The 68,871-nt window shown below is 38.6% G+C and overlaps 1 protein-coding gene across 5 annotated transcripts; it reads left to right on the top strand.

The window, feature by feature from the left end:
• The first annotated feature begins 10,567 nt into the window (after positions 1 to 10,567).
• Positions 10,568 to 63,723, top strand: PAPSS1 (3'-phosphoadenosine 5'-phosphosulfate synthase 1). Of its 5 annotated transcripts, none has more exons than XM_061478312.1 (12): positions 10,568 to 10,658; positions 25,852 to 25,966; positions 29,632 to 29,867; positions 31,268 to 31,406; positions 33,397 to 33,515; positions 39,838 to 39,951; positions 41,963 to 42,074; positions 46,819 to 47,024; positions 47,971 to 48,106; positions 49,538 to 49,806; positions 53,249 to 53,478; positions 62,687 to 63,723. In XM_061478312.1, the coding sequence occupies exons 1-12, from the start codon at positions 10,614 to 10,616 to the stop codon at positions 62,823 to 62,825; spliced, it is 1,860 nt and encodes a 619-aa protein (XP_061334296.1). In that variant the 5' UTR covers positions 10,568 to 10,613; the 3' UTR covers positions 62,826 to 63,723. The 5 variants fall into 5 exon arrangements, with proteins under 5 accessions (XP_061334296.1, XP_061334290.1, XP_061334287.1 ...); XM_061478306.1 differs by lacking the exon at positions 10,568 to 10,658 and adding an exon at positions 18,827 to 18,948; XM_061478303.1 differs by lacking the exon at positions 10,568 to 10,658 and adding an exon at positions 19,045 to 19,452.
• Positions 63,724 to 68,871: the final 5,148 nt, after the last annotated feature.

The following is a 68,871-nucleotide window of genomic DNA, read 5'->3' as shown; positions in this document are numbered from 1 at the left end:
TGACATAAGTGAACAGTAACAAACGGTATCTCATGTCATATTCAGTCTTATTGTCTTCCTCACAGCATGTATCACCAACTCAATTTTTTGTATTGGAAGGGGAACCATGATCTGGATTGTCATCAGTGGTAGTTTCTTAAACACCAACAAGAAGCATTCTCTTGACTGTTCCTAAAGTGGTGCAGCCTGCACATACACACTACTTAATGTCTTGGCTGCAATGATGATTGAGTCAAGAAGCTTTTAGACATTATCAGTTTTTGGGGGAGTATTACATCTCAAAAAACCTACCTTCTTCAGGTGTCTAATACGGAACACTGAAAGCCATATGGACAGTATTGTTCCTAAAGCTTTTCTTTCCCCTTCATGGAAGGTCTTAGTTTCATCTTCATTGCTACCATTACAAAAGTTTGAATATTATTCAATAATTTTAGGCAAATTAATTGATGTGCAGCATTAGTAGCATGCCATAATTCCATTAAGCCCCTGCTGAATCTAATACATACATGCTATAGGGAAAGCAGCCCTACTGGAAAATTCTACTTTGTTCACTGGAAACTGAGAGCTGAGGTGAGAGCTCTTTTGGGGTGTGCTAAATCCTATGGCACATTCACAAATAGCCACGCTTATGCTCTTGAGTAATCTCAGTAAATTACTTGAGTAATTGCTGTTGGCTTAGTGGTTTTAACTGGTTTAGCATTACTCCCTTCTTGTCTAAAATTATAGAAGACATAATAGTGTGCTCTTTGCTAGCTGCAATTTTCCATTGCAGAAACACTAGATTTCAGGTTAGTTTGTCTATAAATACCTCCTTTTTAAAAATGGTTATAGGAAGTTCACAAAACTTAAACTTTACAACTTCAGTTATTACACTGTGTACAGGGATGCCTGAAGCATACATCTATTGATGCTGCTACGCACCTATGCACACAGCAGTAGGATTTTAATAATTTTTAGATGCACAGTACAAATTTTAGATGTATAGGCAATAAACAAGGCAACACAGCTCCTATTAATATTAGAAATAAGTTATTATATAATACCTAGTGCAGATAGAATCATAGAATCATAGAATAGTTAGGGTTGGAAAGGACCTTAAGATCATCTAGTTCCAACCCCCCTGCCATGGGCAGGGACACCTCACACTATATAGAATTATTTGCACTAAGAATCCTGTCCAATGCAAAACTTGAAATTTACTGTTAATGCATTTCTGTAGACATAAGGGTTCAAGCAGGCATCACAAATACAGTGTGGTTTCTCCTGCAATTAAAAATATTTTCATTTAATGGCAAAATATTTTTGTTCTTGTTCCAAGAACACACCACTGGAATCCAGTGTTTAAACCAAATATTTTCTTTTAGCTTTCCTCAAATCCTTAGCAGCCAAACTACACATGACTTCAATGGATTCTAGTCAAGCTTTCCCATATAAGCCAAATAGCTTTCTTGTGAATGCAGCAAAAAAAAAGAAGCTGCATTACACAGTAAATATCAAGTCCACTCTTGCTGGTAAAGTTTACCATTTGTTCCTGAGAAATAAACATCCTGATCCTTCAGCCAGCACCTGGCCAAGGTAATTCAGATTCATTAAGGTGTCTCCATAAACTTCAGCAGACCAAACTATACTAGAAGAGATCTGAGATTTAACTCATACTAAAGATGCTGACAATGCTGTGAAGTGAAATCACAATGTAGGATGTCTATCTGAAGCAAGCATACAATTTCACTTAGGTTGGGAACTTCACAGAGAACTGCAAATGAGATACACTTTGGAAAACATAAACCAGATTAAAACACAAAGCAGTCAGTGCAACCTGACAAATTCCTAAAAATAAAAAAATAAAAAAATTATTTGGTCTTCAGATATAATTCCATCAGCTGCAATAATAGAAACTGATTTTGGAAGGCATGAGGCACTATAATCCACGTGACAGAGAATTTAAATAGGGAAAGGAAATCTTTCTAATCCTCCATATTGCTTTATTACATGATTTGGTTGAATTATATCATCTGTATAAACTGCTGCCTCCAATGTGCTCCCAAAAGAGCACAAACACAACTACTAGCCTTTTTGTGTTTTCTTTTTTTAACAGGATGCAAGGTGAAAATTACTTTTAATAAGGTTTCTTGCTAGAATCAAAGGAGAAACATCCAGTGGGGGGAAAATAATTAAGGAGAAATTAGGTGTATCAGATCAAAGGCTTCCTCCCCCCCCCAAAAAAAAAATGGATTAAAAAAGCAGATCTTGATTTTATCATGCAAGTACAAGACACATTGTTAGCATGAATTTGCTTTCAGTTAATGTTTGTATAACACAAATAACTTGAAAATACAACTCCCCTTAATATTATGTTTTTCTATATAGCAAACAAATGGATTTTAAAACTTGGTCAGGGAGTGGTAGGTGGCTAAATAAATACATAGAAACCCCAGTGTTTTGTCATATAACAAACTATAACAGCACTTCAAAGTTTTGGACAGGTTTCCTTATATTATTGGTTTAGGGTGTAGCTGTGTGGAAAATTGTAAATGTTGTCTTTTGGTATTTACGATCCTTTGTAATCTTCAGCTATATTTATAGTTTAAAGTGGGAAGAAATCAAAATTAAAGAGGCCTATCTGAGCATCCTTTGTAATCAAATGCTTTCCCCATTTCTCTTTAAAATAAAAGCACAGCCTGCATGTTTGGCTGCCTGAGGAGACCACCCGAAGCGTTTACAAGTCATGACCTTACAGTGAAGTATCTGTGGAAAAGCAGAAGTTGTAGAACACACAGAGAGGAGTCACAGATAAACTAGCCAGTTTCTGTGGGAAGAAGGGGGCTGCTGTGTTTTGAATCGAAGGGTTTAACTGGAAATAAAAGGAAAAGAGTGAGGTTTTCTTGCCTGGGTGCAGCACAGGAGTGACAAGTTATTTAAGAGGCGATAGGATGCCACTCGTCCTAATGCACCGAAACCCCACGGCCCTCTCCCACCCGGCGACTTCAGGCTTTCGTAAAGGCCATGGCTCCCCCTCCGCCCCGGCTGCCTCTCTCTCCGCCCGGCCTGCCGCGGCCGAGGGGCTCCGCGGGGCCGGCTGCCGCCCCCCGGGGGCTGCCCCAACGGCCAGCCCCAACGGCCTAGGCCTAACCCTAACCCTCCCCGTCCCCCGCGCGCCGCCCAACGGCTGCCGGGGCCTTCGCGCGTCGGAGCCTTCGGCTGCTGCTCGCCAACGGGTGGCTCTGCGCCGTTAGACTAGGGGACTCGGCCGGTGGCCTCTGTCCTAGGGCGGGGGCGAGGCCTGGCCGGTAGGCCCCAGAGCCGCAGGTTGAGGGCTGTCCCCTCAGAAATCCTGCGGATAGCTGTGCCGGTACTGACCCAACTGAGTGCTGGGGAGATGAGAGAAAATTCCCTCTTGCTCCAGTGAGGGCATGCCTATTGCAAGGGAATGAATCCAGCTGTCAGCAGGGATGGGAGGTTGTGGCGGCTGTGGCAGTTGGATATAGCCAGAGATAAGTATCCTGCCAAACAAGGGCACCAAAATGAAGAACCCAAGACTGGGGGTGAAAAACAGGCTAGGAATTACTTTATTTAGACTTTTGAAAATTGTTTCCATTGTAAATAAGGTGGTCCAAGAGCTGCTTTTAGGTTTTCACTTTCCCCTGGTGTATACAAGATGCTCAAGGCAAGGTTTATAAAGGGATTTGCTTTTTTATTGGACTAACTGCTCTGTGTGGCAAAACCAGCTAAGCTTTAAGGCAAACAAAACCTTCAGGTTTGTGCAGCTGTAGGAAGGTGTCAAGGGTACATAAGTTACAGAAACTCCTTTCCATGCTGCCAGACACTCTTGGGCTAAGACTTCAAAGCTATTGCTACATAGGGAATATTCCACAGGAACAAAGTGTTTTGTTTTTGGTTTTGTTTTTTTTTTTGGGGGGGGGGGGGAGGGGGGGGGGGCAGGGGTAGGTAATATACAGGAGCCTTACCAAAAGAGATTCTGGCTCTGGACTAATAATACTGCGAAAACAGGCCCTCATTTGCTATAACCGAAACAAAGGTAGAACTAACTGCTCAGAGAGGACACAAATCTCTCTCCCGTAGCAGCTTTGGAAACGGCCCAGAACTGTAGTTGTAAGAGCAGCTGGGTATGCTGTAAAAGAAACAGTATAGTCATGTTTTCCAAAATTTCAAGAGTTTGCCTTATTGCCAGCTAACCTAGGTCCAGATGATCAGATCACAGCTGCAGTTCATTTAAATTTTGTTCCTTTGTATTTGGACTGAAATGTTCTTACTGGCTTTTGCTTCCTTCATTGCTGAAGCCTTCCCAACTAAGTTTTTCTAAATAGAACACAGGATCAGGAAAGATTTCACAGACTATGGAGTCTAGTTCCTTCCTGCAGCAGTTAAACAGGTCATATAATCCCATTTGTAAATTTATCAAGCTTTCATCTTAAAACACATTTGGTTTTTTTTGCCTCCATGGTCGTATTGGGAAGCTGTTGCAGTACTTTTTGTCCCTGACATTTGGAAACTTTTCTAATCTCCATGGTAAGTCTTCATGGTAATTTTCTTCAGGTGATCTTACACTGATACAGACTTCCAATTCAAGTATCTTCCCTTTGAGTGTTTCTCTTATCCTCCTTTTTTCCCCACTGTATTTGGAGAGCAATAATAAACCTTTTCTCAGATTTTCTTCAAACAAGAAAATAAGTTAATAAGCTAAGTAAGGTAAATCCTTTCAGTTATACACTTGCCTGCCTATAGGAAAACTGTGAGGAAGGTTTCATCTTGCCGGTAGTACATAGTTCTGCTGCAACAGATTAATATACTAGTTGTTTTACCTAAAGGCCTTTTATAAAGTATTATCTGGTGATAGAAAATTCCTGTTATTAATTCCAAAGTGCGTGACCTTGCACTTTGTACATTTTAACCTCATCCCTTTACAGTAACTGAAGTTCAGTGACCTTTATGATATTCCAAGCCTTTTCTAGTTTGACACCGCCTCCAGACTTTGTCATCAGAAAATGTCATAAGCACACACTTATGCTGTACCAAAATTAGCTATGACACTATCCACTATTTTTAGCCTCCAAACTAATCCTAAAGAATTCTGCTGCTAACTTTCCTCCAAACATACACTTTCCCTTTCAGTGTAACAGGTTGAGTCTTTGTATTTTTGCCCTGGTAGTGAAGATAGTACAGTATCTTCACTATCCAATACCAAGGAATTTGTGTTTTTCTCTGTAATTTTGATTTGATTCCAGTTCATTTTCTATCTCTGAATTCTTATTTTTTCATGGTGAAGCCTTTTTCTCATTGTGGGCTACTTTTTGATGGGCTAGTGTGCAAATGGTTTAATAAGGTACATCAAAACTAGGCTTACTTGGCTTATTTTAACTAGAAAAATCAGTTGCTTTTCTCTGAAAAAGGCAACTAGGTAGATCTCATACAATCTGCCTCACATAAAATGATTTTTTACTCTTCAACTGTTTCAAGTTTCCATTTACCTTGATGTGTTAATTGTTCTATCCAATGCTATGTGTTCTAAAACCTTGCATAATATTAAAGTCAGTTTAATAAGGTTGTAGTTCACTTGGTTACCTCCTCCTCTCTCCCCATTCTCCATTTACTAATCTTTAGTAATACAATACAATATTTGCCTCATTCACATAATTAATTAACTCTCTGCTTTTCAGTTCATCATTTCAGGCAAAGTGACAGATTTTTAGGAAGTCTGTCATTCCAAAAATAAGCTTGGTAAGGAGTACTGTCCTATTAGAAGCGCAACTGAAGTGCCTAAAGCCACAACTTTGCCTAATGGTCAGCAAATCCACAGGGGTTGTATCTAAACTAGTGAATAAAAGAGAAGTCTTGTGGTATCTCATTTAAGTTAATTGCTGAAATGCCTGTTTTTCCTTGTCTTTGTTACTAGAAGTTATTGTGATTCACCACTATTACTAATCAGTTTATTTGGAATCATTGTTCTCTATCATATGCTATGTTCTTCAAAAGTAATACTTTTTCTGGTTGCTCATATTATCCTGACCTTCTCAGATATATTTCCTAATTAACCTGTAATGCTTTTTCCCGTGCCTACAACAGAACAGGAGAGATGCATGAACTGCACAGTATTCTGACTGACCAGCATTCTGGAGAATGGTATCAGAGTGCACAAGGGAAAACAAAGATCAGGGTATTCCCATCAGGAATAGTACAAATCCTACCGCGTAACAGATACTTAAAATTTAATTTTTCCATCTTGGCGGAGTACTGAAGAGCTGAAATCTCTTAAGGCATCTGAAACTGTCATCCTTACATCCTTTATTTTAATGTGAAGAATAAAACTTGACAGTTAGATCCTTACAACATCTATCTCAAACTTACTTTAAAAATACCATTTCAGGATGAAACAGTAATTGCACTGTTTGCCCTATGCTGTAGAAAGGAATTATGAAGGAGAACTGTAAAAATTTCAAGAAGGAATCTGAACTCCTGCTCCTTGCGTAGGGAACTGGATTTTTCTTTCCAGTATCCACTGTAAATGAAGCCATTTAGCATCTCCAGTAACAATACTAGAGAAATCTGATTTTTGTTTAGTACAGTAAGTTCTTCAAGTTAGAATTTCTGAAAGCATGGGTTTAAAGATTGACTATTTACCTACAAATATGGAAGGTCTTAATATTTCCCACTATGTTCTGACTCTCCTATTTGTCCTACTTTTTCAGTACTCATAGTACAAAGCCTTGGCCACAGATACTTCAGAGCTGTTTCTCCTGAAGCCAGAGCATATGAAAAGAAAGCTCTCCTGGTCTGATGCTTTCACTTTTTAACAGTGGTGTTCAAGGAGATGCAGTAGCTTATTCTACATGGCTGTTGGTTGTTATTTTTTTTGTTACTGTCCTCCTGAAATGTAAATAGGTGGTCAATGTGTACCATATCTGCTATTTCAGGGACATGCTTATTAGGATGGAGGAAGGCCTCTACTTTTCTAGGCATCAGATAGATTGATCAAAAGGGCCAGAAGCCTGTGGGTTTCTTAATTGCCAAAGGGTGCATTTTGCTTCAAAGTTTTTTTAAACCACAATGAATCAAGGGCTTCAAAAATGAGCTCTGAAGTGAGAGATTACAGATTCTGAAGAGAAGGCCTGTCTTGTCTAGATAAACCACAAGGGTTGCTATAAATGTTAGGTCTATAACAGAGCCTTTCAAGCCAGTGGCCTGAAAATGTGGTCTCTAGATGGAAAGGGTGAGGCTGAAGTGGGGAGCAAAGGAAAATATCCAAACCTGCCAAAGTCTAGATTCTGACAAGCATTGAGTGTGGAGGAGTGTGCTTGAGTTATTTTGTGTGGGGACTGTTGATCCCATGTTTTCCTTCAGTGAGAATATGTATCATTCTGCCATCTTAGAACAAGGTGGTTGCTCTTTTTGTTCAAGTTGGGAATCTTAGGCAGTGTTAAGTTGTGGAAAACCACCTGCTGGATCTCAGTTACTTTTCTTTTTTGCCTAAATAACATGAAAAGCTTGCATTGTTTAAAGACCAGGGTAAAGTTTGTGAGGCGTTTGTTTGTGTTCTACGTGTTGAACAAGTTGTTCTTCTGTATTCAAGATTTGGCAGCCAACATTGTGCCTTAAGCCCTTCATGACACAGTATTTGTAGAGAAGAAATGGCTGGTTTTATGGTTTGGTTTAATACAAAGCATCTATGCTTACCCTATGCTTAACAATTTCTGTGTCTGTCTATGAAAAGTCTGTAAGTTGCTTATCTTGGCTTTCTCTTTCTTCTCTTACTCTGTTTTTGACAGGTTTGCCCATCCTGCCTTAGTTAGATCTCTCAGAATTTCCCCCAAAACCCACAAAATTCTCTGAGAAGAATGTGTTCTCTGAGCTAAAAAAGATACATTAAACTGTACTTGTACAATTTCAAATTGCACAGGAAGATTATGAAGGACATACTCATGTCAGATCAGAATAAAATGTTATAGGCTGCTGTGTAAATATACACAGAGTGGTTCCTGATGTGGTTTCCCATAATGGTTGCTCTAGGCTTTCATCTGGTGCAATTTTCACTGAGTGCTGTAATGACGGGTTCCACAAAGTCCCCCTCATTCATTTTTAGCTCTACCAAACCAAAACAGAAAAAAAAAAAATCAGAAGGGAACAGCCAGTAGCTAAAATCTGACTCGGGAACAAGAACTTCTGCTAGTAAATTCTGTCTCTACACACTGAGGAGTGGCCACTAAAACTCTCCTGAAAAACTGTATGTACAGGCAAATACTTAGAATGCAAGTACATGGAGATGGTTCCAGGCACATGAGGCAAGGTGAATGTGACTGGCAGCAAGAAATGAAGTAATTTTATGGCACAGGTCAGTTTAACCAAGTCAAAGGGAGTAAGCACAAAGGTGCTGGAGCACATGGAGCTACCCCCACAGCAGGTAGTCAGCTGTTCATATGCAGCTTTGAAACCATGTTCTGGATGAAGTCAAGTAACAACTTTACTAAGCTGAGGGACTAAAATCAATGTGAGTCAAAACAAAGTCTAATGAGTTTGCTGTGAAGAAATTATCCCTAAATGAAATAATTCTAATAAAGCAGTAAAAATGTTCTAGAGCATAAAGAAAAATTTAGTAAGGAAAATTCAAATTATTCAGTTAAAAGAAACTTCATTTCCCGCTCTCAGCTGTATTTTTGGTTAATTTGAAGAGTTTTAAATTATAAATAGTAACCAAACAAGAAATAAGTGCATTTCCTGTCATGATCCTTGCCCTAATCAGTGTAGGTTACCTTTCTCTGACAAAAATCTACACAACCTTCCCCTACACCCAAAAAAAAAGAAAAAGAAAAGTTTGAAATATGGATGAACTACTCCTTTGGCTATGTTCCACCTTAAGCTAGTAACAAGACCATGCTCTTCACTCTGCTCCGCTTCACAGCTCCTACAGAGAGGGATTTGAAACTGCCTTATGTCAACGTAGCCAGTGTAATTATTTAGGTAAATTATTGAAGTGAAAGTTCCATGTAGAAACATTTTGGCTTAGAACCTAACCAACTAATCCTTGTGCTTCTTCCCCTCTGTGCTGTAGATTAAATTTAGGTAGCACTCTGTTGATTGACTACCGATTGATATGTATAGATCGTGTTTACCTGTGGTAAGCTAAACCTAGCTGTAACCATTATTTCTAATCAAAACAACCATGGTGTTTATTACTCTAAATCATCAGTGAATGTGTAAACAGTGGAAGTGTTGTAGTGGTGTTTATGGAGCACTGATGTTTGTCTCTAAAATTTACTCAGGAAGAACAATTTTCTTGAAGGGATGACTCTGTGTATGTCTGCATTTCAAATAATTTCATCTTGATTATCTGCTTTGATTTCCAGACCAACAGAGGATTGAAATGCGAGGCTTTGTATTAAAGAAAATTTTGATATGAATACAGTGATGATTCTGCCATAACTACATGTTGCTTTACAAAATTAAAGCTTTCTTTGTTTTCTATCTTATTTAACTTCTTCTAGTTCTGCTTCTTTGTCCTTCCTATTCAAATGTTCTCTTTTTTTTCACATGACTGTGAGTTTTATTTTCATTCTCTCAACATCTTGCAAGATGATTCTGCAGCACAAGTTTCTAGAGAACAAAAGCACGTTGTTGAAACATTCCTTTTCCTGCATGGCTGCAATTTATATCATTACAATCCAACTCTGAGTAATGATGTTAATTTTAAAAAATATTTAGCTTAATAATAAATCTCCTAAGATTTCTCCAATTACTGTTAGGCATTCTTTTGAACGTTACCTGGGTCTTTTGTGTGAATTAAAATGTAAATGAATACATATTAAACCATGGATTTTAAAAGCCATATACAGACATAACCTTTATAGAGATTCAGAAACGGCAAACAAACTTCAGCACATCTGTCATGACCAAGTGGAACACAATGTAATACGTGAGCTTATGCAGCCACAAACCAGGTCAGTCTGTCCCCTGGACACATAGCAAGTTGTGCTGTTTTCTCCCAGGCCGCTGGGCCTCGTATGTGTTAGGCTTCTGGAGTCTGAAGAGACTCCAGGTGCTTCACTTGTGTCTGTATTGTAAGGTGCAAACTTCAATGTACCCTTCTGAAACTGAACATACAGTTCAACAAACTGACTTCTGTGCCCACTGTTGACTCTCGAGGCTCATTGTTAAGCACACTTTCAAGAAGAATTCAATTTGTATGGGCTGTGTTTAGTTCTTTGGGCACACATAGATGTGAAGGCAAAGACTTAGTAAACAGAAAAAGAACTAAAATATGATCTGTCTTTACTTATAAGATAGCAGATTTATTGACTAGAGAATAGTTTCTAAATGCAATGCATTTTTTTTCTTTCCAGTTATTAAAAGTCTGTCTTTCAATGTGACAGGACTTCTTCCTGCATTTGCTTTACCTACTTTGGGTAAAAATGCACATGTAGGTTAGTTCTTATTATTTTTTGTTATCAGCCCCTCTTCCATAAGACTGCTTCATCTTTGTCATCATCTTATGCAACCAGGTGATTTGTAGCTTAAATGCTCCATCCTTTTCATCTGCTACAGACCAGAAAGAGTGTGTTGCAATACAAGCATATCCTTGTCCAGAAGATAATAGCCAAAATGTTATGATCTTATATCAACTTCGCTTGGAATTCTGCTTCAAAATGCAGGCAAAGTAGTGACATATGGCTTACAGTCAATGTTTTGAGTCCGAGGTAAACACAGTTCATAATCAGATTACTCAAATCCTTGTAATAGGTACATGAGTACAACTATGTTTCACATAGACACAGTATATTCATAACAATGTTTAGCAGTCATCCAGTTTATCTGATTGGATTCTACATTAAATGAACCATATGACATTGGGAAGGAAACCTGATACGATTAGAACTGTTTATGGCAGATATAATTACAAAGATTCATGATAAAGACACGTTTATAGTGTTCATGAAGTAATGATTCATTCCTACTGAGAGATTTTACAGGCTGCTGTTTCAGAAAAAGTCTCCCCCCTTTTTAAAATATAATAATATAAAAATATTATTTTTACATATACATACAGCTTTTCTCCTAGTTTCCTTGCCTCATTTTCTCTCTCTGTTCTTCACAGGATGATGAAAGGAGCTCTTTTTTATTCATTCTCCACCTCAGTATGTCCTGTTCTGAATGCCTCCATGGCATCATTCTTGGGGCTGTTTTTTATTCAGGATTTCTTTTCCCCAGTTCAAAATTGAAGCTTTGCTGAACAGACAGCTACCAGCTTGGAAGCATTACCTGCTGTTGCTGAATGGAATGTCAGATTCTGGATGCAGTCCCATCTAGTCTGCTCACTAAAAAGTTTGCCTAAGAGATTCCACAGTCTTTTTCAGAAAGCAACAGTAATTCCAGCCCTTTTTCCAGGGGTGCCCCTTATGATCTTTATGGTTAGGGACCTGTAGCGACTCAAAAGATCTCTTCAATGAGTTTGCAAAGTTGAAAAGGTTTGAAAGGTCTATGTTTTGGAGACCTTTATAAAACCCTCCCCCCGTATTTTTACATTGTTTATTATCATAAGAGAGACTTTTGAGGAGACAGAGAGGAGTCAAAGTGACTGCGTAAATGGGTCTGACCAAAACTGACTGTACCCATGGGAAAGAACAGTTAAACTGCCAGCAGTTGTTGTTCTTGTTGCTTTTCTCATATTTCAATTTTGCTGCTGTGTTTATCAGCATAGTGAAGAGTATTGTTCTCAGACATCAAAAGGAATAAAAGGAAATAAATTACTACTCTAGCATTTACAGACTGATCCTGTTAGCTACTGGGCTGAAAGCCTCTTAAAAAGGGCTAAAACCTTCAGCTCCTTTTGATTTGATTAAGCACACTAATCATCTGTTCTAACTTAAGTCCCTGAGAGATCTGGATACAAACACTTCACAGGCTGTTCTCTGTATTGCTCTGACCAAAGCCACAGCAGAGTCAGGCTGAGAAGAGCATCTGTCTGAGGCACAGAGGTGAGAAATCAATACTTGGGAATCAAGTCAGCTGTTAATTACTGAACCAATCAACCAACTTATGCCGCTACAACCTTCAATAACAAGAGGGGATGCAGGAAGTGACCAACTCTGGGTGTGAGGTACCACCAAGACAGCTTTGCTTATAACTCTGGTTGGTATTGCATCCCACTGGGGATTGAAAGAGTTATTCTAAGAAAACATGAATTCTAAGTTCCTCAGAGATATCTTGAAGAAAGTCTTTCAGTTAAAGCTGCTTCAGACCTTCACATCTGGCAAATAATTACAGATTTTTAACCTTTAGGAAAATGTCTGTCATTTGAATAAATATTTCAGATTAGAGGAGAGTTTTCCCTGGTCTTGAGTTGCTAGATTTAAGCACCTTATGAACTGAAGTATAAATGTGTTTTGAGTCTCTGCTAGCTTTGGCCCTTGGGTGTTCTCCACCAAAACCCATTTTATAATTCTATACTAGTAAATGCCACCATGGTAGAATAACTTTATTTAAAGCAATTAAGCTCCTCAAATTAAATAGCTCCAGTAAAAAGAATGATTATTCATATAATACAGAATGGGAAATTATATATAATAATACAGAATGATCAGCCAAAAATCTTTACAGTCAAGTACTGATTTTGCAGACCTATTTAAAGTACCCATTTTTCAAGGATGGTTACCATCTACATGGTTTTAGGGCTTTAGTAGTTTTGGGTAGTCCTCCAAAACTTACGTCAAAGGTCTGATATTAAACAAAAAATAATGGAGGTATAATGTATACCTCCATTCCCCTTCCACTATGCATGTCATGATCTTTGTCCTGTTTTTGAACAAGCAGACCATGCTCTTCCGGAAACCTTTAATGTACTTTTTCAGAGGTGATTCTTACGAAGCTACGTTCATAAGAGTTTAGTGATTCTGTGAAAACTCACCAATTTATCTTTTAGTATCCATGTATACAACACTTCTAATGCTTTCATACAGAATATGTTTTTCCATCTTAGAAAAATGAGCAACATTCTATTTCTGAATTATCTTGGAACTTGCTAGTTCCATTTAGAAAAACAACAGAGGTCGAAATTATGTGCATTTGCTGAAACTGCTGAAAAAACGTAAAATAACTTTTCCAAATTTTTTTTTAGAACAAGTAATTCCTGGGCTTAACATTAGCTAGTTAGATTTTCAAAATTTGCCACGGTTGCATTGGCAAACAGGTAAGTCAGGCTACTACAGTTATTTCTAACAGGCGGGCAGGCTTATGATACAGTCCTCTATTTAGCAGTCCAAAAACCTTTTCCAAGATGAGGTAGATATTTTTCTCCTAAATGTGTTGTACTCAGGAGGTGGGACTGCATGTTGAGAACAATAAATTATTGAAAAGCACTCTAATGGCTCACTTTCCATTTCCAACAAAACAAATGACTGAAGAAGAAAATGTATTTCAAGTTATTTCTGAAAAAGAGCTTTCCTCATTAAAGAAAAATTGTTTGTATTCTAATGACAAGAACTATTATGAAGCTAAATGATGTATGTAGTGGGTATCAAACTAAGTGGTAAAATACTTGTAGCTGGTGAGAAAGGAATTCAATAGCACAGTGACATTAGAAATTACTTTGCAAATCTTTATATACAGTATATTTACTTCAGTTGAAAACCATATGCTCTTGGAAGGAACTTCCTTTTCAACAGTTGTGATTTGACAAAAACAGCCCTAGGGACATTATGTCCTGGGATTGTTGACAAGTGTGAAAGTCACCTGTGTGTCCTCATCCCTAAGAAAACAATCTGTTAGTTCACATTCACTTTTTTTCTCAGCTTGTCTCTCCTACTAGGATCATAGCTAAGAAGAGCTGGTTCTTCTCTAGCTTTATGGTAAGAACTGTTGCATATCTCTTCTTCATCTCTTGCTCACCCGAGAGAAGCTGTAACTGCTCATCCTTGTTCTAGTTTTCTTCTGTGAGCATCTTCCTATCTTCCTGCCTGATAACCTTCTTCTGTTCCATTCATGATCCCAGAGACCCACCAGGTTTGCCACAAGGTTTTTTTTCCACATAATGTCACTCCTGAGATGTGGAAAAAGAAAGGAAAAAAGGTAGTTTTCTTCAAATGTTGAACAAAGACTTTAACAGGAATAGAGAAAACACCTATAAAACTATCCTTTCATTTTGCTTCACTAGAGATCCCTCTGTCTAAAGATTCTCATTCTTGCTCCTTATGTTTGAATAAACAATACACTGTACTTCCTTGTATCTGCCAAAAACCAGGTGAAATTATATAATACCTAAATTTAAAATAGACAAATTTATATCAAAAATAGACATCTGTCATATAGATAAATAGTTTTGAAGTTTTAAACACTGGAATTAGGACCAGATTTTTTAAGGGTGTTAGTAACCTAAAGACACAGAGAAGCACACAGCAAAGTATTCGGGTTTCTAGGTGTATGTCTAGTTCCCAAAATAAGTAGCACTCCTGAAAATGTCAGCAGTCACCCAGGACTACCTACAGCCACTGCGTGCCTATAGACTACAAGGATAGTCGATTATCTTCAGATATCTAGTACTTAGCTCTCCTGTAAAGTTAACTGTTTTTGTTGTTAATGACAAAGTAAGACAAACTCCAAATCAGAGAATCGCCTAACTGAAAGCCTGCGTTATTTCTTATTCACTGACTGACCTCTAGTGGTAACCACAGCTTTTGCAGCAGTTGAAATGGCAGCACTCAGAACATTCTGAGGTGTGCATTGCAAAATGTGAAGCATGAGGATCAGCTTTTTCAAAATTGCGCACTATGCGCTTTTGCTCTACCCTTGCTACTATTAAAATCATATGTTACTTAACTTTGCAAAATAAGCATCCCGTGAACTCAGCGGGAATTTTAAGCCGAAGTTCTAGTATCACCACTGCCCCCTGCTGTCTACCTTTGCTAGCCAGTACCTTTCTCAATCTACCTCTCTTGTACTTTGTCAAAGACAGTCCATCAGCCAACACAGCATGGCTGGGTATCCTGCTGCCTGTAGGACATCTGCTCAGCTTCTCTTAACATCAGTGTATTACCTGGAACTAGCCACCAACCATCAACTTTCACTGCTGGCCAAAATAGATCACTTCATTCTGAACACTGACGGCACATGGAGTGAGTTTATATGTCTAAAGAGCAAACTCAGCAGATGTAATAATTGCAATATAATTGGGAAGAGAGCTTTAATCCTCAGTATTGTGGGACATGAAAAGAAATCTGAGTTGAACATTCAGAAGTCAGAAAACAAATGGTATTCTCATCACCTAAGGTTTCTATTAGCATTTCTGCTGATCTGTGGCTTCTTTGAGCACCTAGGCCAGATTGTTCTGCTGGACATAGGTATCAGTCCAAATATTAAATAATTTAAAAAAGCTTTGGCGAAAGACAGAGAATGAGTTCCCTGAAATACCTCCTCTATTCCCATCTTTCTCAAATATGGGAGTTATACAGGTCTTCCTGTATTTGCATATTTTGTGTGCAGATGAGCATATCTTGTCTGGAACCCAAGGTGCATTACAAGTGAAGTATCACAGAATCCCAAGGGTTGGAAGGGACCTCAAAAGATCATCTAGTCCAACCCCCTTGCAAGAGCAGGGTAACCTAGAGTACATCACACAGGAACTTGTCCAGGCGGGCCTTGAATATCTCCAACGTAGGAGACTCCACAACCCCCCTGGGCAACCTGTTCCAGTGATCTGTCACTCTCACAGTAAAGACATTTTTCCTGATGTTCACATGGAACCTCCTATTCTCCAGTTTACACCCATTGCCCCTTGTCCTATCACTGGACATCACTGAAAAAAAACTAGCTCCATCATCCTGAGACTCACCCTTTACATATTTGTAAACATTGATGAGGTCACCCCTCAGTCTCTTCTCCAAGCTAAAGAGTCCCAGCTCCCTCAGCCTCTCCTCATAAGAGAGATGTTCCATTCCCTTAATCATCTTTGTAGCTCTGCGCTGGACTCTTTCAAGCAATTCCCTGTCCTTCTTGAACTGTGGGGCCCAAAACTGGACACAATATTCCAGATGCGGCCTCACCAAGGCAGAGTAGAGGGGAAGGAGAACCTCTCTTGACCTACTAACCACACCCTTTCTAATGCACCCTAGGATGCCATTGGCCTTCTTGGCCACAAGGGCACACTGCTGGCTCATGGTCATCCTATCCACCAGGACCCCCAGGTCCCTTTCCCCTTCACTACTGTCCAGCAGGTCAGCCCCCAACCTGTACTGGTACATGGGGTTGTTCTTCCCCAGATGCAAGACTCTACACTTGCCCTTGCTGAATTTCATCAAGTTCCTCTCCGCCCAACTCTCCAACCTGTCCAGGTCTCTCTGAATGGCAACACAGCCCTCTGGTGTGTCAGCCACTCCTCCCAGTTTAGTATCATCAGCAAACTTGCTGAGGGTACACTCAGTTCCCTCATCCAGGTCGCTGATGAAAATATTAAACAGCACTGGTCCCAGCACCGACCCCTGAGGGACTCCACTAGTCACAGACCTCCAGCTAGATTCTGCCTCATTGACCACAACTCTCTGCCTTCTTCCTTCCAACCAGTTCTTGATCCACCTCACTACCTGATCATCAAGCCCACATTTCCTTAGCTTATCTATGAGGATGCTGTGGGAGACGGTATCAAATGCCTTACTGAAATCAAGATAAACCACATCTACCGCTCTACCATCATTCATCCACCTAGTTACTTGCTCATAGGCAGCTATAAGGTTGGTCAAACATGACTCCCCCTTGGTAAAGCCATGTTGGCTGCTCTTAATGACCCCCTCATCCTTGATATGCCTAGAGATGGTGTCAAGAATAAGTTGTTCCATCACCTTTCCAGGGATGGAGGTAAGGCTGACCGGTCTATAATTACCCGGGTCCTCCTTCTTGCCCTTCTTATAGACCGGCGTGATATTTGCCATCCTCCAATCCTCAGGCACCTCACCTGTTTCCCACGACTTACCAGAGATGATGGAGAGTGGCTCAGCAATGACCTCTGCCAGCTCCCTCAGCACCCGTGGGTGTATTCCATCTGGACCCATCGATTTATAGATGTCCAGATTGCTTAACTGATCCCTAACCCAATCCTCATCTACCAAAGCAAACTCCTCCTTTATCCTGACTCCTTCCGGGGCTATAGGAATCTGGGTCCCCTGGGGAGAGTCTGCAGGAGTAAAGACAGAGGCAAAGAAGGCATTCAACACCTCTGCCTTCTTTGTCTCCAGGGCACCCACCTCATTCAGCAGTGGGCCTATAATGCTTCTTGTGTTAGTTTTATTCGCTATGTATTTGAAGAAGCCCTTTCTATTGTCCTTGACCCGACTTGCCAGATTAAGTTCCAAGGAGGCTGCACGAGCAGCAATCTGTATCAGCATAGTTAGGATAAGTAACAGTAGAATTTAAAAGGATTGTGATTGCAAATAACATTTAGAGTGACCCAAGGTGCGTAAAGCAATGTTGCACAACGTGCAGTTAACCAAGTGTGCTTTAGGCATAACTGAATAGTGAACAGGGAAAGCTCTCAGCTCCCTGTTGCAGGGCAGTATACTAGGTCTCCTTCCATGCTTGGGAGAACATTGTGTGAGAGGTTCTGCTCAGTAAAATCCAGGCCCTGCTTCTGCCACTGGTTGCCATGGTCAGAATGCAGCCAGGCACTGCCGGTTCAGTTACTTGCCGGGCTGCATGCTTTACAACTTTGTCATTCGAGTCAAGCCTAAATAAGTAACTGCAATGGTTGTATAAATTCTATCTGACCTTCAAATTGCCTGGCAGCGTTTCTAATTATTTTTCTTGATTTCAGGGAGGTCATCTACCTTGCGTAAGGACGATAAGCTTTTAATCTGAATTTCAAGATATGCTTTAAAACCAACACCTTAGTATCCTTGGAAGAATGTACTTCTGATATAGCAGGAGTAAACATTCAACCACAAAGAAGACCTTTTTATTTCCTGTGTAAACTGTCAGAGAACAAACAATCTACAGACAGACTGTAAACAGGCTCATATTTTTACAGTAAATGCAACTTGTTGTTAGTGCAGCACCATTTCCACCTTAAGATTAGCACTTAAGTGCTAAAGCAATTACTTTCTGGAACTGATATAAATGGACTAATATTTAAACAGCAAATGTAACTCCTATTAGTATAGCACCATCTCCACCTTCAGATTAGCACCTGATTGCTAAAGCAGTTCCTGTCTACAAGGTAGAATCCAAGAACTTCTTGTTCCAAATTCACGGTAAGAGATTTCCTAGAACGCAGCACAGAATTAGCTTTGTTGGGCTCCTTGTGAGGTGGGAGATTTAATTAAAGCAATCCTTGCCTTCCAGGTCACTCCTGACTACACTGCTGTTTCTCAGCGTTTCATCACCTTCAAGGTAAGGCTTTGCAGCGAAGCCCTGTCTCTCCACAAAGACAGGGGAGAGGGTGCTCTGCTCAGGCGATGTCTTTAGCTTGTCCCTGTCACATAAAAATGAGGCAGCCGCTTTGTGCCGCTCCCCAACTGTTCCTGAGGGGTGTCACGGCCTTCTTCCCAGGAGCTGAGAGGCCCTGGGTGACGGGTGCCCGCAGCACCCCGAGTCAGCACCCACCACCCGGCAGGGGCAGCCGCGGGCGCCACAGGCCACCAGCCCCGGAAGTGTCTGCGGGCCGCAGCTACCGCCCACCCTGCCGCGCGTCACGGCTCGGCGCACGCGCGTGGATACTCCTATGCTCCCCTCCCCGTGCCGGTACGCAGCTCCGCCCTGCACCACCTTTGGCCGAGCCGCGGGCGGGGACGCGCACACGGCACGGCGCCTCGGCTGCTGCGGCTGCACCCGTACTTAGCATCGGTGGGGAAGGAGCGTTCTCCTCTCCTCCTCCCCTCCTTCCGTCGCTGTCCTCCCGCGGCCATGGAGCTGCCCGAGAGCCAGTGCAAGAAAGTCAAGCTGAGCAACAGGATGCCGAACTGGGTGAGCGGGTGTGCGGGGAGCGGTGTACCCGTGGGCAGGTGGGCGAGCGGGGCGTTCGAGGCGGAGAAGGGAGGGAAGGAAGACGCGGTCGAGCGCCGTGGTGATGTGGCAATGGGCGGCAGCCGGGATGGGGGCTTCCTGCCCCGCTGGCTGCCGCCCACCCGCCTGCGGCGGGGAGGGAAGGGATGCGGGCCGGAGGGAGCGCGCGGGCGGCGTGAGCCGAGCCGGTTAACGGAACGGCCGTGCGGGCTCCCTGGGAGGAGTGTCGCCATGGAGCACGGCGGCGGCGGCCCGTGCCGGTGTCCTCGGGAACGAGGGGGTAGCTTGTGGGGAAGGGCAGGAAGCCCCTCCGGAGGGAACCGGCGGGCTGGGGGTTTCGTCCGTGCCTCTTCTGTCGTGAGCCCTCAGTTTCTAGCGCGCTGGAGGGAGGAAAACTTAAGAATGCGATGTACAATGTGGCCATTCATAAACCTGGGTTGGCCAAAGACTGAGGTTCTTTGTATGGTGGGTGTTACGTGGAAAACTGTCGAGACAGGGTTTAAAAGAATCTAACTAAAGCCTCATTCTTAGCCATAAAGATGGGCGAAGATCAATTTACAGTGAAGACCAAAACACAGCTAGTCAGAAGATACACTGCAGGCCTTTGAGAACATTTGATACTTTTGATGATGCAAGACAAGTGAAAAGTAGTATGATTTTTTTGAGACTATAAAACAGAGCTGAAACAGATGAGGGATAAGATGCAGAAAACATGTGATACAGAAGTAACAGTGTAAACCAGTCTTTGAAGTGTTACTGTGAGTAGTACAAGCCGCAGTACTGTTATTGAAATGACAAATATGTTAAAGAAGAGTCTCATGGTTGTCTGAAAATGGGAAAGTTGATACTGTACTAAAAAAGTTCAGTAAATGTTGTGCCTGTCCAAGCCTCTTCCATTGTGTACAAGTTCAAACTTGTTTGCATAGGAGAGTAATTGATAAGTTACATTCTTTTGATTTCTGTGAGGAAAAGGCAAAATCAGATGTTACAAAGATAGTGAAATAGATCATGTCTGGGTGGCAGTAACAAAGCGTATTCAAAAGTTATTCAGCATCATTTAATTTGTCAGGAACAAAGACAAGATGGATTTGACCAAACTAAGGAAATGTTATGGCAAAACCCAAGGAGTATTAACTGACATTGACTGACATTAACTGAAATTAACAGAAAGTTAAGTGGCATCAACTGTTCAGTGAGTTCAGTTGAGGTTAGCAATCCCCTCTGTGTTGCGTGGCAAGCAGAGGAAGATGTCTACTTCTCCTTTTTTCTTCATCAGACCTTGGCTGAATTGCTCTTTATAACCCAGTAAGCTTCACCAGGGAAAAAAAGTGCTGCTGATTCACATGCTCCACACACAAAATGTTCTGGCACTTCTGACTCTGTGTCTGTTCAGCTGAGAGCAAAGTCAAAGCAAACCATTATACCCTGTTGGAATTGGCAGCCCCTAGGGGAGTAGGCAGAGCCTTGTCTTCCAGACTTTCTCTGGGCATCCAACACTATCCAAAATACACCTCTGTCTGTGGAAATCCCGTTGCCAAGCCCACCTCTGAGCACAGACACCTCCAAGTTACAGAGCAGCGCACAACTTAGCCTCAAATACCACAATTACACTAGCTTGATAGGGATATTTGTGAAATGCTTTCTTTATTGTAGCTCTAATTCCTAACATGATGGAGGTGTTGCATCATTTTGCAGGTAACTCCTCAAGAGAGCTTGCTCCAGTTCTTGTTTTAGAGAGTGTATTCAGCAGAGGCATCTCTGGCTTTGTTTTTATTCATGCCTTTTGATGCCAGCTAATGACTCCACTCTGTCACTGGTGAATAAGCTATCTCTGGTTTTGGTCATGCTGTTACTGTGGCAGGTGGCAAGTGAAGATATGTTCCTTATAGTATGGTTATCAACGAGTACTGTACAATATTCTGGTTTCTTTCTGCTGCCGTGATTTTTGAAACTGTCCCAACTTTATAACAAATCCTTTGTGACAGCGGTAGGAGAGCATGCATTTGTCAAGTTGGGTGATGCTTCACACAAAGGTGTTTAGATTCCCTGTTGAATCAGTATCACTGTGGCAAATTGTTCTGAAGGGCAGTTGTGAGGATAAAGGTAAGAGTTTTTGTTCCAAGTGTGAGGAAATTTAATGCTGTAGACTATGGTAGAATATGGATTAGAGAATTGTTAGCTTTTTAATCTCTACAGAACATCTTATTGTTCAGATACCATTTCTGGGCTTGCCCTCCTTTTCCAAGCACGGTTGTCCAAATCAAAGCATGAATTTCAAATCAGAATTTGAGAAAGTAGCTATTGGAAGGTATTCCTTGCAGGTATTTTGGTGAACAGGTCCTGAAGGCTTATGTACGTACGGAGTAGACTTTTGGGTGAAATGCCATTGTTTTAGCATCTGAATTTTTGTATTGGAATTATGTCAGTTCTCCTTGCTTGTGTTTGTAGACAAAGGAAATGGGTAATGTTCAGTCTGCTGGAGTTGCTGTTTCGCTACTGAGGAGAGCAGTTTGGTTGGAAAAAGAAACTTATCACTTGGTTGAGTTGTCGTTGCTGAAGAATAAATGTCATAAAAATGTGTTATTGAGATAGCCTATCTTATAAGAGGCACATAGTGAGCAAGTTAGCAAATGGCTTAGAAATGCATCTGAGGTGTTTGGGAAATGGGAAAGGCATTAAAGATAAGACCGCATTTCAGAGGTGATGCTGGATCTGTTGCTACTGTTAGCTTATGGGTGTTGTTCGCTTGGGGAATCGGTGCTGTCATCTTACAGCAGAAGACTATAGATTTACTCACAGTTTCTTGGGTATATATGGTTTGTATAGAAACAGTGCCTGCGCTTTACACAGTCCTTTCCTGATGCTTCCAATGTCAAAGCTGCCTCAAGGAAGTGCTGTGGCATGGGGAGTCTCTGCTTGCCACTGAAAGCTTTACTTCCTACCCCAGGGGTCTTGCTTTGTGAAAAGTTAAAATTTGATGTCAAGTGACTGTAGAAGCACAATGTTTCATTGTTGCTCTGAAGTAGTGAAGAATAAGTTCAGTTTATGCCAGTGTAATGATCTGGCTGTTAATTACGAAACGAGCAATAATCTTTTCTGCTGCCTTTTGATCTTGGTGTTGCAACTTGGGTTTGCTCTCCTTTATCTGGATGTCTGATTGGAGTTCTTACCGCAAAGGTGTTTGTTACTGATAGTCAGATTTGGCTTTGGCAAAAAAAAATAAATAGTTGCAACTGGGCAAAACATCAAGAATAAGATAAGAAAATAAATGCAGGTCAGGTCTCCCTTAACAAATATTTATACAGATAAATTGACAGAGTTATATTTCCTTTTGGTCCACATCTTCTTTCTTTCTTCTGTTTCCATAGTTCTTAGATGTCTGTACTCATTTTCCTGGTCAACTACCTGCGAAGTGAAAAGCTACCTTTATGACAAAAAAAAAGTAAGCTGTGAAGTCATCCTTTCTTGCTGTGTTATTACACCTTTTCAGTGCACATCTAAAGTGAAAGGCTTATTACTCCAATTTTTTTATCTTCAGTACAAAGATATTATTGTTATATTGCAGCACTTCAGATTTCATGTGAGACACAAACTGGCATAATGGGGGAGAAGAAAGGAAAGATATGTCAGAATTCCCAGCTGACGTTACTGTTATAGAGAAACACAGTGGACCAGAGCATTTTTTAACATGCAGGAGGGAAAACATTAAAATGCAGTGTTTGTATAAGTAGCGCAGAAGCACTTAATATGTAACATGGGGTGCAAGAAATATTTTTGTAGCCAAGTTAGAGAGGAAATTTCCAGTGGTTGTAAAAAAAGGCAGATAAAAAGACCTTTGAGATTAATGCCCTTTTTTTCATTAGCCCCTTTTCAGAAATTTAGTGTGTTGTTTCAGTAGAGTGACTATTATAGTGAATGAAATTAGGCTAAGAAGTTTAAAATAGCTCTTTTAAACAGTACTTCATCATATTGAGTTTTCCTGTTACTCATTTTCTCTGTTTCATTTCTTTTAACATTGATAATATGGATCTCCAAGGCTAGCAATGCTTTGACGCAGTGTAAAAAGAAATGACTGTTCTTCATTTCTGCTATTATTTTGGATGGCCATTTAATTTCATCAGTTGATAGTCATAAAATTTTGCATACAGGAATTTGAAGACTGGCTAAATAATTTAAGAGAGCAACCAATGTAAGCCACTGATTCTGCTCCTGAGTATTTTTCTGTACCACATCAATATTTGTAGTAAATGTATATGTCCGGGATAGTAATTAAAAACATACGATTTTGAGGATGCAGCTTTTGGCTTTTGTTGCTCAGTGGTGCTAGTGAATCATCTAGTAGGAAAGTGAACAGGATTAGGAAACATTACTAGGTTGTCAGTTTTTTTTTCAGCAAGAGAGAATGACTTGCTAAATTATTAACTCTTCAAAGCACTTCTATAAAAACCTGTTCTCTGTTGGAAGGTAAGGAAGATTTTGCTACTTTGTCCAGGAGTAGTACTGAGCTGTCTTGTGTGCATACATACATAAACAGAAGGTGGGGCTGCTGGGGATAGGTGTGGTTTTGAAAGGATGCACACAGTTTGAGCACTTTAACCTTTAGTCTTGGATGCCTGCTTCTGAAGGATTATTGTCCCACCCCTGAGCTTGCTGCCTGCTCTGTTGCACTTGTGTGCCTTGTATTCCTGCAGTCTGTTGGCCTTCCTGTTGCTGTGTCATCAATGCTCATTTGTTGCTTGATACTTTTTTGTTTCTTCTTTTTTAAAGTTGTCTTTTTTTTCATCATTTTAAGAATCCCTCTTGCCTGCTTTCATGTGTTTTGTAAGCTTAGTGCAATACCCTGATCAGTTGCGTTGCTGCTTTGCTAGTTCTGGAGAACAAAGAAAACTGATGCAGCTTACTGAATACAGTCTGGAAGAAGTCTCCTTGGATGAGGCCTTTGACCTCCAAAGTGTTTGAGTGTGATAGCATACTGATCACTAGGAGTCAACAGCAAAGTATGTGTATTTTTACATTTTAGTGTGAAAGAGACAGTGGCTGTGCTTTGAGACTGCCTTGTGTTTTTCTAGTGCCTAGTAAAATACAGTACAACTGGAATTATTGAGAAAGAATGTTGCTATTAATGTATTAGTTTGAATTGCTATGTACAGTATATGAACAGTATATCTTTCTTTTAATTGAAGGCCAAGTACTTAAATTCTTTTTGTTGTTTTTTAATTCCACAGTCTGTCCATTTGCTTGCTGATATCTCCAATTTTATGTAGTGCATATTTGTTTCTACTAGAGGAAGAAAGAATTTTTCTTTTTTTTTTTTTACTCTTTGACTTCTGGTTTTAGTTATCTGTATTGTAGTAATTTCATGTACAAAACAGATTTGGTTTTGGAGATAAATTATTTGAAGGTAGCATGATCAGCAAATACAACTTCATTTTTGTATGGTTATAAAATCTTTGCAGATGGTGGTTTCTTATGGGTTGGTATTCAGTCTTCATCTAATTTTAGATGCTGGACTGTCACCACTGAATTACGGAGTCGTGTCTGAAAACTTGAACATCTGTTTTTACCTTGTTTCTGTGTTAACTATGAGCCCAGCTGTGTATAGAGGTGGGGATGTACAATCACGCAAATTCATAACTTCCACTTAGGTTTTAGATAAACTTTAAAGTGTTTTTCTGCAGAAGAATGCTGTAGCAGCAGCTCTTGAAGCCACAAGTAGATACAATTTTTCTGTTAACACTACTTTGTGGTATTTCCCTCAAAAACTATGAACAGCTCTCTGCTAGTACTCTGTAATCCTCTGAATATCCTCCCTTCTTTTGTTTTTATTAGATGTTATACGTGCTTTTCTTTCCAGCTAGTGCTGATAAAATGATGAAAGAGAAGACAGTGTGAATATCTTAGAATATGTTTGTAAGCAAGAGAAGTCAAAGCAGCATTACATACACCATTAATTCCACCCCACCTCTCTTTTTTATTTTTTTTTATTTTATTTTTTAGCATTCTCTTTCTGTTTGATTGTTCATGCTTTGGTTGTCTAAGGTCCTGATCTTTTATGAACAAAGTTCATGTTACCTGATGCCGTTAAAGCTTAAGGGAATGCTGAGGCTGATCTTTCTGTGGTGGGTTCCCTTACCTTAAACTGTGAAATGTGTTTGACAGCAGTGTAATTTTTCTTAAGATACTCATACAGAAGCTTATTATGAGGAATAAATTGTTTTAAGAATATCTTTAACCAGCTTTGTTGTAATTAAGATTATATTACAAAAATCCCATCTTTAAAAGTAAATTCTTTAGTAAATCACTTAGAAATAGTACTTTATTTAAGCACTCAGAATATGTAACTGGCTTAGTTCTGGAGACTGAAGATATAGGTAAAGGCAGAGTGGTTTGGAGGTGTGCCTGCTGAACTGAAAGTTGAACCAGACATGCGTAGTTTGCAATGAAAAGGCCTCTTAAGAGTTAAAAATGAGCCAATGTTTCGCTGTTTTATGACGGAAACCTTTAGCTCAGAGAGGAAGAGTCCATTTGATCTTACCTTTAAATGACTTGAACAGAAGTAGCGCCTAGCAGCTCATCTCTTTTTGTACAGTTGATTTTTCTTAAGTTGTATTTGAAAGTAGTAATTGCCTAACCTGGCAATCTCAAGTTTCACTGAAGGAGCACAAGGGATGTGGTTTGCTATGGGTGGCTTTTCTAATTTCCTTTGTGTCCTTTGATCTATGCTGCAGCTGATGGATTTGGTATTGTTTTTACTTCCATTGATCTGTCTTCAAATCTTTCTCTGTGCCTGTGAAGAAATTTCAGTATGGTTTGCCAGCTCACCCTGTCAGACATTAAAGACCTAATCAGCTGCTTCTTTTACAGGGAATGCAGAGGGCAACCAATGTTACCTACCAAGCTCATCATGTCAGCAGAAATAAGAGAGGCCAAGTGGTGGGAACAAGAAGTGGTTTTCGTGGATGCACAGTCTGGTTAACAGGTACAGTCACGGATTTCTGAGGATCTTTTTGTTTTAGTTTTTCTTCTGAAAAGTTACTTAGCTCCTTCTTTTTCCTGCAAAGTTGAGTGTTTGTAGAATCTGAGATGCTGATGCAATTTTATTACTATTTTTTAGGTAGACTAGGAAGAAATTGCTCTGGGACAGATAGTAATTTGAGAATGCATCTTGTTCAATGCTCTAGGAGCATTTTTTTTTTTTTTTTGGCACTGTCTATTGCTTAATTATGGTTGAGTTTTGAAGTGCATGGGGATTTTGTGTGGTTTAACCAATTCTGGCTCTTCTTACTGTCCATTTACCCTATTAAGAAATGAAACCTAACTTGTCTCCCCCGTTCCCCAAGACTGTGTTCCTGAACCTTTTCTGTAAGGGTCTTTTCTCTTTAGAATGATCTTGTCTTTTTCAGTTGAAATAACGATTCAACATAAAACCTATGCCTTGAACAGCAATGGTGTGTTCAGGCAATGCATACTGGGAGTTATTTTTGAAGTCAGCACTGTATTTTTTTTCACTGAATTGTTTTGGTTGTAAAAAAGAGGGGTAAACAAATTCTAGAAGACACCTTTGTTTCATAACTGAGGGGATTTTTTTGTTCTGTCTTTCAAAGTTCCTTGAAGCTTCAACATATGTCCTTTGGAGGCTTTTTATTTTCCAGTTCAAATGGAAACGAAAAAAATAAATATCGCAATGTGTTGTTTTATTATTTTGTAAACCATTTAGAGCACTGTTGTATTGCGATACAAAAGATCTTCGCAAAATATTAGAGAAACTTACTGCACAAAGTAAAATTTGTTTCCACTAGCGTTAATGAACATGTGGGAAAGGTAAAGTAGTAGTTGATAACAAATTGCAGAGAGCCACTCCAAACAGAATTGATACAGGAGCTTGCTGTCATGTATTTCTTTGGTAAAAGAATGGAGCACTTTGTCTCGCTATATCTGTCACATAGCTCCAGCATGTCTCAATGCTTCAATTATCTGGTAGGCTGCCTCTCTGTTTCTCCTGGTAATTCATTAATATCCTTTTGAAAAAGGTCATGATAAAAATGTTTTCTCAGTTTATCTACACAGCAGCATTTTCCAGTCATCATTCTTTTAAAACATGACAGGCATTAAGATTACATTTGTTTAAATCCCAGCTAGCAACTAAGTACCACATAGTTAATTGTTCACTCTCCCCACCTTGATGGGATGAGGAGCAGAGTCAGGAGAAAAAAGGTAAAATCCATGAGTTAAAAACAGTTTAATAATTGAAATAAAGTAAAATGCAATAACAATGATTGTAATGAAAAGGGGAGAAAGAAGGGAATAAAACCAAAGGAAAGAAAAACGGTGCACAATACAATCGCTCACCACCAGCTGACTGATGCCCAGCCTGTCCCTGAGCAGTAACCGCCCTCTCTCAGGTCAACTCTGCCCAGTTTGGGCATGAAGTGCTGTGGTATGGGAATACCCCTTTGGCCGTTTGGGTCAGGTGTCCTGTTTCTGCTCTCTTCCAGCTTCTCACGCCCCTCCTCACTGGCAGAGCATGAGAGACTGAGGAGTACTTGACTTAGGGTGAGCACTACTTAGCAATAACTAAAACATGAGTGTGCTATCAGCGTTGTTCTCAGACTAAAGCCAAAGCACAGCACTGCACCAGCTACTAAGAAGTAAATTAACTCTATCCTGGCTGAAACCAGGATAATGCCCAATTTCCTTTTTTGTCAGGAGGAAGAAAGTTGGTGGTAGAATACAGAAAAGTAGGAAGGCTGTAAGGTGTTAAGAAGAGTGTGTCAGGGAAGCTGGATTGTTGATGTTTGAGCACTGATGTTAGGGAATGAAATGGACTGTAGGTATTGAAGTAAGCAATACTACCCATTCTAGAACTGTGCAATGAGTCTTCGAAATGAGTCTTCAAAACCCTGCTAGGTTTTAGAATAAAAGCTGAAACAGTGGTATACTCCCTTCAAGATTCTCTCATGTCACCAGCGTTCCTGGAGTGGGAGTGTACTGAAAGTTATTTCAGAGGTTTTCATTTTTTATTTTTAATTTTATTTTTCATTTTTAAACTCAGGTTTATTTGAGAGTTAAATTGTAGTAAATGTCTTGTGGTGTTGAGTCAGGGGGTCCTAGTAAAAATGAAAAATAACGTAAAAAAACAAAGAATGTATAAAAAATAGGAAGCCATTACTTTAACGTGTAACATAATATACAATTTTAGAGTGTAAGTTATTCTAAAGACTTGTCAGCACAAAAGCTAGTTTTAAAATTCATTATTATATAACATTACATTTTGCATTTCATTAGACACTGGAGACCAAGTGATACGTGCTAGAGCATTTGGGTGAATAGCATGCTAGATGTGGGGACAAAAACTGCAAATCAAAGACTGCATCAATGAGAAATTATGAAGTTGCTGAAATCCTAATTTGGACTGCCATGAATACTTTCTAGGAAGGGGGTGTGTGTAATTGCTGCCAAAAGAAGACTGTTCTGTTTCCAGCCTTGTTTTCCTTTCTCGCCTTGCACAAGCTGTAGTGCTTGCCCAACCCAGCCTTGAGCTGATTCAACCTAAAACTAAATCGGTGAACTTAACACAGCCTCCTCCCATGCACAAAAAATGGAAAAAAAGTGGGGAGTAGGGGAGGGAAGAAGATGAGCAAACTGAGTTGGCTAAGGGGCACCAGAGGTGTTGAAGTAATAGAGTTGCAAAGGTCTTAGAAGTAATACCAAACTGATGGAGTTTTATTTTATTTTTTCTTGTCTGCTTTGTCTAGAATGAATCTTAACCGCTGCTAATACAGATCAAAACATTTTTCTTCACTCACTAGTGTGCAAGTTTATTTAGACTGCCATTACCCTTATTTTTTTACAATTTTACTTACTCAAAGGATCTGTTTATCTTATGAAGATTTGTGTTTGTGTTCCATTTAGCAGCTGATTGCTCAGTATAAGCAGAAGCATGTGCTCCAAATAAATTCCTGAAATCTAGTCTGGAAAATTATTTAAACACATTTGCAACTTAAAGCAAACAGTGAACTTTCAAGTACTAGAAAGACTTCTGAATTGTTTAAAGGTTTGTTGCCTAAGATACTGAACTGGGCTAAAGTTTAGTATGAAAATTGTCTTTGCTTGTTGCTAACACGTTCCAGTTAGTAGAACATGAATGCTCTGTGTGAGTTTTGAGTAGGCAAGTTTTATTGTGTCTGTGGTGTCTAATTCAGTGCTGTTATTCTGCAAGGAGTAAGAACAGTGTAGTCTCGTCCCATTTCTTATGTTGACTGGAATTCACTTCAGAGTGAGATCTTCTTGTTCTGATATAAACGTAACATCTTAACTGAGTTTGGTTTCCAAGTTTAGCTTATTCAGCTAGTATCAACTGCCAGCAGCAGCACTGGAGAATGTGCACAACCTCTGTAAGTGGCAGCAACTCTCGAGGCCACAGTGTTCTCTGCTTCTTATGTCACACTTAGCTTTGTGCCTTACTGTCCCTATATCTATTGTCTGTGTAAAAGGCACTTGGTGGGTATTACAGGTAAGCAACTCTGAAAGGCATTGCTGCTGATGCCTGTCACTTTGGGTTTTTCACACTAGCAGTGGTAAATGTAATATAGTTTGCTCTAACTTGTTTCTGTTCTTATGTAGTTATATTATTGAATATTCTAGGTCTGTCTGGTGCTGGGAAGACTACAGTGAGCATGGCAGTAGAAGAGTATTTAGTATGCCATGGCATTCCGTGCTACACATTGGATGGTGATAATATTCGCCAAGGCCTTAATAAGAATCTGGGTTTCACACCAGAAGATAGAGAAGAAAATGTCCGTCGTATTGCAGAGGTTGCTAAACTTTTTGCAGATGCTGGTTTGGTGTGCATCACTTCCTTCATCTCTCCTTATACTCAGGTAAATATGAAAACCCTCTAGATAAAGTATAGGGAAAATACAAAATGTAACTCAGTGACAGGAATCCTTCACTGAACTTAGCCAGGACCAAATACTTGCTTGACTTTTTGTCTTTTCTTTTAATGACATTTGTGCTTTCTAGAGATGATTATTCAAATTTAATTATTCATTATTCAAATTTAATTATTATTCATTATTTAAATAGGAGACATTAATCTTTAAATATAAAAAAAAGTTTGCATTAGTCTTGTAACTGGAACTGTCCTTCAGTCTGTTAGACAGAATTTACTAATCTAATACAAGGAACAAATGCATATGATAGTCCAAGAAAGAGTCTCAAAATTACAATGTCTTGTTTGATCCATGTAGATTCCAGTACTTTATAAAGAACAGGTATACACTTAACCTGAAGACTCGCTTAAATTTTTTAAAAGCATTTTTTCCTCTAGTGAATGAATGGTGTGAGCTGTATTTTACCAAATGGCTTAAGGGAAAAAATGTGTAATTGCCCATAATTATTTTATTTCATGCTGTGTGTCCAACATAACGTTCGGTATACTGAAAATTAACCTAAATCCATGTTTACATTGTTTTGTGAACTTATTTTTTTTTTGCTTATCTATGAGAACTTGGATGGGGGAGACAAAGTGAACACCAAGTATCTTGAAGATACTTACAAGTATCTTGTAAGCTGCCTGGGGCTGTAGCTTACATGTTTCACAGCATGAGAAAATGTTACTTCTTGGGTTATAGTGGTACAAACAGTTTTTGCGATGATAAATTGGGGAACTCAGAATCTTGCAGTAAAATACAGGTCTTTAGATGTAAGACTAATAATAATAATGTTTAATGAGAGATTATGTAGAGTGGATTTTTGAAAGTGTTCTGTTCTCTAACTGAAATTCACCAAATGCATGGCTTGATAAGCACTGAAACAAAATAACATTTGAAGTATAGCAGTCTTGTCAGATGAATGAATGTAGAGAAATCTGGTGCTCTGGAGAGAAGATGGTTGTATCTGGAGTAGCAGGTAATAACTCCTCTGAGTTAAGCAGATGTAAAAGTTAGGGATGTACTTAAAGATAGGGGCAGGTACAGAAAATTCTGCAGTGTATGCCTGGGTTGGGTGTTGGGTGTTTTTTATTTACTTTTCTTTTAATAAATCAGGTTAATGTAAAATACCTCGAATTTTCATGTCAGCTTTTGCCATGTGATGAACTATAGTCAGACTGGTGTAGCTTGCAGGACATCAGTTGACCAAATCATGTTTGTTTTTTTCAGACTTTGAAACTTGCTTACATTTTACCGACAGCTTCTTTAAAAAGAACTTTGAAAGCAGAAAGACAGTCACAGTATGTGGGTGCAATCTTTCATTTATTTTTTTTCCTGTTTTCTGTCAGGATCGTAATAATGCCAGACGAATTCATGAAGGGGCAAGTTTGCCTTTTTTTGAAGTATTTGTGGATGCTCCATTGCATGTCTGTGAGCAGAGAGATGTTAAAGGACTCTACAAGAAAGCCAGGGCTGGAGAAATTAAAGGTGAGCCTAGGTGTAGTCACATCCTTTCATACCTGAAGCGTTGGTGTAATGTGACTCCGCATAGGTGGATGTGCTCGAGTCTGTGCCACCCTTAAAAGCAGTGTGGACTGGGGACAGGACTGAGCAGCAAATTGTACCAGCTATTGCAAGCTCTTACAATTGAGGATTAGTCTGTCCTTTGTGTGTCCATTGACTAGTTAAAAAAGAGCCTGACTCTTTATAAAGAATTGCATTAACAAGAGTTACTTCTTCCAGAAGGCAAAGCGTGATCTCTGTCTTTCTGTGAATGCTATTAAGAGCACTTCTGAAGAGATTTTTTGAAATTAGGGTTCTGTGCTAGTGCCCATGAAAATGACTTCATATCCCCAGCCTCAGATCAAGATGTAACTAAAGCCTGTAATAAAAGAAAAGCCTAAATACGTGGTCACTCATTGCAAATATTGTTTCAAATGCTTCTTTACTCTGTGCTATATTATAGTTTGCAGAGGCTGATGATAGCAATTTTTAAAGTAACTGTTTTCCTCAGCTGAGTTTACTGATGCTGTAATGTTGAACTCAGCATTTATCAAAAGGGTTATAAAAAAATCAGGAAATCTAAGACATTGCACATGATTGATTGATACTTCTAATGCTACCAAATATGTCCTGTGAAGACCAGCAATAAATAAGGCTGACCTGAGGTTTGCTCAGAATCATAGCAAGGTGGCTTGAGATGGCATGATACAAATCATAGAATCAAATAGGTTGGAAAAGACCTTCAAGATGACCAAATCCAACTGTTACCTCAGGAATACCATGTCTGTACAGAATCTGAATTTGTGCTGTAGAACTTCCTTAATACTTCGTGAATTTTACAAGCTCCATAATGGAATTTTGTTACTTTAAAAGTGGTAGTGAGGTATACAGTGGCTGAGTCAGTTACAAGTGGGTCTAGCACTGGCTGTATCTTATAACCCATCTGATAATATGAAGGATGAAAATTAAATGAACTTGTCTGTTCACAGAAGTGAGCAACTGTCACCACCTTTTTCTCTGGCTGTGGTAATGAGACACTTTGTCCCCTGTTCCTACTGCTCCTAAAGTCAGATAAAGTATACAGGTTTTGGTACAGATATTGGGTTTTATTTATCACATGAGGTACTGGAGCAATCCTTTTTCTTAGGTGGGGAATTAGGCTACTAATTTTCAGAGTATTAAAGACTGAAGTGAAAAATTCAGTTTTAATGTTTGTAGTTGTGCAGGATGCAGATGTTCAGTGGCTGCAGCTCAACTGGTATTTCTGCTGCAGATCTGACTTGTAAACCTTACATGCTTTGCCTTTAGCTTTGATTTTTTTTTTTCCTCCTTGTTTATGTATGGTCAGTCAGAATCTCCTCTTCAAATCAGACTGTTGGCTAAGTAGGCCAGAACAAGTTCACTGTAGTTTGTAGTGCCTGTGGCAGTAGTTGTTACAACTATAGCAAACACACACATCTACTTCATATTAACAGCTGTCTTAAAATGGATATATTGGCTGAACTAAGGTAATAGATGTTGGAATTTCCTACTCTTCCGAGTACTGCCTGGTGTCATGAGTGTAAATTCACCTATATACTGGTTGTTGGACATCATGCTTTGTGTTCAAACCCACAGCATCACAGCTAACAATGAAGGACAGCTGATGGATGGCTAACTCTGGGTTGGTGTGCACAGTTCTACTGCCATTGCTTCTTTCTTTCTTCACAGGAAAAATCAAGTAACTCACCAACAAAAATGAGCTATGTATGTGCTGCAGAATGCTAAAGTTTGATGCAGTCATGTAGCAGGATTAGCAGATGGTATGATTAAGAAAAATGTTGATTTCCCTAAGAAATGCTCTATTAAGAAAGCTAAAACCCTGTGCTCTTGTCTATTGTGTTGGTTTATATCTAGAAAACTGTCTAAGAACATTGTTAAAATGGAGTAATCCTTTGGGAATAGTTGCTTAAGATTTTTGTCTTACATTCTGTAGGTTTTACTGGGATTGACTCGGAGTACGAAAAACCGGAAGCCCCAGAGCTTGTGCTGAAAACTGATTCCTGTGATGTAAATGACTGTGTACAGCAAGTTGTGGAACTTCTTCAAGAAAGGGTGAGCAGAAATGCTGATATATCGTAGTAACTTTTTTCAAAGCATTTGTGCCTGTAGTCTGAATGTATGTTCTAGGAAAAGCAAAGACAGGCTTATTCATCTTTAAATTCTAGCTTTTAAGCTTGTCCTAATGTGTGCTTCATTTTTAAACCTAAACATTGCAACAACTTTGGTCTCCAAGTTGAAAAAAAAATTGGACAAATGGAAAATCAAGATATATTAATTATCATAACTGATAACTGGAAGGGAGAGAAGGCTGTGTCAGTTGTTACAGAAGCAGTGATGAATGCTGACTTAGCAAATGATAGCAACCAATTTTAAAGATTCTGAAATTTTTTACTTTGTCTCTATATTGTACAACTTAATATATACTGCAGATAGCAAGAGCCAGGGTTGCACTCACACAGTACTTTGAGCTGGCTTAGGGGTGCTGTGGTTGTGTCTAGTTTCCCTGGTTTCCACTGTTTTTCCTGCGCTGGTAAAAGTGGTCCTGCAATTGAGTAAGGGATTGTTCAGGAAGCCGTTCTTTACATGCCTGAGTTGAGGTAATGGTTCATAGCTTCTGAAAAGGTAAGCCTCTCCTTGTTCATGCCTGCAGTCTACACCATCCCTTTTCAAGCCTCTGGGCCTCCTCCCATTGTCTGCTGAGTGATTCAGTTCATTAACCAACCTAAAAAAAAACAACCAATCAAAGCAAAACAAACCCAACATAAAAACCCCAAAACAAAGAAAAAAACCTCAACAGCCACACCTCCACCCCCCCCAAAAAAAACCAAAAAACAAAAATCAAACCCACGCACAAAACAAAACAAAAGCAACAACAAAGGCAAAAAAACAACCAAACAAAACCCCCCAAACCACCCACAAAAAACCAGACCAACCCCCCCCCCCCCAAAAAAAACCAAAACACCAAAAAACCAAACCCCCAAACCTTACTAAAAGTGAAGGCAGCCATAACATGGCCTCTTGAAACCGGATAGCCAGAATTTGCTAATCTTCATGTAGAAGAAATGTCTCCATACATTCTTATCTATAGTCAGTGGGTAATGAGCAGATGACATTTCAAACAATTATTTTAATTTTGATACTCCAGCAGACATTATTCATGTGTTTTGTGGTGGGTTTGTTTATTTTTGTGATGTGGATGTTCTGGAAATTTAGGGTGTAGCTTGAGTAAAGCTCCCTTCCAACCCAAAAGGTTCTGTGTATCTATGATTTTTACCCTAATGCTCATGTGAATGTTTTTTGGGAAAAAAAAAAAAGTGCTGTATCAGAGTCCTGTGTATGGGAGGTTACAGTTCCTGATTGTGGGAGGCCATGTGCCTCCTGCTCAGAAGAACAATTCACTAAGTTTCATAATTGTCGAAACCAATGTTGTGTGTGCCGAGATGGTGATTCCCAAAGTCTTGCGTTAGCATGATTGGTTGACAGTTCTGAATGCTGGCTTCTAGCCCAGTCAGCTTAGCTCTGTCCTTTGCTTAAGGCACATCTTAGCACAGATTTTTCTTTCTTTGTAGACAACAGTCTCATGAATGCCAAGATATCTTAGTGGTTGCTTACTTCAGTGAAAGACAATGAAACCAAGGCATGGCTGAACAGGCATGTCTTGTTCTCATGCCATCTTAATTCAGTGATACCTTGAGAGTATAACTTCTGTAGGTTTCCTTTAGTTGGAACAAGCTGTGTCTGTGTGTTCTTGAATAATCCATTGTGATTTGTAAAGAAAAAAGACCATAGGCAAGCAGTATTAAAAATAATTTGTGATGTTTGTTTTGTTTCAGTAGCTGTATAAAAGTTTGGGAAACAATCCACTCAAAGTGTTGGTAATCCTTGAGTTTCATGGATTCTAGTTCAGACAACAGTGATACTAGTTCAGACAAAAGTGGCAGAAGAGGGAAGACAATTGGAACTGTATAAGTGCTATATTGTGGCAGAGATAGATATACATACAGAAGTTTATTAACCAAGAATTTGAAACACAGTTGTTTTGTAGGTAGTAGAATTATTTGTTTTTTAGAATTTTTCATCTTATTTGAAACAAACTCTGAAGCAAATTTAGCAGGACTTTTCCAAAACTGTGTTCAGTCATTTATGGAAGAAAAAGGAGTTACAAGCAGATATTGAACCTGGAAAGTTCTTGTGTGGTATAACTTGGTTTTCAGGGTCATCTGGCTTGGTTTCTTTGCACGTAAATGCAATAGACACTTGAAAGTTCTTCTTAGGGACCTAGAGTTCAAGGTACTGATGTATGTCTCCTACAGCTACCAACTGTCACACCCAGCTGCTTTCAGGACTATACATGCTTCTTTTCTTTTTTCTTTTTTTTTTTTTTATTCCCCCCCCCCCCCCCCCCCAAAAGACTTTTGTGGCTTTTGAGCTTGATAAATTTGACTTCAAATCTGCTGACATTTTCTAGTGGAGGCAGACAAGCCTAGTGCAGGTGTTTGGCTATAAAGATTTAATTGGTTTTGTTCTTGTTTTTCCTGTCAACAAATATAGCTGATCTAGCCCACTGCACAAAGTTTGTATTTCCTACCTATGGAGTAAATTCATTATTTAGCCTGGAAACTATTTTCTGAAGAAGTCATAGTTCAGAAATGCCACTTTTCCTGTTAAGGAAGTGCAAAATTGTACAAGGAAAGAGTTGAATTTCCAGTAGGTAACTTGAAACTTTTAACTTTTTGTAAAAGTCCCGCACTTACAGATCTCAGTTTATGGTAGCTCTGCAAATACCATCCCCTAAATTGGAATTTGATCACACCCTTCTTCTACTGTTTAGATCAATCCAGTGGGTGTGTATAAACATTGTGTCCCTTCTTCTGTCTCCCACCCATCCCCCAGGAGTTACAGACAATTTCCTATCTAAGCTTGGCATTACACTGGTGTTTGGGAAGGTGCTCCTCGTGGTTACACAGTACTGGTTTCCTAGCTCTGTTCACACAGTGCCCTGCAATTGTATTTAAATTCTGTGCTTTGGAATGGTCAGAATTAGGAACACAGTAGAAGCTAAGGCTGGTGCTTGGAAGTCAGTCTCAGTTGTTTTTTTCCCTTAAGATGCAAACTTTGACTCTGGTAGGTCTTGGAAAATACATAGAAATGGGTGAGACAAACTGGTTTTCATAAGACGCGAGTGAGTTGGGTGGGAAGCCACCAGGGTGATCAGGGACTGGCGCATATTGCTGTAAAAGAAAGGTGGAGGGGAACTGGACTTGTTAAGCCTGGAGAAGGCTAAAGGATATATTTTTGCTGGTTTTAGCACTGCAGTGGGAGAGTATAAAAAAAGACAAATGAAGGCTTTTGTCAGAGGTGCACAAGGGTAGGATGAGGGGCAACAGGCATGAGATGAAACATAGGAAATTCAAGCTAGGCATAGGGGAATAATACCTTTTTACTGTAAAGGTGATCAAATATTAGAACAAGTTTCCCTGAGAGTTTGTGGATGTGCCATCCATTCAGGTATTTAAAACTTGATTGGCCATGTCCTGAGCAGCCTGCTTTACTGGATCCAGTTTTGAGCAGGAGGCAGGACTAGATGACCTTTGCAGGCTTCTCCATAATTCTCACATAGTTACTTTGTGTGAGAAGCTGAGGGGGGAAAAAAACCCACTCTGTGTAAATTATGGGCAAGATTATACTATTAGTTTTATACTATTGCACTGAAGATTTAAACACTTAACAAGAAGGATGTAAGCCAGAGAGTGAGCAGTATAAGCTAAGCATAATTCAAAAAAAAGCCACACCTTAGTACTTAACTTTTGTACTTCCCACATTAATGAAACATTGATTTCTTCTTATGCTTAGGAAAGTATGTAGAACTTCTGTATTTTAAGTTATGGAATTCCTATTTATGAAATATGTCTGCCTTGGTTGTGATTGCTTTCTTCTGAAAATACACTACTGAATGTTATAGATTTCAGTAGCTCAACTTGGTAAACAAAAAAACCCAAAAAGGCATGTATAATTTTGGAGTTGTTATTAAAAGAACAAGCTCCAGTTACACTGAGTTGTGTAATCATTAAATACTGTGATGGTGTTGTTTTTGTTATCTATTCTTTCTTCTCTTGTTTTTAACTTCTGGGGCAGGGCACAGACAAGGTTTTGGTTTAGAGTCACTGTTAATCGCAGAGCCTGGGCAACAGTCATCCAGATAGTTCTGTTGACTGATAGGTTTGTATGAGTATTTCGTAGATGTTTTCATTCAAAATGATTTAGGTTGATACAGATGTACTGTGTAAGCTAAACATGACTTATTTTGACCAAAATAAATGTGTAAAGATGTCTTTACACATTCGGGAGAAACAGCAGTGAATGCTTGTGGTCAGAAATTCCTCTTGTTGGCACAAGAGGAGTAGTTTTTCTATGGCTTAAGTGAATTTAAGAAATGATAGAACATAACATAATGGGCAGAGGGTTTCAGTCCAGAAAATTGTACCCCTCTCTTTTAAGATACAGCTGTTACTGCATTTTTCAGTTTGCCCTGTACATAAGGTACTCACAAATTTGCCTGCAAGCCGTAGGTACCAAAGCAGTAATTATTATAGTCACAGAAATACATCTGTTTTTTCAATATATAAATAATTCAGTGGCCTAACACCTTAATTAATATGAATTTGTAAGACTAGTAATTCAGTAGTATAAATTGGATTTCACTTGTGGATTCCCATCTGCTGGAAACTGGCCTGGAGGCCCTTTCTTTACAGTATGTTGAGGATGTTTGACAGCACTAGCAAAGAACCTACCATAGCAGTCTAAGGAGGCAAATTCCCATAAAGCATATCTAGGTTATTTGTTTATTATTTTGCTGGTTTTGATATGAACGTGTTGAGAAATAATAAATGTTGAGGAATGTTGTATAACTTGTCTTTTGATAGAATGGACTTCTGAGAAGTTACTACCTTAAAGTGGTCACTAGATGGCTTGCTAGCCTAGAATTTTCTTAAAATTCATACAGTTTAAAGACCTATGGATTCCTCTTTTTTAAAAATCTAAGATGTTGTTTTAAATGACTTTTATGTCTGCAAAGGATTCTAGGTTTAGTAGTCCTACAAATTCTCTGCATGTCTGACTCAGTGTTGCTAGAACTATCTTCAGGCTATTTACATCCTTATAATGAGGTAGGTTGTTGGCAGAAACTGCATTATGAAACCTTTTTCTCTATTGTTTTGTCCATTAGTGTAACACTAAAACCGGAATGATATTTGAGTAGACCTTTTTAATAGGCACATATATTTTCAGCTTTTGATGGTTTGTAAAATTAGGACGTTCTAGCATGGTAATGAGCTATTCTCCAGAGGGGAATCTTCAGTGAAGCAGTATAATGTGTACTCAGTCATCATACTTGTAAGGTCTGCTGTTCTTTACAGCAGGCAATGCCTTCATTTGAGGAGTCTGAGAGTCTGCTGCAGCTCTCCTGGGCTGTAGTGCTGCTACTCTGGCAGAGAAAAAAGAAGGCAGGTTTTGCCTAGCTTACTACCTAATAAAATCAGCTTCCCAAATGACATCTGATATGTAATGGACTGAGCTTATAAAACACAATTGCGAAGTGCTAGTTTAATTTGTTTTCCTTTTGTTTGCCTTTGGAGGTATGAATTATGTAACAGCCAGTGAGACTCACCATGTCTTTTTACGCCTGCAGTCATTTTATCAAACCCATGCACAAAACAAAAGCAACAATTTTTCCAAATTAAGAAAAATCTATATTCTGTGGGCTTCTGGTTATAGGACTAGATTTCAGTTAATTGCATGTATATATACAGATGGGTTCTCATTTAAATGTTCTGTTAGTATGTAGATTAGGACACTGGTTTTGTATCATTAGCTGTAGGTAATACATTTAATTTGTACTTCTGTATCAATCACTTTTGAGAGGTTTTTTTGTACTCCATGTTACCACTTCTAATGTATATCGTATAGTAAATGGCTCAAATTTACAAATGCCCCATGTCTAAAACATCTTTTTACTTCTTTTAGCAAGTATAAAAGTGTAGTCTTCCTTTCTGCTGTAGATATTGTAGGCATTAGTAAGTCATAAAAACTGCATTTAGTTCAACAGGTAAAATATTTTCTAGGAAAATGTTACATGGGGTACTAAAGATGTAGAAAAAGATCACGTGTTAGAATGTTTCACTTGAATTATTAAAGCTAGCAGCTTGGCTAGCAATATATCATAATCTTGGAACAGTGCTGACTTTTAAATGAGTAAAACAATGAATAAACTCTTGCTACAGAGTAGTGCAACATTAGAATTTTGCTTCTTGACCATGTGTTCAGAATCCAAGAAGCATTCTGAACAAACTGAGTTCTGTTTGTTCCTTTTATACAGGATATTGTACCAGTGGATGCCTCTTATGAGGTAAAAGAGCTTTATGTGCCAGAAAACAAGCTACAGTTGGCCAAAACTGATGCTGAGTCTCTGTTAACCTTGGAAATAAATAAGGTATTGTGTGTTCAGTTATCTCACTGATTAAGTTGAAATACAATCTGTTGCCCAGTGGAAGGAGATAAAATCAAAATACCTGTACTGCTTACAGAATGTATCTTGATATACTTCCCCCCCCCCCCCCCTTCTTGAGAGAAATCACAGCATCTGTGTTTTCTTTAATCAATTACTAGAGATAACAATTGAATCTTTGTATTTTAATACATTATGTCTGCTATAATGTTATTTAGTTTATCCTAAGCCTGGAGATTAAATTTACAGTTCTTTCCTCCCACAGACCTACCCCTCTCCCCCAGTCCGTGCTGTAAACCGTGCCTGGCATGTCTTGTAGGATTAGTTATTTCTAGAATAGCAGCAATGATTTTTTTTGTTTTATTTTTACTTTATTTATTTATTTTGTTTTATTTTGAATTGTAATGACCTAGAAATACAAAGGAAATCAGTTACTGCTTCTTGATTATTCTTGTTGGTAACCTTCAGCTGAAAGATAGTGACCTTTATATATACACCAGGCTCAAACAGCTGTAAATTTAAGTCTACAGAGAAATGATCATATCCACTTTATTGTTTTGTGGTTGATATTGTGTTAGTTTTTTTGTGGTTTTTTTCTCCCTCTTTCTTCCCCCATTAGAACATGTTCATGCTACTTTTCTGGCTTCCAGCAGAGAAAATGTGGAAAAGCATGGATCAACTTACCAACTCTGTTCTTATTTTGGTCAAATGCACTATCTTCCAACTGAAATAAATTGGACAAAGGTGCTTCTGGCTGTTTCTGTTCTACCTCATCATCTTTTTGAAAGAGTTATGCCTAAACACACATCCAATGCATGAGTTTTTTCACTGGCTTTTTGACAGTATTACTAGAATTTAAAGCTAAGCATTTGGTCTAGGAGCTGACTGAGCTCAGAGTTCAGCCTCTGCAGTGAGTAACTTGACTTTGAAGGACTGAGACAACATACTAAGTACTCCAGTAAATAGCCTTAAAGTTTGCCTAGCCTTCTACTACTAATAAATTTTAATACTTGCTTCAACTGCATCTTACTAGATTCACATATGTGTTTATAAAACTATTGCTTTGATGGGGAGTAAATATTTAAGATCATGATTAAATTTCCTTAGTGTCCCATTCTAAATTGCTCCCCCTGCAACCTAGAAAATCTAGCAAATCCTTTCCCCATGCACCCCCAGCTAGTGGTTTGTTAAATATCAAGCAAGTGTATAACATAAACTTGGCAAGAGAACGTGTGTTGTACTTGTATCAGCATAAATTAAAGAGTGTAATAAAATTTGTCATGCTCTTTGAAAGAGACTTGCAGAAGCAAAGCCTGTCCTTGTCAAAGACTTGACCAGGTCTTAGTAATGCACATGCAGCAATAATAGAGGCCACACGATAAGTCATAGTGTGACTGCTTAAATGCTAAGGAAGGAAATTCCCTGTGAGCTGATACCTCTTAAACTAAACTAAGTACTAGTCCCAAGAGAATTTTACTTCTGGATTGTCTCACTAGTTTCTGTAATAAAAATTGTTTTTCCAATCTGTTTTAAGATGAGACCTGTTAATATTCAACCCAATAATTCTGATTTTTTTTTTGTGGTAATTGTATATGTTGGTTTGTTTTTTTTCTTTAAACCTTTTAGTTATCATGCTTTGTTAAAAAATTAAATGCAGGTGGGACTTCCTAATTCTGTTAAGTTGAACTTTATCAAACATTTACGAATAAAGTTTACTGTGTTTTTGTTGGCTTGTTTTTTAACACATGGACATTTGATCTAGTGTAAGGACTGTAAAATAGCCAGAAATATGAACAGTGAGGAACAAGTTGCTCTTTTTTCTTAATTGTGGACACTTTGAATTCTTTGTGATTAAAAACTATAATACTGAGAAATTTATACCATCTGTGTTTTATGGGTAAATTATGATCTATTATGATTAACCATAAGACCTGATATAAATCAGCGAGCAACAGCTTTTGTTTGCTGTAAGTCTATTTCTCCATTTCTTTACAAGGTGGATATGCAGTGGGTGCAAGTGCTGGCAGAAGGCTGGGCAACACCGCTAAATGGCTTTATGAGAGAGAGAGAATACCTACAGTGCCTTCACTTTGACTGTCTCCTCGATGGTAGGGTAAAAGTTACCATTTGTAAAACTGAGCAAGATAATCCTACTTTTGAAATGTTGTTGATGCTTTGCTGCTTAATGGTGATGTGGTAACATGTTGTCATGCTTGTGCACAACATGGGGTAAAGGAATAAGAGCAACCGTCCATTTAAAACTTGATTTTTTTTTTTTCTATACCTGTCATTGTGTTAGAGTTTGAATGTCTTGCCTTTCTGCCTTTACAAATTATTTTTCAAATATTTTAATTTTTGCAAAACATTAAAATCCATGTTTATAATCTGTTTTGAAGAAATTGATTTTAGAATTTAGAATTGAGTTTAATTGCTGTTTAGATTTGTGTACCAAAAGATTTGTTCCACAGCAGTAATGAAGGGAAGGACAGCAAACTGACTTGAGGGCTGGGGCTATTGCAAGTATGAAATCAGAATCTGAGAAGGGGACTTGAGCATGGACAATTGTCACATTGTCCTGGGTTTAGCAGTAGCAGTCAATTTTTCTCGTTCTTGGTAGCTGGTGCAGCGCTGTGTTTTGACTTTCAGCCTGGGAACAGTGCTGATAACACCGATGTTTTCAGTTGTTGCTAAGTAATGTTTACCCTGACCAAGGACTTTGTGAGGCTCATGCTCTGCCAGGGAGGAGGGGAAGCCGGGAGGAAGCATAGACAGGACACCTGACCCAAGCTAGACAAAGAGGTATTCCATACCACAGCACGTCATGCCTGGGGGGGTAACTGGGAGTTACCCGGAAGGACATGGGCTTCTGCGTCGGGCTCATTTTTTGGCGGATGGTATCGTATTCTCTTCCCTTGTTATTTTCTCTTATGATTGTTGTCGTTGGTGGTAGCAGTGGTGATTTGTGTTGTACATTGGTTGCTGGGCTGTTCTTGTTCTCAACCCGTGGGAGTTGCATCCTCTTGATTCTCCTCCCCATACCTCTGGGAGCAGGGAAGGGGGGGGGTGGGGGGGGAAGGAAAGAAAGAGGCAGGAAAAGGAGGGAGGAGTGAGTGAACGGTCTGGCTGGCTGGGTTTAAACCACAACAGTTCTTTTTTGGCGCCCAACGTGGGGCACGGAGGATTGAGATAACAGCAGATCTGTCCAAATTAATAGTCACTCATCACAATGCTGATTTATTGGCTCTCAAGGTTGCTCCTCTTGATCTCACAGTTTCAGTATATCATACCTTACTTTGAGCCAGTATTTGCTGTATTAGTGTTTTTCAAGTGTGGGGCTTGGGCTAAGGTTTTTGTCTCATTGTACTTTATGGTAATGACTTGTAATACAATAGAATCATTGATCATGAAACTGATCTGGCTTATGTTCCCAGTGTGGTCACCACCTTTATACTTTGGGAGGAATATAATAAAAGTGCTTAGCAATTACACATATTTTTTCTCCTTCTCAGGTGGTCAACCTGTGAAGGAGACATTCTTTTACCCTCCCAGTCCATGTCGTCATGTCGTCCCGTGTCCCCGTTCCCCCCCCCCCATTTACAGCATCGTTTGAGAGTTTTGAAGTTTTTGAATGGCCTTTTAATGCTGTTGAGACTCGTTTGCTGATTGTGATGGGGATCACCATGTTGGCACGTATACAGAGTGTATTTTCCCACGACCATTTCGTCTGATTTCAAAAGTTAATTGAGCCAGGTTTGGGTCTTGTCTAGGGTTAAACGAAGATATAGGAGGACCAGGAGATTTTCCCCGAGGCTGGACAGTCATGAGTGGCAGGGTGTGTGGGATAGTATGGGCAAGTATCTAGGTCAGTGGGCCCCTCCAGTACTTTGGAATTTCACCACCGAACAACTGCAAAATCCAGAAGAATTAGTAAAACACTTGTATGAGGTGTGTGGTCGTTCTGGCCATACCAGAGGTGGACAAATCATGGCACCGTGCTGGGGCTTGGCCTATGCTTACAGGGCCTTGTTCAACACTATCCAGCACCTTCAAAAGGAAAAAAATGTCCCTGGATCTGAGGGCAAAGCAACAGTCAGCGCAACTACTCCAGCTACCCTCTGTGGCAGAGCATGAGACTCACTAAGTCCTTAGTCAGGGTAAACATTACTTAGCAACAACTGAAAACATCGGTGTTATCAGCACTGTTCCCAGGCTGAAAGTCAAAACACAGGGCTGCACCAGCTACCAAGAAGGAGAAAAATTGACTGCTACTGCTAAACCCAAGACACACATGTAATTGAATTACTATGACTTAGTAATTATCCTGTGATAATTTAAATGAATATATTTTATTTTGCATTACCAACTGGCTAAGAGCAAGCATTAGTTAAGAGCAAGCTTTAGTTAAGGTAGTCAAGTGATAGCATCCTTGGGTTTTGGAGCTTGATGGTGATCCTTTGTAATTTTTCATTTATTCCTTTTTGAAGGCTGTTTTACTCAAGCATTTTAAGGTTTTTTTCCACTCTCTGTATCAAAGAGGGGTAGGAAAAATTCCTGTTTCCCCACTTTGTTTTGCATTACTTTCTGCTGGAGACCAACCAGCAGAAAAAAAAACTCATTTGTCTTTCAGTTGTGTGATCCAGGTATCTGTTGTCCTTGTATTTTCTAGTTCCCTTTTCTGTACATCTTTTGGATACTATCGTAGGCAATGTAATGCCATCCTGTTATCTAAAGTTACTGTTTTGGACTGCTAGGTTTGTTTTCATTTCTTTTGCCTTCTCTGTGTCTACCCAGGTAAAATGTGTTGTGCACATGGCATGCTTTGCATTCAGCTCCTAAAATAGCTTATAGCTCCTTATTCTGCTCTGTAGTCTTCTGTAAATCAGAATTTTTATAAGGCTTTTAAGACCTTATATAGGTGACTTTTTCAGATATGGCAATATTACAAGTTTTTAAACTGCTCTTGCAGTTGTTTTTAGTACTTCATGAATGCAGCAAAAAATTTGAGTAATGAAAAATAATAACTTACTGATGGAAAAAAAATTCAGTCCTAAGCTTCAATAGAACAGTCATATTTCTCTACACGCTACTATATTTCCTCCTCTTAGATATCTACTGCAACATTTATCAATGAGATCCTTTTTGGAAAAATGTGATTGCCTTAAAGCTGCTTTGCTACTTGAAGCAGTGACAATTGTTAAGTCAAAACAACATCATGAAAGTTTCCTCCCTGCTAGATTCTCACAGCAGCAGTCATTTTTCCAAGGTTTTGATTTTTGAAGAGGGTGAAATTGTTTAATACCTACAATGTATCTCTTCCTTTGGGCTCTAAATGGAATGTTCATACTGACTGACTTCTTCATTATGGAGGTCAGTGCAGGTGTGTTGACACTCTGACTTTAAAGCTTAAGTTATCTGAAATAGTCTTAAGCTGACACTGTGCTCATCTGTGATTTACCAAACTCACTCCAGTACTTTGCCTCAGTTTCTCATTTGTGCGGTGTCTGAAGACAAATGTCAAAGATACTATATATTGGCTATTGGTCACTGACAAAATTTGAATTATCAACAGGTCTGAGATCTCTTCACAGTTTTAAATATTTATTTACTTGTTTGCAAAGCAAAAGGATTTTTTAAGTTATCAAGATGTAGTGGCAAATCACCTTCCCTGTGAGTGTTGCCAAGCTTAATCTTAGGAAGTAGTTTAAAAGTAATTCTGAGCAAGTACAAAACTGAGCTTAGGAGGAAATGTGCAGCATGCTTTTCATTTTGCACAATGAAGGAAGGGGACCTACTTTTCTCTTAAACTTTTCATCCAACTTCATAATTTTTAACTTCCTACCAAGTTCCTCAAAGTAAAATTGAGAGAAAGTTACAAAAAATGTATTGTTCAGATAACAGGGAAATCAGCCTTACTTGCTTGGAGTACTGGCCTCATTAAGCCAATGGCAAACCTCCCATTAACGTCGGGGGCTCATTGCCTTTCTCCTGGAGACCACCCAAAGGTTTTGCAATCTTTCAGCAAGTATATGCTCATTAGAATTCAAGCCTTTGTATGAGACTCGCAGTATTTACTCCACTGGGTTTCTCAAATCTCACTCTCTTGTAGACAAGAAAAACAAGACTTCCAGCATCTAACATTAAAAAATGAGGACCACACATAACCTTAAAATTCAGAAACATTGGTTTAGCTTTAGAAGTAGCTGGTAAGCTTTCAGCTGAAAAAACTGTGTGAAATGTCTGTCTCACCAAACAGGTTTTTTTTCTGAAATACTTGTGCTTGAATCCAAACATAGTTTTAAGTAAACACCAAAAGTCACCTTTTGAAATAGTTGAATTACGTATGCTAACTAGTAGATTTGGCTGCTTCTACTGCATTGAACTTTTCTTATGGACCAAAAGTATTGCTACTGAGAATGGTATTTCGTTTTTACTCATTATCCAGTCCTGTAACAATCTTGCCTAATACTTTAGATGATCTGTTTAAAGATGTCAGTTGTGTATTTCTGCTTACTATATAGCTTGAACAAGATAATTTGAGATCCCCAAAAATAAATATCCTCAGTCAAAATAGTGTGTAGCTGTAAGTATTTCCTATTTTCAGTACTTTATACTTCCTATATTCAGTACCTTATCAGATCTCAGTGTTTGTACATTTTTATAGCTCACATATCCTATGCAAGACTTCTTTCTGAAATTTGCTTGTAACCCCTGTTAAAATAAGTGCTTGAACTGTCTGTTGTGTGATACAGCTTACACTGTAACTTGCTAGGAAGGTAAATTTTCATAGTATTGTTGATCACTGTTACTAAGGATGAAGGCTTTTTTGTTTTTTTCTTCTTCTTTGCTCTGTAGGGGGGGTTATTAATCTGTCAGTGCCTATAGTGCTAACAGCTACTCAAGAAGACAAAGGAAGACTGGACGGGTGTACAGCAATTGCACTAGTGTATGAAGGTCGCCGTGTGGCCATTCTCCGTAATCCTGAGTTTTATGAGCACAGGAAAGAGGAACGCTGTGCTAGGCAATGGGGAACGACATGCAAGGAGCATCCCTATATCAAGGTGTGTGTTTAAAAGTTGAGGATCTAATTGTATTAGCTGTAATGTTTGTGGGATTGCAAAGTGAGTGAAGGTGATGTCTGTGACCAGTGTATTTCAACAGCAAAACTACTTTGAGAACCTATTAAAACATTTGAGCAGAAACAGAGGTGACTTTTTTACTCTATGTAGCTGATGTATAATCTGCACTCAGTGTGAAAATCTAATGTCAGTATGCACACATGAAATGAATTCAGAATGTACTGTAGAATCGGCTAGAGAAGAGGGAACTTTGCCCTCTAGTTTGACTAGAAAAAATCCCTCTGTGTAGCTGGATGGACTATCAAAGCTCCTTAATCAGCAAATATATGCATTGAGAAAGCAAGAAAACTTCTGTTCTGAAGAATTCTAGTGAATGTACAATATATGTTGCCTTGTGGAGTGCTACTGTGAAATAAAGCCAAAAGCTATCCTACTTCTGATTTTATTTATCAAGTGGGTGAGTAGTTAATCAGAACTGTTTTATTTGTTACTTTTATTGCTGACCAGAATCTTGTCTGTGAGGCCATACTGAAACTGCATTTGCTTTGGTCAACTACTGTAAAGTGTTCAACTTCATTGTACTTAATATATTAGGCTTTCCAGCCATTTTCTCTTTCTGTCATGTAATAATGTTGGTAAAGAATGCTGCCTACTTGTATTTCTGTATATTAGAAAATTCTTTCTTTTGAAAGAAAGGCATATACCTACTGAAGATTTGTGCATCACTCCTGCCCCGTAATATATCTGGGCTATGTTCCAGTGATTTCTTATTTATTTATTAATATATATTGACACTTGACTTGAGACTGTCAAATAAAATTAACCCACAACTCTTCCCTTGGTAAATATATGTCCCCATTGGAATGCTGTAGATGCTCAGGAGAAGCTGAGAACCTATCATAACAAGGATTTTCCTTTCTTTTCTTAGATGGTTATGGAGCAAGGGAACTGGCTTGTAGGTGGAGATCTGCAGGTCCTTGATCGTATTTATTGGAATGATGGACTTGATCAATACCGTCTCACTCCAACTGAACTAAGGCAGAAATTCAAGGAAATGAATGCCGGTGAGTAAATTTTTCTTGTTCTGTTTCTTCCTGCAGAGATCTATCCAAATGTCTACTGCCTCAGGGGCTAGCATTGTTTCAAGGATGAAGATTTTGAATGCTCTCTTAGGAGGCATACTTTGCCTTTTACTGGTATTGATTTTTATGTTCTCAGACATTTCATTGCCTAAATACACAAGAGAAGCTGGTAATGCCTGAGATCCTGAATTTTATCTTTTCATGTGCGCTAGACATGTTACTAATGCAAGAAAAGATAATTTCAAAATGTGGTAGAATGGGATTTAAAAATTACCAGATTTGGCTAAAACTGTAGAGGTATGGTTGAGTGCTGAGCTTTCATGCTCTTCTATTTTTAAGTCTGTTCCACGTTACTCCTGGGGAGCAAAGCTTATGACAGTAATGCGAGTAGACCGGTGCAAAGTGGAATGTGTCACAGTTAAAAACTTTAAGTTAACCACTAATTTATATTGCAGAAGAAACAACAGCTTTTCTCGCTAAAGAGTTGTGTTAGATAAATAAGAGGCTGAGTAATATTACAAAGCAGAGCACAATCACACATATCTTCATTGTGACAGCAATTGGCTGGCGGCTGATAAGCACTTCTTAAGTGTAAGGAAAGAGATTAACATCAAGAATGCAGGCTGAGATTGGTCCTGAGCTCCTGTCTTCTTTCAGTGTGGTCAGTATTTCTAGGATCTGCCAGTTTGTGATACTTAGCTATCCCCTAAATATAAATACATTTGATACCTGAAAAAAAACAACCAACCAACCAGAAAACCCTGTTCTCTGAATGCTGTTAGTTTCTTTTTGGAAAAGCTCTCAGTTATGGTGATTTTGCTGTCTTGCAGGGAACCTTAGTTCATCTTTATTTGCAGAAGGGCGAAATCCCAGTTGTGTCAGGGTTTTTCATGAAGGGGTTTGTAGTACTTTGGAATAGTAGTTAGCCTTGCTTTGTTCTTACTGTGTGTAAACTCTACGAAGCTGTTTAGGTGAAGGAAGCTTACTAAGGTGCATTAAATCCCCATTTATGTATTTTGTTGCCGACATGTCAATTTGTTCTCCCGATCATACCTTGAGCCTTTAAGACAGGTAGCATAGTTTGATTTCCTCTTAGAATTTAACATAGAGTATATGCTCATGCAAGTGAAAAATCCAAAAAGAAGATTATAGCCATTGCAGAAACTAGAGGAATTCTGATGAAATCTCAAAATGAAGGAAGCTGATGTATAGGGGTGTTTTTGTATGGTAGCTTTTTTAGTTTTGCTTATTGAGCATAATGATTCTGTAATAATTCATAATCCTTTAATGGCCTGTGACTACTGCTATTTCAGAGGAAAGATAGTACCATTTGAAGATATTTCAATGATTGCACAACTCCTGCTAAAATAACTTGCTTTTCTTATATCTTTGTCTGTTTGTTTTTCTCTGTAGATGCTGTCTTTGCATTCCAGTTACGCAACCCGGTGCACAACGGGCATGCTCTTTTAATGCAGGATACTCATAAGCAACTTTTGGAACGTGGCTACCGGCGCCCAGTTTTACTTTTGCATCCACTTGGAGGCTGGACAAAGGAGGATGATGTTCCCCTCATGTGGCGTATGAAGCAACATGCTGCAGTACTGGAGGAGGGAATCTTGAATCCAGAAACAACAGTGGTGGCTATATTCCCTTCCCCCATGATGTATGCTGGACCAACTGAGGTAAATACATCAAGAGTTTAAAACAAAAGCAAACCCCTTTGATAGTGCACTAAAGTAGTTAATGTTATGCCTGATGATTGTGCATTGTGGGTTTTTTAATGGAGTGAGGAGGTTAATTTTCCTTGGGAAACCAGACTGTCAAAGCTACCTCTGTCATCAACAAAATATTTTTCTGTGAAGAAACATGTATATTGTAGGATGTTGCTGGAAGTGGTAGGAGACAATACAGGGTTTATGTGTTCCTTTCTTTACAATTATAAGGGTATGATAATGATTTAATTCTTCCTCCTTTTTTACAGTCCTTTTCAGAAGGAATTGTGAGATCTGTTGACATACAAAGTAGTTGTTCTGAATGTTAAATACTTAAGTTTTATGACTGTTAAAAAGTTTGTATGTTGGGGGGCTATACACAAACTAGAAAAAAAGAGTGAGCTTTGTTTATTTTTTGGCAAACTTAATTCAGAGAGAATTGTTTCAAGGCTTTTATATGAAATAATTTTTTGGCAACCCTTTATTTTGAAGCCAGGTCTGGGGTTGGAATCCCTAGAGGTTTGTGGGAAGCAGTAGAGAGAATAAATGCTCTCATGTGAGGGCAATTCCTTTAGGGGATATTTGGTCTCCATGTCATTACTTTCTTTTTTTTTTCTTTTTCCTTTTTTCTTTTTTTTCCCTCCCACCACCCCTCTCTATGAGTCACAGGAAGTTCAAATTCTGACCAGGCTCAAGAGGTTAACTTTGTGGTAGCTTTTTGGTACAAGATCTCACCACTGGAATGAAATTTTAGGCAGGTGTCTGGCCAAACAGAGCTTGCACTGCCTTTCAGTCCAGAGCAAAAACTGTAGTCCAAAGCTAGCTGAGGCATGTTGAGTGAATTACTGTGGGGAATCTTGTATGTTCCACATAGACTTTTTGTGGAAAGTAAAAGAAGTCTTCTACTTCAGTCTTCTGTTCATGAGCGTATGAGGAGGAACAAAATCCACAGTCTTTATTCTAAAGAGAGTAAAAGTTTCCTCCTAAGCTATACATCATTTCCAGTAACTTCAGAGTACAGCCTGACAATAATGTTTGTAGCCAAGTAATAAAAGATATTCTTCCTTTAAAAATTTTCCATGGGTCATTTAAAAGACATTCTTGCCGAGTTTGTTTCTGTAGCACAAGTCTCTAAAGAACAGCAAGCAGTTGTTAGTGTGGTTATCTACAGGATGAGTGAGGCCTTCCAGTCTGTGAAGATTTTAATGGACATGTTTCATAAGCATCAGTTTAGCATTTTTGTATTTTTAACATTCCTTGTAGTTACTTGGAAGAAAAGAAAGTTCTCTAAGAGAAAATTCTGTATCAAAATGCAGTAAATTCACCTGCTTAGGAAAGTAAATATGTTCTGAAGTAATATGCATATGTAGAAATGGGACAAGAGCTGCTACTTTTAGGTCTCAGACATGTGGTTTACATTGTTATAAATTGTCTTAGTCAAATAGCTTAACTTACTCAAAAATGAAGTTCTTACTTGCTGTTACCCAAACTGAAACTTAAATTTCTTAACTATGCTAGAATTGTTTCAGGAAATATGCTGCTAGCTGCTGTGATATGCTGGAATTTACTGTGTATGGTCCACTCTGTGCTTAAAAATATTAAAATTATTAGCATAATATAGACGCTTCCTTACCACCCTATATGCTTGAATAGCAGTGTAGTGGGTAATGTCTGTCTGTGGTCAAGATGAAAACTGATACCAGTAGTACCTTTATAACTCCTGACTGCTTCCAAATTTCATTATTTGATTTACAGGACTCTGTCCGTATTGACTACAAAACTTCCTCCTTGATGGTTCCTAAAATGGTTTATAGAACTAATGTAGAGCTAATAGTTACTACTTTGTAAAATCACTTTTGAGCCTGTTGCCTAAAGCTTGTTAACATAGAACAGCAGGCACAGTGACCAAAATCTTTTATGTAAAGATTTGCAGTAGGCAGATGCAAATTTTTTTTGTGGGGGTTTTTGTTGGGTTTTTTGTTTGGTTGGTTTTTTTTTTATTTGTAATGGAAAGAAAATTTATTCATCACATTGTCTATTTACTACAAGGTAGTGGCAGCAACTTTTATCCTGTGATTTGTGGGGTTTTTCCCTTCTGCCTCCCCTTCTTAATTTTTTTTTTCCCCTCGACAGATGTTTGTTACCTTTCAATTTGGGAAGCTATGTAACACCACGCAGTTACTGGGTAGGCCTTTTAGTTTTGTGTGAAAGGAAGGCTGGAACATAGAAGAAACTACTGTTCCATACTTGTTGATTCTTTAAACTCTTATCTGAGTATCCTTTGGCAGATACTAAGCTATATAGATGGTATGACAATTCTTTTAGGGAATGCTTCCCAGTATGAGATGAGAACAAACTGACATTTCCTGAAGTGGCATGCCTTTGTTTCCTAAAGTAATGTAATAGTTATTTTACTTTTCCTGTACTGTGCAGGTATTTTTTTTCTATACAAAATATTACATATATCAAAATGAATTTAAAAAAGTTCACCAACAGTCCTGTAACATAGTAAGTCTAGAAGCTGTCATAAGTGTGACCTACCTAATGGTCTAGGGTCTAGTAAATACTACAAAAAGACCTTGAGAGAAAAAAATCATCTAGCCATATTTCAGAAAAGATGCATTTCTAAATAATCGAAAGTATTCTTTGTAGGGTGTGGATGATTGAATAGTCTGCAGAATTTCCTTTGAAGCATATTTTTTTTTTTTTTCATTTTTTACCTTCAGTACTAACAGAGATATGGGGGGGAGTAAAAATCAAGCTGTTAGTTATGAAACCACTCATTTTGAAATGTGCAGTGGGTAATGTGGAAAAGCTGTTTGTCAGTATTTACAGTACTTCAAATACTAGGTGGGAGGGAGTTGGTGCATCCAAGCAAAAGTTCAGCAAAAGTTTCTGATTTTGACGTTGGTTCTTCCTCATTTCATACAGAGGTGTTAGAAACAAGTTATTTCAAAACAGTCAGGGAAAACAGACTAAATATGTACTAAAGGTGGAGTTGCCTTATCAGTTTTCATCTTAGAAGTTTGTGGTATGAGTAGGCAGTCTTAGTGGTCTGAAAGCCTGTTCTAAGCATTTATGTGCGGTATGTACCTAGTTCTTATGTCCTCTGGATGTTAATACTGACACAGATTAAGTGTCGAAGCCCTTCCTTGGACAACATCCTTGCCACATGCACCAGGTAAAAATGCAGACCATAGGGAATTTTTCATTTTTAATGTGTAGAGAGGTTGGCTAGATCACTCATGAGCACTGTGTTTAAGTAGCCTATCTTGTCTTTCTTCCGTTGAGATGTTTGGCAGCTGCCTAACTGTGATTAGGGAAAAAGTTGTAATTATACAATGTGTGTACATTTTAAGGGTTGTATTTTGACCATTTTCTTGTTAACTGTTTTTCCCTGCGTCTGTTCTAGGTTCAGTGGCACTGTAGATCACGGATGGTTGCAGGAGCTAATTTCTACATTGTAGGACGAGATCCAGCAGGGATGCCACACCCTGACACTGGAAAAGATCTGTACGAACCAACCCATGGTGCAAAAGTGTTGACAATGGCTCCAGGCCTTCGAGCACTGGAAATTGTACCCTTCAGAGTTGCAGCCTATAATAAGAAAAAGAAGTGCATGGATTATTATGACTCTGATCAGTAAGTTGTATTTTTGTGTTAAGACTTTTTGAGCAATAGCTGCCTTTTACTCCCCCACCCACATAAAAAAAATAGTTTTAAATTAAATTCTTATTGTTCAAAGATGGCAGTGTTTAGATGTGGCCTTAGATCACAAATGCAACTTGACTTCAGCATGATTTGGGTGCAGTTTCACAGCACAACTAAACTGATCCAACTTAAGCTGCCACTGGAGTTTCTCTAATTCTGGAACATACTGGTACAGAGTGCTAAATCCATAGAAAAATACCACTCTTTATTTTAATGGTAAGATTAGCTTTCCTCTGGTTTATCTTTCTAAATATACTTCTCAGGTGTCAGGTATGCATCAGATATGACTGAAGAGAAGCAGTAAGAGAGTGTAGCAGGAAGGTGATTGTGGACGAGAGAGGATGACAAATTATGAGAGAGGATGACAAATTATTATTTGCTCTGTTGTAAACTGGGCCAGGGTTTTCAGCCTTTTTTTTTGTTTGTTTGTTTGGTAGGCTTTGATCCAGTTACATGACAAGTAATTCCACCTTCTGCATGTTCCAGTATTACATTTCACTCATGTGGCACTCGTTCCAAAACTCACTGTATGGGCTGCTGTGGTGCCAAATGAATGGGACTGGGAAGGTGATTTGTCACTTTAGTTTACACCTCTTTATTCACATTATTGAACCATACTTTTTTATTGCATAAAAGTGCAGTTGAAGTTAATACTGAAAGGTAATCTGTCAAGCAAGATGGATTTTTTTGTTTGTTTTTTTTTTTAAAAGGAAAACCCAACTTTTTTATATTCTATTTCCTACTGCTTCTAACTGAATAAGTATGTCTGTACACCATACTTCATCTTTGAAAGCATGAAATCAGCATGGGATGGATTGATCTGTAAAACTGAATGCATCATTTGTTCTTCAGCTGCTTATGCTGCAGTTACGCTGAGTATAAATGTCTCCAAGAATGTTATTGTGGCCTGCGACAATCAACCAAAAGGTTTTATTCAGTAGCTTGTCTTTCTTACCATGAATTATGTTTATTCGTAGAAAGTGTGCTTAACCTTGATTGTAAGTTATTTAACTGCTTTATATTTCAGCAGTAAATTCCAAGCACCTGAACTAGTCTGCTTTTATTTTGGAAAGCAGCAAAGTATTATTATCTCTTAGATAATTAGATATAACTTTATGGTATGTTTTTCTGTTATTTGGAAATCATAAGCAGCATGATAAAGGCAAATCTGTTGAAACCTGACAAGAATTAAAATAGTTTCACTGTATATTACTGTACAGCATCCATATGTGTTTAGAAATTTGATGGCTGGCTAAACTGCAGATGTTTTAAAATTGAAGCTAATCAGGGAGGCTTATTTAGCAGCTGTAGTTTACTGATGTTCTTCCTTCCTCCTCCCTCCCTTATAGGCAGCATTCCAGTGTAAAGTTTTCCTTAGAGCTGTAAAGCTTATCTGTGGATGGCATTGCAGCAGGGTTTTTTTGTTTTTTTTTTTTCTCAAGTGAGACTATGGACACTGTCATCAGATTAGAGGCCTATGGCCACATGCATGCAGTATTTTCATTAGGAGGAGTAAAATCAGATGCTCCTAGTGTATGTGATATGAAAATCTTTCTGAATATATTGCCTCTTAGCTAGCTGTTGAACACTTCACTGCCTTTATGCCTTTCACTATTTGAAGGGTATTTTGAAGTCCTCAGGGGTGTGCGCAATAACTAGATTGTGATGTAAATACATCTAGTTTTTTGCAAACCTGTATACATTATAACATTGAAGGTTCACAAGGGTGTTGTTGTAGATACTGTGGGTATTTGTTCTGTTTGTTGTCCACATAATTCAGCAATTTTAGATGATAAATACACCAAGATATCACTTCTTAATTTAGAATAGAAGGGGGAGTGTGAGAGGCCAGAGTTTCCGTTTCATGTAACAGAAAATCTTTGTAGAAGAATAGGGATTCTGCGATTATTGATACTGTACTCTTAGTGGGATAGATATGATTTAGATCAAAGGGAGTAAAATTGTACCTCTGTCGTTAGCCAATGCAAATGATGATAAAACCCAGCAACCAAACGCTCTGTGGTAGTAAGATTTGCCTTTTGTCACACAGTGCATTATGCTCCCCTGTTATCTTTTCATCATGTCTGTAGGGACCCTTTGGTATGAGGCTTTTTTTTTTCCTGTTCTTGTACTACTAGTGTGCAGTTCTGCCCTTCTGCTTTCAGAATGTAAGGGATTATTTGTCCTGTCCTTCCCTCGATACTGTTTGTAAACCGCAGGGTGGACTGGAGTGTGGCAGCAATCCTCTAGGTGGCAATGCAGACACATGTAGACTCCCTGAAGAGAGAGCCATTACAGCTCCTTCTTGTCAGACGGAGCACTGTGGTAGGCTCCAGAGAGTTAGAGCTTGGGTGGGTGCAGCTGGCTGCATTTCAAGATAGTCTGTGTAATGCTGGAAATGTGGCAAACTCCTGGACCATGTGGTGTTTGACTGTAAGGAGCATGGCAAGGAATAGAGGGTTGTCTGGAAATATTAGAGGATCAGTACTGATGGAAGACCGTTGGGTAGGAAATCGTGATGTTCATGGAAATCTTTCCAGAGCTTACCACTTATATGGTGAAAAACAGTGCAGGTAAATGTGGGGAAGAGCACTGTATGCATAGACACATTGCTGTGACTTGCTTTAGAAATGGGCAACTTGATTTTTATTGCATCTTTCTGAGTTTTTTGAGGCTTGAAGACTTGGCAGCCAACTAGGCAATTCAAGAATTTACATCACTATTGGATGCACAGAAAGTTATGGCAAGAGGCTTTCTCTTGGACTAAGGTATAGATCAGCTGTTTTTCTGGGCTGCTGGAAGTAGTTGTTCTTTCCCTGAGTACTCATCTCCTACACTTTCAGGCCTCCTAGACGCCTGTGTTTGGGAAGGTGCTTGTGAGAAACTGTAATGAACACCGTCTGCCATCTTGGATGTCTTTTAATTTGGCAGATTGGGATCCACACCAGACTTGGCAGTAAAGGCATGCAGAGGTTATTGCAGTTGGGTTCTTTGCTGGTATTAGTGAATTGTCTTTGTGCTTCTGAAGGCAATCCCAAGCCATGGGGGCAGAGGGGGATGAATCTTTGGTTAGCGGTGAGAGGCTACTAAAAGCTTGATGCAACTGCCAGAAGGATGTCTGACAAGTTGAGGCTGCAGCATTAGCAGTGGCAGAGATTTGCTTTGCTTGTGATATCTCTAGACACTCATGCTCTGCTTTTATGGGAAAGAAGTTTGTTTCTCACTTCCATTAGTATCTTCCAGAATGTTTGATGCCCTCAGAGCTTCAGTAGAGCCTGTCTCTGCTTGGGAGCAGACTGAAGAACATGACTGTTGAGTGTCAGGAGCTTGTGCTGTTGTTTGGCAGTGTTGAGCTGCTGTGGTACTGTGTTGGAGCTGAAGTCTGTCTGCCAGCAATTGTAGCTGCAAAGTGGTGCACAAAGTTTAACGTGTATAAATTGACTAAAGTTACCCTTTAAAATAATAAGACTTGTAAACAATCAATGACTTGGAACTATATTTGTATTTTTCCTCAAGAAGCCAGCACAATTTTTAGTTTGTTTCTTGGACATTTTAGAATAAGTTTAGCTCCTCTTGAAATTACAGTCTTAAAACATAGTTTTGAAAAAGATGTGTCTAAAACTAAGATTTAGGAAAGGGATTTGAGGAATGCATTTGAAGTGATGCATAACAGCACAGGTAGAGCTGATTTTGTTTTATTTTCCCTTTGTCAAAATGGGGATATTAAAAAAAAAAAAAATCCTTTGTATTGTTTCTGAAGTCAGATAACAAACCTAATCTGTGTTTCTGTGGGAAGCCCTGAGCATTTCCGTTTGAATACACTTCTGAAGAAACAGTACAGATAAGTCTTTTGCTTATTGTTTTTATCCATTTAGAATTCACAGATTTTTTTGATTAATAATTGAATATGTCCAAGCGTGTTCTGGAAAAGTTTATGGGGAGAATTCTAGTTATAATGGAGAAATGAAAAATGAGTGTCTGGCTTGTGAACCACTATTAAACTGAAGTGTAAAGGACAAACAACCAAAGAACCAACCAAGCAATAAAAACAGCTCCCTCGCTCCCCCAGAAAACCCCAAACCTAACCCTACCCAATGCTGAAATCCCTTCAGAAAAACTTGGTGTGTTTCTTCAGCCAAAAAGGCCTCTCAGTTACCGCAGACAAGTGTAATTTGGGATTGGTGGCTTAATAATAGTAGCTGTTTGGGTGAGCAGATTCCCAATTCTTTACAGAAGATCAGTCCTATAAAATGCAGCCACAGACTGCTGCTGAGAAAAAACTCAATTAAGAAAGGAAATTAGTCTGGCAATTAAACAAGCCACAGCAGTGTCTGGAAAAATGGATTACTTTCCTTTTTTTTTCCCCTGGAAGAAAACTGATGAGATCATTTTGGCTAAAAGAAACTCATAGGTAGGGTTACTGGAGCAGCCTCTTCATTCTTTCTGTATAATGTGAATGAAGCATGGGTATCTGTGAAAAGGAGAGATGTAAACTTTATATAGTTTATTCCCAGGACCTTTAATATGGTTGTCATGACTGCTTTAATACTATCAAATCATACTTACAGAACAGCTGTTCCAGCTAAGTACATGCTGTTCCCAGATTTGTTTGGTGTGCTACCTGATTTTTAAAATGATAATAGAAGGCCGAGATAAGCACATGTACTAACTTAGCTATGTGAAATACAGTTTGTCAGTTAACATTAGGGCATAATTTAGGATACATTGAAACACTACAGCAACTCAGAAGACTTAAACACTCATGCAATCAGAATTTCATTTATAGCAAGTAAAGGATTTTCTTTGCATATGTTAATTATTAATTAATCGTGTTGTTCTACTTTCACAGAGAGTTTGTTTATGGCCAGTTAGGTTTTGTACCTAGCTGATACTAGCCAGTTCATTCAGTATCATGAGGAGTTCCCAAAGCATAACATAGACTGACATAACGAAAGACTTGACACTGTAAAGGTCAGCATTCTGTTCCTGTAGGAGCTATGGTGCATGTAGTGACTTCATGCTGCAAAGGCAAATTTAAAATCGGTGAAAATCCTTCTGAAAAGGGTTGTAAGGTTAAACTTCACCTCATGACAGATCCTGCTCAGGAAGCATGAAGCTGGAGAAGAGAATTGTTAAAGGACCTGTTAAAGGGTGGTGAGGCACTGAAACAGCTTGCCCAAAGTGGTGAATGCTCCATCCCTGGCAGCGTCCAAGGCCAGGTGGGACAGAGCACTGGGCAACGTGATCTAGGATGAGGTGTCCCTGCCCATGGCAGGGGGTTGGAACTTGGTGGTCTTAAGGTCCTTTCCGACCCTAACTATTCTATGATTCTGTGACTGAACCCCAGATAAGGAGGCTATGTATTTTCCTACCAATTAATCGGATGTGAAGTCTACCAGCTGAGTAGAACATGGCAGACATTTTGAAGCCAGACTTATTCACTTATTAGGGTGAATAAGTCATGTTATTGTTTTATTTCCATACACTTGTTTCCAAGCCCCTTATTTTTATAAGTAGGCAAACCCATGAATGAGTGGTCTGTGCTTTTATCATGAGTCTTGTATTTAAAAGTAATTTCTTAAGATCTTGAGGGCACCAGAAGTTGCCCTCCACAGAGAATGGGAATTTCAAGAGGTCATTTGCACAGTACAAGATACCCTAACAGAAGGTTGGCGTTCCCAAGGGAAAAAACAATTATGTAATATATTTTATACTTGGATTAAACCTGTAGGGAATAGTTGTTGAAATGGAAAAAAATATCCTCAGTCACTTTAAGGTACTGTACTGACATCTCAGAGATGCAGCAGAGGTTTCCTTGTGGGACTGTGGGCATCTTCATGCAGTTGTTTCCCTCTTGCAAACTGATGATAACAGTTCTTGTGACAAAACAAAGACGTTGAGTCTTTGAACTCAGCCTCACACACTGCTCTTGGAGTGCTTGAGTTCATAAAGCCTAAAGAGCTGTCATTGCAGAGGTCACTTGTGGCATTATGGTAAAAAATAACTGCTGATAGCACACAAAAAAGGAAAATCCATTTAACAGATTAAAACATTATTTTTTGTAAGAGAAAGAAAAGAAAGAACTGGTGTCCGAATTCTTAATCTTCTGTGCATGATTTGTAGTATTCTTCGAGTCCGATGCTCAGTTATTGTGAACATTTTGAAGATTAACAGCAAAAATTTTATTATTATTCTGAATAAATCACTGCTTTCCAAGTACAGAATACTATCATGTGCATCTGTGGGTGTCTGTATATACATGCAGCTCTGTGTGTGTGAAAGGAAGGCGCAATGTGAAGTGTAAGAAAAGATTCCTTTTCTCTTTTTGCTAGATGTATGAGAGCACAGCAAAGTTAACGTATTTTCTGTCTGCCTAGCTATGTCCTCCACAAGCAAGGAGATTTCACAGCATGTGTCATGTGTATGTAAGGCTTTTTCCACACTTTGAGTGTGGGTAGGGGTCTAGGATGCTATGCCATGGAACAAATACCAGTCTTGATTTAATATGTTTCAAGACTGGTTTTCAGTTGTCATTGTTGTTGATTTACTTTTGCCTTTTTTTTCTTCTTATTTTTGGAGAATGCTTTTAATTGCATTGGCACCAAATATTACGTCAATACCAGTCAACCTCAATTTAGTAAATCATAATAAAAGGTCAAATCAGTATTACAAACATTTAACTAACATGGATTGTGGCTTAAACAATGCCAGTTCCAGCAGACACTGAATGGAGATTTTAAAGGCACTTAAATCTTATGCTTAGGAAAGTCTTAGCTTAAGTTTCATTGAGAGTCATTCCAAATCTCACTTAAGAATGGAACTTGGATGGCTTTGACATTTATATTTCATAGCAGCTTTAATGGTCAACTATTTCCCCTTCTTATGTTCTGTTCAAATCCATTTTGTGTAGAGTAGCTGCTGATATCTTCAAAATTAACTGAACAAAGTTACTTGACACTTCTTTCTAGCTTCATTTTTCCACAAAAACAAATTACTCATACTGGTATGTTTTATTTCAAAATACTCAAGGTTCACATAGGTGAACATCACAGTGCCAGTACTGATAAGGTATTTCTGCTTAGTAGAAATCTCAGTTTCTGATATTTAAGAGGTTTGATTTTTACCATTAGTAAAGACAATGAGTATTCAGTGGTTATTCAGATACTCTGGTTTAGGTATGAAACTGAAGATCAAACTGGAAACAATAAAATTGCAAATGCAGTAATTGTAAAAAAGGCAAAATTAGTTGTTTCAATGTGCAGTATGTATTGTCACAGTACTATTTGTGATGTACCATAAATTTAGTGATTACTAATTAAAGTAATTATTTTTTTAAAGAAAAAAAAATGCTCAAAAGAGAAGTTTGGGATTATGAGAGGGCATCGTTAGTACTTTTGTATAATTTAATAGAATTTTTGAAACAGTTTCAGAAATGTTATGTGATACTGAAGGTAGTGTTTCTTTAATGATCCTTTCTCATGTTTTTCTTTCCTTTTCTTACAGTTTTTATAAATATTCTAGCTGCTTTTTGTGGTTTTCTCTTTGTTGATATCTCCAGTGCCTAGAGCTGCTTTTTATGCATCTAGGGATAAGCAGCTAGAGGAATTGGGGGTTTTATTGACTTATATGGCATGTATAAATTTATTGTCTCGGTACCTTAGTACCCCCCCTAGAATTAACCAGACTTATCACTTTCCCACGTATGTTTTATAGAAATAGTTCTTTGCAAAGCATGCAAGTTACCTTCAAGCACTGTTAGTGGCCAGGTGAACAGTAGGCATCTCTCTGCCAAAGAACAAGATTTGCAGCTATTACAAATAAGTGACATAACTTTTTCTGCCATGGGATTACATCAACTTTAAATTTTCATTTTGATGTAATTTATATTTAGCAGAATTGAAGCACAGTAGGGTGTTTTTGCCCTGTGACACTTCAGGAACTCCCAGTCCTGAATTGAGAGCAATAAGAAAAGAGCATTTATGGCAGTGATGCTGTGTAAATGTATACAATCCAATTCAAGTCATGGGGCTAGTGATTTTTTGAAGGGAACTGTGAAATGCTTTCTGCAATGTGCTAACTTCCATACCCTACTGAGCATAGCTCTGCATTTACAGCCAAGTTCTAACCTCTGATGCACACACTTGGCTCTTATTTCTGTAAAAGGCATGTACATCTGAGATAAATATTTGGGTTTTATTTGAGGCAGACAAGTAAAGAATGTGTAATGCATGCATATTGCAAATTGGGAAAATGTCATAAGCAAAATTGCATATTTAATTTAAGAATAAATCATTTCTCCTTTGGAGCATTTGGTAGAACTCTGGCATTCTTGCTTTTACTGTTTCAGTCTTCTGGGGACTAAGAGTTTAACTTGTGGAGCTTTTGCTGCTTATGACCACATACCCAATAAGTTAATATTTATTTAGATTGTCATGTTAATAAAAACATGTTTAGGGGAAGGCATGTGTGTATGAGTATGTGTATATATATGTATATATATATATATATGCATGCTCAGTGGCTTGCAGTGGCTCAGCTGTGAAGCTTACCTCTAGAGTCTGAGGCTTTTACTTTCTCTGTTCTGCAAACAGTCCTTTGCTAAGATGTCGTGCAATGTTTTTTCCACATTTTCTGCTGGCACTGGAATGATCTTCCTCAACCAGAACTGGAACCTTCAACCAGCACATAGGGCTGGTCTGCTGCTATGGCAGGGCAAGATGCAAAATAGGATGGCTGCTGATGCTTTGCAGAGAGCTGAGACGGGGTGGATGAGATGGTTCTCTCTAAACAGCAATTCCATGTTTTTTCATAAGAGAGTGAGTCAGGCTAGATGGAAGCACAGTCTCGGTTCAGTCCCCTGGAGATCAGTTGGACCATGCTGCTAAACCTCAGGAGTTACCTAATCTGAATATTGTAGAGGGTGTATATTCTAGAGATTCACTGGCATTGCTGGCCAAAAGTCTGGTAATGACAGTTGCTACAAAGCATTTATACTCTCAAGAAAAAAATTGATAAAGTGTCAAGCAAGCAGAAGAATATGAGCAACTTTGCCTGCTTTTAAAATATGTTCTTTTGTTTTTTTTCTTCCCCCTTTCTCCTCTCCCTTTCCCCCTGCCACTTCCTCCTCCTACTCTCTCAGCCACGAAGACTTTGATTTTATATCGGGGACCCGCATGCGTAAGTTGGCTCGAGAAGGACAAAACCCACCGGAAGGCTTCATGGCTCCTAAGGCTTGGACTGTGCTGACAGAATACTACAAATCCTTGGAGAAGGCTTAGGCCACTTATTAACCACAGATCAACCTTTGACGCCTGATTTGTTTATGAGAAGGGGACCACACAGTCACCGTTCATGTTGCTTTGTTGTGGTGTCTGTCAGGAAGTTCTTCTCTGCAAACAGACTCTTTCTGCTTAACTTAGCATCATTATTTGCCTATCCTTATGGGTTCTATTATGTCCTGGCACCTAACTAGCTGCTGTTTTTAATGTCTTCTCTTTTATTACAGTTAATATTCTTGCAGTAGGATTTTTAACTCTTGTCATTTTTTATATTTTATTGTCTCTGTCCTATGACATCTGCAACTGTTAAATAGATGCAGCTTTTTCATACGTTATTTAAATTGTTGGATAGTGTCTGGTTTTAGTAGTTTGTTAGGAGAAAATGCAATGGTTAGATGCTTAACTGTGGCTAGATTATCTATAAATTGAAAAAGTAAGTAAGTTTTAAGACATCCATAAAAGTGTCCTCATTTTTATCTCATCATCATCTCCAGAAGCACTTAACATTAATTTCTTACTATATGTAATCAAAAAGCAGAGTTTTTTATATAACATACTTAATTTTTTTTGCTTTCTTCATTTAGTTTTGGGATTCATTTAGCTGTCTGGTGATTCTTTTGTGCTGTGGACCTGTGAAGATGGCCAAGGAGTGAATAAAAGAAAATATCTAGTTTTCATTTTGAATTGATAACTAATCCAGATTCTTTTTTTTAATGTATGTGCTTGTTGCCATATAGATCAGTAGGGAATGTTCTATTTCATTTTATATAACTGGACAGTTTTTGGTTACAGATGTACTTGTTCAGCTTACTAGAACTTAAAAAAAAAAAAGTCAGACCAATATGGAATTCATGTTTAATTATTTCAAGAAAAATAAAAAATTCCTTACATCTTGGCATATTCTGTGATACAAATGTTTATTCCTGAAGTTATTTTTTTGGCTGTGTTTCAAGGTGTCCAAAGAGTAGCTTCCTTTCCTTGCTTCAGCTTTGCTTGCTTGAAAGACAAAGCATATGTTCTTTTCCTAGGATTCTTTGAAAATCCTGAAGTTGGTTAATTTAGTATGTGAAATGTTAACTGCTAAAGGAAAACATAAAAAGTGAAAAGTAAAATGTTTCAAGTGTGAAGTAACATTGACCTATTGGGATTGATAACATTGGCATCAATATTGGAATCAAGGTTTGCAGGTAGTCAGTGTCAGTGTAAAATTCATAACCCCTCTTAGCCTTTTAGCTGGAAGCTATCTCATATCCTTGTCACGGAAACTTACTTTTCTATTCTTAACAGGAGGAACCAGCTCAGAACTGTTTTTAAAATGCTGATGCTGGCATGCTGCTGAGCTTGGATGAAGCATATGTTCATCTAGAGTTTTTTGGACATGGGGAAGGTTGTGATGTAAGGATGTAATGACTGGAATGAATGCTACTTGCAATCTTTCTTTACTTGTTTAAAGTAACCAATATTTAAGACATACTTTGAGAATTACTTCCTTGTCTTTTATTCCTCTGTCTCTTTGAAGAGATGTAAGAAGTATATTTTAATGGGATTCTAACCTCTGACTGACAGGAAGTAAGGCAGAATTGGGAAAAGTGACAAGGCACATTTATTAGTGAGCCACAACAATAACTTGAGACTGTGTTTTAGTAAGGTGAAGTTTATTTCTTCAGAATTGCTGAACAAATTTTCTTCAAACTTGGTTTTCTTTTTAGATTGTATCAATATGTAGGATGTGTGAAATCCAGAATAAAGAGCCAGTTCATCTGTGTGCAGCTGTTCATGCAAAACTTCAAGTTTTAACTATGAAGTTAGCAGTTGCTAAAATGGGATTTGCTGTCGGAAGTTGGAGTTTGGACTCTTTGCTGTCAGGTTTGATTCTTCTGCTTGCTATGATGAAGCATAATAAAAAGTGTTTTTGCAGTATAGCAAACACAGGTCTACAGAAGTGAATGTTTTCAAAGTGCTACGTGTGCTACATGAAATCTTGAAGATAAGGGGTGGTGGTGAGCATGAATGCGACTCATCCTGTAGAATTAATTTAGAAGCAGGAATGCCTTCAAGCAAATTAATACAGTGATAACAAACAAATCTAGTTTTCATGCTTAGCTGGTTTGATGCTGAGGCCCTGTTACAGTGCTTCTGGAAAGCATTCCTTGCAAGTCTCTGTATTAAAGAAGCTTTCGGGTTTATTCTAAGTTTAAGCCAATGGCCGTGGCATTCCCAGCATAATGCTGATTAAAACCAGGAGCATCTGGTCAATTTGTGGACAGGACTTGCTCTACATGACAATATTTTCCTGTATCATATGAGTTTTCATTGTAGAGTTTGATTTTTATATCTTGTCTGCAGCTGCATTATTGAAGGAAATCATACCTACGGGAAAGGGCTACCCCAGAAATTATTCTTTTCTAGTGTCTCTCTTTCTTTAGCTTTTCTTTGCCTTATCTCAGTGGATAGTAAGTTATCTCAGTTGGCCAGTCTTAAGGTTCTGCTTTTTAACAGTAGGTTCAATTTCAGTAATGGTGTTACGGCATTTTTGAGGCTCTTCTGAGACAACAGTTGGGTATCTTCCAGGAGGCAGCAACAGGGCTAATGAGGTAATGGTGGCTGCACCCAGCACGTGTCTTCACACACCTGCCATGTCACCAAAAAACAGTGACCACAGGAACATGCCATACAAAAGTAATAATATTCTTGAAATATGTTATGGATATAAAGACAAGCAGGTCCTAACTTTCGAGCTGGGAAAACAAAAGGCTCTATTGTCTTATTTCTTCAGTTCATAAACCAGTTATTTTTTTTTAGTGGAGAAATGCTGATATGTACATTAATCACAAGTCTAAGAGCTATATAGGTATGTTCTTTTCTTATGAAGAACAGCCAAATAAGCTTCCAAGTGCATCCTTTTTTTTTAAAGATTGTTTTGCTTTAATAGTCAAGAGTTTTGCTCTGTTTATTAAGATGAAAAAAGTCAAAATGTGTTCCTCCTGCCTCCCACCTTTTGCCTCCACCTTATGAATGGTTCTTTACCCGCTACTCTTGCACAGGATAATTTATGGCTATTATCTTATGGGTTTTGTACAGTCTCAGGGTGATTATTCAATTCTAGCTGATCATTCTGATATATTGGGTGTTTGATGTATGAGAGTAATAACACCTTTATGTCTGTATGGGTGTTGCAAGGACAATCTGGGTCCAACTTTGCAAAATAGAATGAAGTGGGTGGAGATTACCAAACCCTAATCCTTGCAGTTCTATAATGGTACAAAATTACTCCCTTTCTGAGGTGAAATGTTTAATTCCAGATGACTGATTTTGAGCAAATTCAGAAAGCAGGTTTTCATGGCTGAAAATTCTGGTTTCCTATGTGAACTCCCGTATGCCTGTTTTTGACTACCATGAATTTTCAGAGTAACTTTTCAAGTAAGGATTTACAGGTTGTGATAGAAAAATAGTAGATGAATGCTGAGGATGCTGAATTCTAATTTCAGTAGGGGTTCTGAGTATTAACAACTTGGTAATAGAGGTGTGAAATGGAAAATGTGGACTAGGTCATGGGTTTTTTAGTTTGGAGCTAACAAAGCTTCTGCATCTGGAATAATTCAGTAGAAGTCAAGAGGTTAGGAAATGAGTGGATATCTTGGTGTGGTGGTGATGGTGGTGGAGGAAATAGAACAGGGTTACCATGAGCTGTGTACCAGTACTGTAACTGGCTTGAGTTTGGACCTCCCTTGCATTTCATATTTCCTTAACAGAGTAGTCCAGATCCTTTTCCTGATGGATTAAAGGTGCTAATCAATGTATTACTCCCTTTCCCTAGAAACAGTGATAACTTCAAAAATGTGTGTTGTGTATGTATCTCTTTCAGTATTTACACACACGTCATCCCATGTATCTCTGGTCATGAACCTTTTGTGCTAGACACTATAGGAACACAGAAAAAAGCTCTCATCTCTGCTTCCCTGTGAGTCAGAAAGTAAGTTTAGTGCATCCATGGCAGTGTCTACAAAGAAAGGGAAAGAGGAAGCTATTCCTTTTAACTTAATATAGTCGAATCCACAGGAAAAAAATAAGATGGAAACTGAATCTGCATTGAACTTTGCATGTATGTCTGTTTATCCATCTATAGAAACAGGATTTACTCTGGTACTTGAACACTAGTAAGAAATGTATACAAATGGTATTCTACTTTTCTAACCTGACACAGAATCTTTCACCATCACCTGTAAAATAATAGGGACTTCAGCCTCTAGCAAGTTGGCCAAATTAAATGCTGGAATGAAAGCAGCTGGTAGCTCAGAATTAGTATTTTGTTGTTCTTTATGAATTTGGCCTGGAAACTTGCTTACCAAAACTCCCAATTTATATTCTGTTAAAGAGGAGAGTGACATTAGTTCCATTTGTCATGTTTAGAATTTTTTTACAAGATGGAGCTGAGAAGCAAGATTGCCAAGTGTAAATCTAAAGCCTTCAATGGCCTATTTGTTGGATGCAAGAGTTCTGTGCCAGCAGCCAAACTGGTGTTAGATAATCAGGTGATTTAAAAGAAGACTGTGCTTTCTGCTGAGTTGTGTTGTTTTACCTTGAAGAAAGCCTGAGGGCTCTTTTTAAGTTTGCTTTCTCATTCACAAAAAACTTTTTGGTTATGAATATAGCTGGGTTTTTACTAGGCTTTTGAAGTGTCCATTGAAGGGTTTTCTTTGTGTCTCTTGCAAGTTCTGTGCCTGCTCCTGTGCTGGTAGGATTTTTTTTTTTTTTAACCTGGATCCCTTTTCATTATTTAGTCTTTATTAAAATCACCTTTTTCTTCTTTATGGGAGTATATATATATGCATGAGCCAGAATCATGCCTTCAACGTTTCCAGAGCTGTGTACCCTAGAAACCTCATCTTGATATCATTTTGAAGTTGAGGCGGGAAGACAACTACACTGAAAGCTAGAAAACACTGCTTTAAAGCCACATCTGGAGTTCTTAGACAGTAAATGGCTCCAACATAAAATCTCTGTATTCTCCATTTTATATGCCATAAAACTCACGGATCTTGGATTCAGTATAAGGGCTCTCACCTGACCTTCATGTTAAAATTCATCTACAAAATGCTTTGAAGTGCCATTGTAGTCAGAACACTACCTGTCTGTATAAAAGGAGGAGAAAAAAATTCAAGTTTCAGTATAAACTTCAGTGGGGTGGAAATAGTGCCCAAATCTTGTATTATATCATTGGCAAGCAAAGGTGTTTCGTTTGTGAAGTCCCACACTCCTCATACTAAATTGCATCTTATTAGAAGAATACAAGCTTTTTGACCATATCCATTATTTTCATCTCATAACAGCAGTTATAATTACAAGTAAAAGACCTGCAGTCTAAGCTGTATTTTTCAGTATTTGCTGAGTACCTGCAGATCTCCAGGCTTTCCACCTAAATGACCTGTATCTGAATGTTTTTTTTGTCTAAATCACTTATTTCTGTAATGACTGACAGTAAAGTCTTGCAGTAATTGTGATGAGACAGATGAGAGACACCAGTATCCATGTGTTAAGACTCCCTGAACATCGTTGGTGCATTTTATTTTTTACAAAACATCACATTTTGCTCAGGAGCACAAACCAACTCCTCCAACAGGGAAACGTTTCTCTGATTTCAGGAGTGTGCGTCAGAGAAAGAGAAAACATTTAGGTTTTTGTATAATTAATTTTATTCCATCATCAGCTTTCTCTCAAAGGCTTAAGTGGAAGCAGAAGAGGCTGCTTGACCCTTAAACATTTGGTTCAAATGGATTGCCTGCCATAGAGTGGAAAACTATAGCCATATAGTCCAAAGAAGGTTGTTTGCAGGGTAAATCACGTGTCATTGAGTTCTGCCCTGGTTATAGTTCATCTACCACCTGTGAAAAACAATATTTTGATTCAGTTGTTTCCAGACAGTGAAGACAATCGTGAGACAAGATCATGTTTAAACATAACTTTCCACTGGAAAATGTTTAGCACTATTATAGTTTATATTTAAACTAGGATACAGTCTGAAAGATCCAGTGTTACAATTATATGA

This window comes from Pezoporus flaviventris, unplaced genomic scaffold (assembly GCF_033815535.1).
Source record: "Pezoporus flaviventris isolate CSIRO_AGI_PZ_B2104156 unplaced genomic scaffold, CSIRO_AGI_Pfla_v1 ptg000002l, whole genome shotgun sequence".
Lineage (NCBI taxonomy): Eukaryota > Metazoa > Chordata > Aves > Psittaciformes > Psittacidae > Pezoporus > Pezoporus flaviventris.
Note: the sequence above shows the minus strand (reverse complement) of the source record. Positions and strands in the feature narration are given on the sequence as shown.

What these genes read in the sequence shown, in the direction of transcription:
- PAPSS1 (XM_061478303.1), top strand. Translation starts at nt 19,060, where the DNA reads ATGGGCGGCAGCCGGGATGGGGGCTTCCTGCCCCGCTGGCTGCCGCCC. An exon ending in AGACTGAGGTTCTTTGTATG is followed by an intron (nt 19,453 to 25,851) that starts GTGGGTGTTACG and finishes CTTCTTTTACAG; the next exon opens with GGAATGCAGAGGGCAACCAA. An exon ending in ATGCACAGTCTGGTTAACAG is followed by an intron (nt 25,967 to 29,631) that starts GTACAGTCACGG and finishes TGAATATTCTAG; the next exon opens with GTCTGTCTGGTGCTGGGAAG.